Source organism: Coffea arabica, chromosome 2c, assembly GCF_036785885.1.
Source record: "Coffea arabica cultivar ET-39 chromosome 2c, Coffea Arabica ET-39 HiFi, whole genome shotgun sequence".
Classification (NCBI taxonomy): domain Eukaryota; kingdom Viridiplantae; phylum Streptophyta; class Magnoliopsida; order Gentianales; family Rubiaceae; genus Coffea; species Coffea arabica.
This window is the reverse complement of record NC_092312.1, coordinates 25,487,113-25,558,646: the sequence shown is the minus strand read 5'-3', so window position 1 is coordinate 25,558,646 and position 71,534 is coordinate 25,487,113. Positions and strand designations below refer to the sequence as shown.

General features: G+C 35.0%; 5 protein-coding genes and 1 non-coding gene across 16 annotated transcripts; 2 read left to right on the top strand and 4 right to left on the bottom strand.

Annotated features, from left to right (window-relative positions):
* The first annotated feature begins 16,971 nt into the window (after positions 1–16,971).
* Positions 16,972–21,307, top strand: LOC113726954 (GTP 3',8-cyclase, mitochondrial-like). Of its 3 annotated transcripts, XM_027250878.2 has the most exons (8): positions 16,972–17,300; positions 17,430–17,510; positions 18,534–19,154; positions 19,339–19,506; positions 19,594–19,785; positions 19,877–19,945; positions 20,028–20,125; positions 21,013–21,307. In XM_027250878.2, exons 2-7 carry the CDS (start codon positions 17,451–17,453, stop codon positions 20,109–20,111), a joined length of 1,194 nt encoding a protein of 397 aa, XP_027106679.1. In that variant the 5' UTR covers positions 16,972–17,300; positions 17,430–17,450; the 3' UTR covers positions 20,112–20,125; positions 21,013–21,307. The 3 variants fall into 3 exon arrangements, 2 of the variants coding, with proteins under 2 accessions (XP_027106679.1, XP_071931606.1); XM_072075505.1 differs by lacking the exon at positions 17,430–17,510 and having other exon boundaries at positions 17,112–17,300; XR_011839273.1 differs by lacking the exons at positions 17,430–17,510; positions 20,028–20,125; positions 21,013–21,307 and having other exon boundaries at positions 17,110–17,300; positions 19,339–19,511; positions 19,877–19,947.
* A 17,930-nt stretch (positions 21,308–39,237) lies between these two features.
* On the bottom strand, positions 39,238–41,821 carry LOC113726955 (uncharacterized). Its single transcript, XM_027250879.2, has 3 exons — positions 41,578–41,821; positions 41,336–41,447; positions 39,238–40,862 (listed from the first exon to the last, which is right to left on the bottom strand). The coding sequence occupies exon 3, from the start codon at positions 40,793–40,795 to the stop codon at positions 39,650–39,652; it is 1,146 nt and encodes a 381-aa protein (XP_027106680.2). The 5' UTR covers positions 40,796–40,862; positions 41,336–41,447; positions 41,578–41,821; the 3' UTR covers positions 39,238–39,649.
* Positions 41,822–46,328: 4,507 nt separating this feature from the next.
* On the bottom strand, positions 46,329–54,840 carry LOC113726949 (uncharacterized). 8 transcript variants are annotated; one of them, XM_072075504.1, is made up of 8 exons: positions 54,343–54,840; positions 53,929–54,052; positions 52,965–53,830; positions 52,705–52,862; positions 52,509–52,629; positions 50,210–50,491; positions 49,559–49,718; positions 46,329–46,556 (listed from the first exon to the last, which is right to left on the bottom strand). In XM_072075504.1, exons 4-7 carry the CDS (start codon positions 52,746–52,748, stop codon positions 49,707–49,709), a joined length of 459 nt encoding a protein of 152 aa, XP_071931605.1. In that variant the 5' UTR covers positions 52,749–52,862; positions 52,965–53,830; positions 53,929–54,052; positions 54,343–54,840; the 3' UTR covers positions 46,329–46,556; positions 49,559–49,706. The 8 variants fall into 8 exon arrangements, 7 of the variants coding, with proteins under 7 accessions (XP_071931605.1, XP_071931597.1, XP_071931600.1 ...); XM_072075499.1 differs by lacking the exons at positions 46,329–46,556; positions 49,559–49,718 and having other exon boundaries at positions 49,943–50,491; positions 52,965–53,097; positions 53,183–53,261; positions 53,787–53,830; XM_072075497.1 differs by lacking the exons at positions 46,329–46,556; positions 49,559–49,718 and having other exon boundaries at positions 49,943–50,491; positions 52,965–53,261; positions 53,787–53,830.
* Positions 54,841–58,937: 4,097 nt separating this feature from the next.
* Positions 58,938–62,463, bottom strand: LOC113726958 (uncharacterized). 2 transcript variants are annotated; one of them, XR_003457656.2, is made up of 3 exons: positions 61,100–62,463; positions 60,230–60,293; positions 58,938–59,237 (listed from the first exon to the last, which is right to left on the bottom strand). XR_003457656.2 is itself a non-coding variant. In XM_027250880.2 (2 exons), the coding sequence occupies exon 1, from the start codon at positions 62,238–62,240 to the stop codon at positions 61,146–61,148; it is 1,095 nt and encodes a 364-aa protein (XP_027106681.1). In that variant the 5' UTR covers positions 62,241–62,462; the 3' UTR covers positions 58,938–59,237; positions 61,100–61,145. The 2 variants fall into 2 exon arrangements, 1 of the variants encoding a protein (XP_027106681.1); XM_027250880.2 differs by lacking the exon at positions 60,230–60,293 and having other exon boundaries at positions 61,100–62,462.
* Positions 62,464–63,897: 1,434 nt separating this feature from the next.
* TRNAS-GCU (transfer RNA serine (anticodon GCU)) lies at positions 63,898–63,979 on the top strand. Its single transcript has one exon. It is a non-coding gene; the product is annotated as a tRNA-Ser (tRNA).
* Positions 63,980–70,199: 6,220 nt separating this feature from the next.
* Positions 70,200–71,026, bottom strand: LOC113726959 (uncharacterized). The gene has a single exon (XM_027250881.2). It carries the CDS (start codon positions 70,864–70,866, stop codon positions 70,444–70,446), a length of 423 nt encoding a protein of 140 aa, XP_027106682.1. The 5' UTR covers positions 70,867–71,026; the 3' UTR covers positions 70,200–70,443.
* Positions 71,027–71,534: the final 508 nt, after the last annotated feature.

The window sequence follows — 71,534 nt, the reverse complement described above, 5'->3', positions numbered from 1 at the left end:
CTTAAATGTTCTGTCAGACATTTAAAGCTATGGGTAAGTTTAACATTTGGCAATATTCGATATTCGATTAAACATTGGGTACAATTGAATTCAACTTGTGTTTTAATGAAATTACATAAAAATCCTTTTAATCATTTAATTGGATTAACATCCAAGTCTCTTAATTTCTTAAAGCATTTTTCATCAGTTATTTGCAAACTTATGATATATAGATGTTAAGCCATAATTAATACTGATTAGTAGAGAAGTTTGGTTTTTTGGCCGTTACCATAGTAACCCCCATCTATTCAAATTCATTTCATTTACTTATAAATTTGTTCCACTACAATGATGTAGTCTATTGAATTCAGATGTTGCTATATTAGTTACTCCTCTATCCCATTTTGCAACATCTTTTTCAATAGATATGTTTTCTTTAACTAACCTACTTTTTTGGTTGTAAGAAATCTGTAATCTTGCAAGTTGTATATGCAATACTTTTTTTAGTGTTTTAATTCAATTGTCCATGTTAGATAGGCTTGATAGGGAAGAGATCACATTTGTTAATTGTTATTTGTGGTTTATAATAAGTTTATCATCATAAAATTTTTCATTTATAGATTGCATTTATTTCTTTTGTTGTTTTAACTATTAGTTACGGTAATTTTCAAATTGTTTGCTACTTTATTGATGATTCCATTTAGCCAATTTTTCACTTCATTTGATTTGCCAATGTATTTAACTATCTAGTTAAAAGTATTTGGCTGTAGATCCAAAGTATGTACTTCATTACTTTTAATTGTTTCTTGAATTGAATGGATTAAGATGTTTTAGTACTTTTTTGAGGTAATTATTCATCTAGATTAGCCTGTTAGTTATTGTATATCTTTGCAACTAGGTCAAAAACTGATGTTTTGTGATTGTAACCCCTACTGAGAATGAGATGTTTTGCTATATGTCCTAAATCATACAATAAATCATAATTGATTGATTGATCAATGTGGATGTTTCATGATGATATGCCTTTGGAATCAATATAAATTAAAGAATTTGGCTTGCAAGAACTGAAATTCCACTAGCAATGATTTCTTCAAGTATGCTAATTATTCAAATCTCACTTATATGACAAGATAATGAGGTGGATTGCCTTCATATCAAAATCAAATTCAAACTAAACAACAAATTTTAATATCCCTAAAGTGCATGAGCAGATATAAGTAGATCTTTTATTCTATTAGATTAGACACAAAGTGGTTAATTGTGTTTTATAATTATATTTCAGTGCATATTATATTTTTTACTCAATATGTAATTTATGATTTTTCTGTTTAATATCACATAATAAAATTGTCACACTTCAATTCTTATACTACAAAATATTAAATAATAATTATTAACTATCTTTAATTATAGGTACTAAACTCCCGCGCATGGCGCGGGCTTTTTCCCCTAGTATTTAACAATAAAAGTCAATCCCTGTCATAAAAAATAGCCTCAAAAGTGAAACAAAACTACGGACACACAATATTCTTTCAAATTTATCCTCCTTTTCTCTGGAAGAAAACAATTAACACTTTTGATGAGGAAAGTGCCAATAAAATAAAAGAAAAAGATTGCCATCAGTGTGATCCTCTCAAGATAGCAATATATATATATATATATATATATATACATATATAAGGCTGGCAAAAATGCCAAAAAAATTCATACCAACTTTAATTGAAGATATTCTATAAAAAAGTTATCTGTGACCATTATCAAATAGCATAGAGGTACATATGCAAGTCCAGCATATAATCTTCTAAAATGTTTAAATTATATCCATGATAAGTATTAGGCGACATTAACATGATAAATAACAATCAATACTTAAAAAACCTGTAAGTAGGTTTAATAAACCAAAAAAATTGTGATCTCTTTACCTCTAGTGATTTTGATAGAACCTAAATTGTGGTATATTAGTCATTTTTTTGCACAAAATCTTTCAATAAATGAAGTATCACAAACCACTAAGGCTCTAGTCCCCTGATTTTTTTTTTAAGTTATTTTGTTTTTTTTTTTCAAATAATTCTGGGCCTGTTTGGAACCTGAGTTTTTTGGGAGTTTGTCTAAAACTTTACTGTAGTACACTGTAGAAGTTTTTGAAAAAATTTTGTAGAAGTTTTTATAAGGTGAAAATTTTTTTTGTAAGATGCAAAATTTTGTAGAAGTTTTTGTAGAGTGAAAAACTTTTTTTTTTCTTTCTTTTTCTCTTTCTCTTTCTTTTTCTTTTCTTTCTTTCCTTTTTCTTTTCTTTCCTCTCTTCTTCTTCTTCTTCCTTTTTCTTCTTCTTCTTCTTTCTTTCCTCCCCGTTACCTCCCAACAGCACTCACACCCGCCACCCCTCTCCTCCCTTTCCCCTTCTCCTCCCGCCACCTCCCCTCTACCACCATGACCCCTCCCCCCCGCCACCCCCTGTGCCCCTTTCCCCTCTGCCACCCCCTGTGCCCCTTCCCCCTCTGCCTCCGTAACCCCCTTCCCCCCGCCACCCCCTGTGCCCCTTCCCCCTCTGCCACCATAACCCCTTTCCCCCCACCACCCCTTGTGCCCCTTCCCCCTCTGCCACCGTGACCCCCTCCCCCCCGCCACCCCCTGTGCTCCTTCCCCCTCTGCCACAGCAACCCCCTCCCCCCGCCACCCCCCTGCCCTTTCCTTTGCCAGTGCGACCACCTTCCCCCGCCACTTCCCTGCCTTTTCCCCAGCTTCTCCCGCCACCTCCCCTACGCGACCCCCTTCCCTGCCACCCCCTGGCCTTTCCCCAACGCGACACCCTCCTCCCACCACCCCGCGGACGGTGCTGAAATAGTCCCCTAGTTTCCGGCAAAAAGCATCGAGGAATTTACGGAACTTGGAACGCTTCGTCACGAAGGATTTGCTCTTCTGCATCCAGTTGAATAAGGAAACCATCACTTTGAATTTGATGTCAAATTCCTCCATTCTGGACTTTTTTTGCTTTTTCTGGGCTATGATTTTGCTTGTTCGATTCTTGGGATTCCATGTTCATTTTTTGTGTTTTAAAATGAAGGATTTAAAAACCGCCTAAAAGGGGGAGAGGGAAGGGGGCAAGGGAGGCAGAGGGGAAGAGGGAAGGGGGAGGGAAAGAAAAAAAAAACTTTGTGTATGGCCGGAATAGTAACCGGCGTCGGAAGTGGTGGTGGAGGTGGTGGCCAGCGGCGGAGGATGTGGTAGGTTGGGTGGGGGAGGAAAAAGAAAAAAAGTTTGAAGGGAAAGTTTTTTTGTGTATTTTTGAAGTGTGTAGGTAAAAAGTTTTGAGAAGTTTTTTAGGGTTCCTGTAGCAAAAGTTGTTAAAGAAACTAGTAGGTAAAAAACTTGATCAAAAAACTCACTTCCAAACAGGCCCTCTATTACAAGTGCTACGTGGCACTTTAGGCATATATATACCTCCAATTATTTGGTGCCAAGTAGCTGAAAAAATTATATTTTAAAGCAATTTCTTTTTCTCATATTTTTTATATTTGTTGGCACAAGTTTTTTAGGGCAATTTGGTCATTTGAAGGCTCTTAATGATGACATTTGGTCATGTCTACATGAATAGAGGAGGTCAGTGTAATTTCTAATATTTGAGGGTATTTATATGAAATTGTCGAAAACCTCAAGGGAGGTTTATGAAATTATCCCTTTCCTAAATTAGAGTCTAGACCCTCTAACAGTAATTTTCTTTCCTTTTTTTCTTGAAGAATGAAATATAAAAGCTTTTTTTTTTGTTCGAATAGGGATGTTTAAAAAAATAAAAAAATAGGTTTAGTAATTATTTAGAAAATTGTTTCAATTATTACTTGAGCACGTCTCTAGATATTTTTTTTATGTTACATACATTATGTCACAAAAATTATTTCAATAAATGAACAAAAAAATTTCAAAAAACCTTTAATCTAGATGTAACCCTTCCTTTTTTTCCATTTTCTAAGGAGGGGGAAGAGGGAATAAATATAGAGGAAAAAAAAAGGGAAACATAAAAAGCAATATCCAACATAGAGACGTAGATGCGTCATGGCATAAGTCACTATCAACAAGTCTAAACATAATCCTTAATCAAATTAATATGACTTATTTCATGCTAACTACAAGTTTAAAAAAGCTTATTATTGATTGTTATAAAATAGTCCCATTGGGATTATTATTTTTTGGAATTTTTATAGAAAAGTATATTATAACGATTTGATGTATGTAAGATGAAAAATGATTAGAAAATATATTCAAAGAAAACATAAAAATTTTTCTTAGAAAACTACAATCCATACACTAATGAGATTGTCGCGCCCCACTTTTTGAAGGTGTGAGAGTAGTGCGTAGGAGATGTATGTGAACGTGTGTGAAAGTGAAAATAAAAGGCCGTGGGATTGTGAAATGCGACGGTTTGGCCAAACAAAGGGTTTTAGGTAGAAAAGGAGTCGCCACTTGGTATAGAGTTAGGGTGTACCAAATCACCCAAAAAGTGATTTTTCGGAAAAGAAAAGTAAACAAACCCTTTTTAAAAAATTTTTAGGTCTACGTAACCAAAGAAAGGGATCGGAGGTCACATTTGATAAGGGAGAAGGCAAAGGTAAAGTTTAAAGCACTCCCTTACCCTAACCAAAGCTAATTACGTGACTTAACCCTTCTTTTCCTAGTTCTTCTACCCAAAGTATGTGTTGCATGTTGGATATGACTAATGAATGCGAAAAGAAAAATGCAATCCTAAATCTAAAATGTCTCTTATGAGACTTTTTGGTCCCAATCACATGAGTTGTGACGGCTAGTAAGGAAAACTCTCATAGAGGTCACAGGTAATGCAAATGAAGACCCAAAGATGTGTGCAAGTGTGAAAATGTAAGAAGAATGCATGTGTACCAATGTAAGAAAAGTGCATGTGTGCCCATTGAGAAAATAAAGGTGTTTGCGTGCAAGTGGATGAAAATATGGTATAATGGTAATAAGTGCATATAAATGCAATTTGAGTACAATTTGTGAGGTAGAAAATAAATAAAAGAAAAAGAATGTGCAAACATGGCATGTGAATTGCGAAAAATATAAGTAGTGAGAAAATGTGGATAAAAAAGTGAAGAGGTGATATGATGGAAATGAAAGTGTATGAACCTAGAGGAATGCATCAAGTCGGGTACGAGAATGACTCATAACTTCATGATTTTAATTTTCCCTTTGATTAGAAGGAAGAACTAGCGTGCTAAGGCTATTTTGTAGCCACACTCGCTCGTTTCCCTTACCGAAAGGGGACTCTCAAGCAAATGTACCCTATAACTAGCATAAGGATGCAAAAACCTAAAATGAAAGGGAAAGGGTTGGAGGGGCATGCTAAATGCTAAAAAAACTAAGAAAAATGCATGAAATGTAGTGAGACATGCGATTATGAACTAGCGAGGGAGATCCCTAAGGGTCTAGCGTTGGACTAGCCCATATTTATGAATTCATACTAGCGTTGGACTAGTGGAAAATCGAAACAATGAACCACAACTAGCGTTGGACTAGTGTGGACTCGGGAAAGAGGGCCACAACTAGCATTGGACTAGTATGGTGACGTCACACATTCATTGCAAATCAAATAAATCATGTAAAGTGTAATAAAGCAACTAAACACATAAATCATATAACACATAAGCATGATATCTAGATGTAAGACCCTAGGAAAGCGATTAACACATAACACATAGGCATGCAAAAACACTCAAGGCAAATAAAGTAAAGAAACCCCTAACTATTACACTTGGGGAGGCCCTAATACAATTTAAAAGGGGAAATAAATAATTAAAATAAATACCTAACTATTACAAATTTGGCATTCAAGTGCCTTTTAAATGATCAAAATCGAACTAAAAATAAATATACAAACTAAAGCCAATAAAGCGAATAAATAAAGCAATAAATAAAACATTTAAGAGGCATGCAATTAAGCACGTAACATCACATAGGGCACGTAGAGTCAAATAAGATCAAAATAAAGGGGTAGAGTGTACCTCCCTTGAAGTTGGGGCCCCTAACAAAGTAAAATGACTTATTTGCCCTCCAAAATAAAAGAAAAAGGGTCAAGGCATCACTTTAACTAACAAATAATCACATAACTATGAAATTGAACCATTAAAAGCATTTAAATAAACCAAATAACCCATATTCATCAAATTGAAACAAACAAAGACCCAATTGAAAGAATTAAAGAAAACTTGAGGAATCAAAGCTATAAGTTCCTAAAAAAAGAAAGGACTAAACTTTTCTTAATTCATTCTAAATTCACTAAAATCTGTCCATAATCACAATGAAGACACATCAAAGCAAAAAAAAAAACATTTTAAAGGACAAAATTGATCAACTTTTCCAAATTTATGGACCAAAACGGAATTGGGCAGAAGTTAAAGGGCTGAATTACAAATCTTAGAAGATTTTTCATGCATGCAAAACACAGCTCTCGGCAAAAAACTGAAGCTACTTTCCTTCTTTTGCTTCTACTGTTTCTACTAGAATTTTCATACGCAACCTCCACAATCTCAGCAAACCAGATGGATATAACAACTTCGAAATTACTCCAAATTAAACACAACTAAACATCCTTTAACAATGCCAATAGTTGGAAGAAATTCATGCGAAGTTATCATGCAAAACCACGAAACAAGGCTTATTTCTTCAATGCTGTTTTTTTCCTTCTGCAACTTTCTATCGTCGCATCTTCTTTCCATTTCATCATACAAGCGAGTTCAGCAAATACCAAAGTTTCAACTATCGACTAAACGAAACACAGACTCTTGTTGCAGAACTGAAGCAAAACATTCAAGTTGTCCAACAGCAAGGGAAAAGGGAGGAATCATAGCAAGAAATGCAAAAAACTACATGTATCGAGAAGGCACTGCAAGCATCAGCAGCTTTATGATGCAACCAAATGCAAAAAAATACAGCAGAGGTACGAGGAGATAACTTATGGTGATCATGCACACAGCATGCCAATGCCAACCAAACATGAAAGAAAATACACAAACAAACAGAGGGGAATGGGCATCAACGAAGGAAACAACCGAGACTCCACTTGCTGAAACTGTCGCTATTTCCCTGGGGTTTCATTTATCATACATACAGCTGGGAACTCAAGCAAGAAACCATGACACAACCTTATAGAAGATCTAGATCTTGAATCCCAAAACCCCAGCCTAAACTTACCTAAATCTTCTACCCCTGATCAGATTCATATAGCTGACGCACATGGAGGAAAACAGAAATAAAGAAAAAGCTTCAAAGACACGAATCGAACGGAGTATAAACAGACCAAACAAAAGATATCACCTTTATCCTGGCGAATCAACGAGAAAGGATCCTCCGCTCGGACTGAAGTTCTTCTCGCGTCTTCCAGATTTTTCCACCTTGCCCGTAGCTTCTTTTGCTCTTCCCCGCAACCCCAGCTCTCTCTCCGTCGTTACCTTGTTCTCCCTCTACTTTTCTTTTCGCCGTCACCTCCCTCTGGTTTCTTTCTTCCGCCGTCAAAACCCTCTCAAAGTTCTCTCTTTTCCTTCATCGTTTTCCTTCCTTCTTCCTCTAATCTGGCCCGTAGCTTTCTTGCCCAGAACCCCAGCTGCCCTCAGCTTTTCCTTTCAGCCCAGCCGTCCTCCTTCTCTCTCTAATCTCCCTCAGCCGTCGAACTCTCTCTAAACCCTCTCTCGTTCCTCCTCTATCTTCTCCCTCACCCTGGTTTCTAGGTTTTCTCCCCCTGTTTTTCCTCTCAGCCGTCAAGTCCCCTCTGTCCTCTCTCTCCTGGCTGCGGCCATCCTTTTTATAGGAACCCCCAATCCCTAAACCCTCACCTCAAAGGTGAGGATAAGGGATTGGTTTCTACCCAGATTTCCAGCCCTCCGATCTTCCAGCAATCTCCCCGTAAAAATGACATCCTCTTTTGCCGCTGCTGCATACACGGCACATTGTCCCTTTTTTTTTTTCAAGAAAACATTGAATTTAAATAAAAAAACAACTAAAGTATATTTTTTGAATGCTTTTCTTTTCTTTTCAAGAAATTCTATGTTAAAACTTAAAAATAAAAATAATAAAATAAAAAACTAAAAACTAAAAAGTGAATAAACTAACACGACAAATAAAAACTAAAATAAATAGTAAATGAAATAGACAACTAAAAGGGCAAAAACGAATAAAACCTAAAATAAAATAAAATAACAGCTAAAAAAGCAAAACGAATACTAAAACAAACAATAATGATCTAAAATGCTATACAAATGCAAACAGTCTAAAACAAAAATCATGAAATTAACAAAAATCAATAGATAAGAACGAAGCATACAAATTATTTAACAATTTGGTGTCTACAGAGATCTTCTTGTATTAAGTACTAATGGATGTCTATTTACCTTTTTAGTAAATAAAACTAGAAGTTTGTTTTCAATGTAAGTGCATGTGTGTTAAAAATGAAACCCTTACGGTGTTAGTCAACCATTGGACAAAAGGCTACCTCCAAAACTCACATAAATGTATACAAGTGTTGATGAAGAAAATTTTAGACACTTTTTTAGATGTCATTATTGAGAGACAAATAGAGTTATTGTTCAAAAGAGATATCAAGCTGAGGTGTTGTAATCGACCACGTTATTTTAAGCTTTAAGAAATGCTCCATGCTGTTAAGTGTGGTATTTCATTTGCAGCGTACTTTCAGTTGGAAAAAACATGAGTACCGTTCAATGGGAAGCTTAAATAAAACGAAAACAATTGAGGACATTAACTTGCACATTAGAAGTTCTACCGTTACAATCCTTTGACTGTCCACTCCTATTTTTTTTATCAAAGAAAAAAAAAGTATACAAATGAATAAATAAAAGGAAAACAAAGCCGATTGTTTAGAGGGAAATCTTTCGGGGACAAAAGGGCAACACTTGTTTTTTTTTTTTTTTTTTTTGGGTTCTAAAAGAGATATCAAAATTTTCAAAGGAGAAGAAAAATAGCAAGGTTTAAGTTGATATTAAAAATTTTGAGTTCTTCTCAAAATAAAGATTTTGTCATTTGTGAATGATTTCGAAGTCTCCATTTCATACAATGACTTTATGAATAATAACATTGGAATTGTGAGGATAGGAATAAGTTAAATAATATGGAGAAGGAAGTGTAAACAAGAGATTTGGATAGAAAACCTCGTACTTAGAATTGCCATCTCTTGCCAAATATCTACTTCGGAAACAACTTGAAAGTTCTGTACAACTTTTGGAGTTTCTGACTGGAAGGCAAAAGAACATTGAAAGGCCATCACCGACCGGCCCAAGAAAGGCAAAAGACCAAAACCCAGGAAAGGGAAGAGTGCTATCATTCTTGAAAGCCCAGAGGTTCCCACGACCACAAAGTCTCAAGTGTTTGTCCCTTTTCTCGCCGTAATTGTGTCTCATTTCCTTCGCCGTGTTGTAATTGAATTATTTATAAAGGTAAAATGACTGAAAAATAATATTGGAAGGTAAATTAATAATAGCAATATAGTTTAAAGAGATAAAGTGATAATAACCCTAATAATTAAGAAAAGCCTTGAAAACTTGCCAAATTGTTTATCATGAAACTTTATAATCTTCCCTTTTTATTAAGGAAAAAATGGGGATGCAAAAGTAGGTGATATGTTTAATTGAAAGCATAAAATATTAGTTAGTATGTGATATGTTTCAATTGAAAACAAACAGTTGAGAGTTAAGTAAACTTTGCATGTGAGAAAATCGACACAAAGGTCTTGATTCAAATAATAATGATTGGAATAAGATATGTAATTGAGATATTTAAAATCAAAGTAATTTAACTCAAAAGGTTTTTATTTTCAAATACAAAGTAATTTAAGTCAAACAAACAATAGTCTAGAAATGAAAATAATGGATTATAATAGCCTTACTTTTCCTTCAATTTCATGGAATATACAATGTAATGTAATGTAAACTTACTTTCATCCAATTATTAGAGAATATGAGTACTTGATAGAAATGAAGAATTACATGATAAATATGAATGCTTGATAGAATCCAAGATTTACATAACGAATATAAAAGGGAAAAGATAGTAAAAACTTTGAATAGTATTGGATGCTCAAAGGCATAACGAACAAGCAGAACTTAAAGGAAAAATGCACGTTTGATGCCAACAAAATTTTAAACTTTGAGCTATGATTTGTGAAATCAGATCTACAAAAGAAAAAGAAGCCTTTTGCACATGACAACTAGTAGTAGTTAGAAATTTTGAGCTATGATTTTTGTGAAATAAAATATTAATATAAAAATAATATATACAAAAATATATTCGCAATACTGAAGAGTAAAGTTTTGCTTGACTTAGATACACTACTGTACGGCATCGTAAACGTCTTCATCATAGTAGCACAATGAGTCAAATTTAGAAGCACCATTTTTAATAAAAATATGTATGCTTACAGGAGTCATTACATATTAGTTGTAAGGTATCGTCTGTTTCGCACATTGGAATTAAATTCGGATTCGAAATCGGATATTTTGACTTTGAAATGAGATCATTCATTCCAATACATTTGTTTGGTTCAAGATTTACCTCTCTTAAGATTTGACCACATTATGAGTTAAACTTTGAGGTTTGGCTGCATCTACCTCGTTTATGAATAATAGCAGCCAAACCTAACTGACCGAGATGGCATAATGATAGAAATACCCTTGACACATATGTGTGACAAGGTATTAAGATTTGAAGGAAAATGTAATAATTTAACAGGAAAAAATGGCATATATGAAATTATGCTTTGCCAAAAAGTTTTTGTCAAAAAGATGAATAGCCAGAAAAAATTATGAGAGAAAAAGTAGAAAATAATGCTAATAACGATAAATAATAATGATAAAGAAGGACTAAAAATGATTAACTATAATAAATTGTTGTACGGAGGCTCTATTTGGATTCCCCATTTTTTTCAAAAAAGTTTTTTATATACAATACTACGGTAATATATAAACAAAAACAACTCCAAAAACATCACATTAATATAATATATCAAAAAGAACTCTAAACATACAAAAAAAAATTAGAAAGTATACAAAAAATTTACACCATCTTCTTCTTTCATCTATCACCACTATCCCCTCCTTCCGCTTCTTTCTTCTCCCTCCCTCCATTTCGTTTCCTCCCCGTTCCTCCTCTCCTCTTCCTCCTCCCGTCCTTCTTTCTCCTTCCCCTTTTCCTTCTCCAAAAACATCACAAAAAATATTTATAATAAAAGTTTTTTATATACATTAGCTCTGTTTGGCAAATGATTTTTTTTTGTATATTTGTCTAAAATTTTACTGTAACTTATTGTACAAGTTGTAGAAAAAAATTTTTAAAGTGTGAAAATTTTTGAATATTTTGAAGTGTATAGTTTAAAAATTTTGAAAAATCTTTTGAAATTACTGCAGTTAAAGTTGTTAAAAAATTTATAACAGATAGATTTATCCAAAAAGTACTTGCCAAATAAGTTCATTGTTACAGTAAAATATTTTAAAAATACTATTAACCAAAAAAAAAGGTTAATCCTACTGGAGCGATTGAAAGAGGAAACGAAGAAAAAGACGAAGAAAGTTGGTGCCAGTCCCGTCAATTGCAAAAGGACACGAAGAAAAAGACGGAACAACGTTTTTGTTGCTGGTCCCGTCATTAGATTGATAGTAACATCCGGCTTTCCAACTTGATTTTGGCTTCTCGGATCATTCCCAGTCACCACAACCCCTCAGTTATTGCCTCCCCTAAATCCCAAACACAAAAAATATATTCTTAGTAATTCCTTCAATGCCTCCACCATGTTCCTTTAGCTGCCATCAATTTTTTTTTCCTATCAAGCACACGAATGAAATAGAAGTATTGACAGGTTTTTAAAAAATTATGTTCGGGATTAAGACCCACAAGATCGAGGTATTGTTGGTATTTACGGATTTAATTTTGGTTTGATTCATGATATGCATCTAGTTTGATTTGTTCATGGTTTTCTTTTTTGGGTAAATGATTTTTTTTTTTGTGTTTTTTCATTGAATAAAAGTTTGGTGCTTGCTATTTAGTGTTTTTTCAACCAAATTCATTTTAGTTTGACATTGGTCTGCCGTCAGCCAATTTAAATTAGTCTTTAATTGCATATAATGAAGGATTACCACCTTTAATCATTAAAAACAGAGGAAAAATGAAGAAGAAATAGGGCCTGCAGGTCTAAGAAGGGAATCAGGAGAACAAATATTGGATTAAAGAAAAAACGCACAGAGGGGTTTTGCTTCTGCTTCAGCAATTTTGGGTCAAAAATCAAAATCGCCAAGAAATTGCTGCCATTAGTAAAACCCCAGCTCACAAAAACCACGGAAAACCCAAAAAAAAAGTAGCCCATAAGAAGCAAAAGAATAAGTACATGGGAAAGCATGAACAAACTCAAGATGGAGCTAACTGGGGTGGGGTGTCAAAATGGGTGACTTGGACGGGTTTGTGTTGGGTAAAATGGGTAATGGGTATAAGTGAGTCAACCCATTTATATTCATTTAATTAAATGGGTAAGTCAAAAAATAAATTGGGTAAGCCAATTACCCATTTATAACCCATTTATTTTAACTTTTTATAAACTCATTTAAATTCATTTTTGCAAATTAAGTTATCAATTTATATCGCTCTTTGTACCCATCATTAGTTTTAAATATTTACTTATAATGCTCAATAAGCCTAATTACCAATTTTTTTCCATTTATACTCTATGTCACAAAATTACATATTATTTAATAATTGAATAATAAGAATATACAAATTTGAACTACGTAGTATAAAAGTTAATATAAAAACTTAATCCAAAAATTTTAAACCTCTAACATTTTTTTTTCATAAATAAATTTAAAATTCCATTTTAGAAAGATAAGAAAAGAGGCTAAAACTTATCATAAATTGGTAATGTTGAAAAATGAGCAAGTTACCAAATTAAGAGAAAATAAAATAATAAGATAAAACCAACAAATAATAATAATAATGAAACAAAAGTAGTTAACATCATGACAAAATGAAAAATTTGAAAAAAAAGGGTGGGGAAAGAGAATTCTAAATGGGTTAATTGGATTTGATGGATTACCCAATAATATTCATTTATTAAATGGGTATTATTGAGTAATTCATTTATACTCCTATACAAAAATTTAAGATCCTCGTACTCATCTATTCATGGACGGGTATGGATAAATTTAGTTAAGTGTGTTGGTTTGCCACTTATAAGCAGAGCCTGTGATTATTGCACCAGAATTTTTTTTCTAAAAAAAGAGACAACAAAAAGAAGAAGAAACTTGAACAAGATGACATTTTGAATAATGGGTTGTCCCCAGAAATTGATGAGAAGGCTGAAAACTTTGATGGGCCAGCTATGGAGTCCAAGAAAAAGAAGAAGAAAAAGAAGAAGAAACAGAGACGGGAAGAGTTTTTGAATAATGAGTTTTCTTCCAAATTTTGATGCAAAGAAAAAATAGAGAGAAAATATGAAGGTAGTGGAAACTGGAAAGAGTCAGGTTGTGGATGAGGCTGAAAAGTGAAGAGACATAGGAGAGGAAGGAGTTTAGGAAAGATGAATTCTTGGAAATAACTGCATAAGAGGATAGAGAACAAATTGAGAAAAGCCGGTAAGCAATTTGATTACGAAATTTAAGTACAAATTTTTCCAAATCTTTGGCTGCTGTCTCTTCATAGCCGACCACTCGACCACAAGAGAAGGAGTATGCCTGCACACGCCTTTTACAAAATCAAAGACACCTGCTTCTATTATCCATACGGGTAATCAAAACTCCTGTATGAACTAAGCTGTCATCTTCTGCTTCTATTATCCAATATCCATACGGGTACTTTGGCACCATTTCCACGGTTTCATCTACTTTGGAAAGCTGACTCATCTGTGCATGGTGAGAAGAGCAAGGGAAATTTGGCCAAGACATCATTACGGGGTCAGGCGAATGCAAGTATGCAACTATTAAATGAATTGCTGGATAGCGGGTAGGAGGGATTGAGTATGGGTCCCATTATATTTTTAGGAGAAATAAAATGCAAGTCTCTCAATAATTTATGGGTACTTGTTTGTACCCAAAAATTGGCATCAACCATCCAAATTGGTCAAATGCAATAATCCTTGGAGATATGTGGAAATGAAGCCGTGTGCACTCCAATCTTAAACTATAAATGCTTACTTGACAAAAGAGTTATGATTGTTTAAATTTAATTATTAATTGACGTAGATGAGTAATTATATGCATAAATAATTAAAAGGAATTAATTTTATATAAATTTTATTTTTTACAAAAATACATTTATTATAAATTTATTGAAGAATCTTGGTTTATAAGGTTATAATAATTTGGTAATTACAATGCTTAGGGTAGTTATGTGGGCAAAACGTGATTAAGTAAATAGAGCAAAAATTAAAAGTTTTCCCTAAGGATAAAATTGAAAGTTTAGAAAATGACATTAAAAAGTTTACACTAACTGCGATCCCTCTAAGTTCTTATATTGCATAGATAGTGACTTTTAACTGGAATCAAAATTATAAATGAATAATTAGAAACATAATTAACATAGTATTACAAAAAATCCAAAATCGCGACATAATTGACATGATAGATTTTAATTTAAATTTAGAAATTAGATAAGTAATCTTATACGTAACATGGTGACTTTCAAATCGATATCAAAATTTATAGATGAGTAATTATAAATATAATTAACATAGTACGCTAAGAAACTAGAATTGAGATTATAGATAAAATAATCATAAACATAAATCACATAATACAAAAGTTTCAGAAATTGAATGTTTGAACTATTGAAATAATTAGATAGTTACCAACTTAAGTTCTAACTCCGCAACTAGTTGTACTGGAGATGACAGACTATAAATCACAAATTTGACTAGTAAAATAGTGTCAAAATTTGAGAATTTTTAAATATTTACATTATCTAATGAGAAGGATAACCAATTATAGTAAAAATCAAAATTTACTATTAAAAGTAAGTGCTAAGTTAAAAGATTTGTTGTGATATGGATTATCTAATGATAGCAAATCCATTGAAATGAGCAAGCAACAATATCGAGACAAATGTCAATTACAATCTCGTGTTCAAATTAATATACATATCCAAACAAATGCACTTAACGATAAAGTCAAAGGGTGAGATCCAACACATTATTTAAAACACGAACATTGTTTAGACTAGTTACAATAGTTATATTGGCAAAATGTGATTAAGTAGTCACAGCAAAAATTAGTTTTTCTTTAAGGATAAAACAGAAAATTTGAAAAATGACATAAAAAAGTTTATACTAACTGCGATCTCTCTAATTTTATATGTTGAATAGATAGTAGCTTTTTAATTAGAATCAAAATTATAGATGATTTATTAGAAATATAATTAACACAGTACTTCAAGAAACCAGAATCATGACATAATTGATCTAGTAGATTTTAATTTAAATTTAGAAATTAGATAAGTAATCTTATATGTAACATGGTGACTTTTAAATTAATATCGAATTTGTAGATGAGTAATCATAAACTTAATTAACATAGCACTTCAAGAAACTATAATTGAGATAGTAAATAAAATAATCATAAATTTTAGAAGAAAATACTCTTTCTCTTTGAATAATAAAAAATTTAGAGTGGCAAGCATTAATCTCTTTGTCATTGGTAATCTTATTAATATTGAAAAATATATATATATAAAGATTAGTAGGGGTAGAGGGAGTGAGAGAGAGAGAGAGAGAGAGGTCAATTCTTTTTTCAAAAAAATAAAAAATAAGAAAGAATTAAATATTTTTATTATTTTTAAATCATTTTACTTTTCTGTTTATCACTCAATTTCAATTCCAATCCTAATATCGACAACTTAAAAGTAATACAATAATGTTAGAATCTTCTTTATTTTCTTTCTTTGCAAAATCTAATTTTCTATTTTCTTCTTTCTTATCTCTTTTTCTTTTCGTAGTATTAATAAGTGTGAAAAAATAAAGTTGAAAAAAACCCTTTTAGTTTTATGTTTTGGGATCTTTTAAAGTGAAAAAAATGAATAATAACCATTCCAACTTTTTTATTTTCAATTATATATAACAAAGGAAAACACATCTTAAAATTTTTTATTATACTAGTTAGATTAACAATGAGGTAAAATGCCTAAAAAATAATGTTCGGGATTAAAGCGATTGTATCACTATAATTTAAAGAAATAAAATGACAATGATAATGTAGTAATGCTATAAAATAAAAGGGTATTTTTGTTCAAGATTTATTGACATGTTGAATTGAATTATTTATGGGGGTTAAGTGACTAAAAGATCACGTTAAGAGGTAAACTGATAGTAGTGATATAGTTTAAGGGGGGTAAAGTGATAATAACCCTTTTAATTACTTGCATGCGCTTATAAATGTCATGTACACCAGTATAATATTAACTTCAAAAAATACTAGAACAAATTGAAAGAGCGAAGAAAATTTAGAAGAAAAAGAAGTAGGAAAAAGGGAAAAAATGTAAAAGGTATACCTATATTTTTTTAGTTACTACCAAACATTTCATGGGTTCAACAAAAACCCATTATCATTAACTAATAATAGTGAGAGTGAATAATAAATTTTTAGTAAATAATTAGTTTTAGTTACTTGGTTCAGCAATAAAGTTGGCCATCATAAGAGAAATTGAGGGAGTTTTTCACAATCTTCCGCACAGAAATTAAATATTATTAAAATTAGAAAATGATGGCATCGGATTCATGTTTTGAGAATAGCAATTTGGCATTTAATGTCTTATTGTCTCTCGGTTCTTTATGTTCTCCTAATTGAGCATTTACCTAGATGATGATTAATTTATCAACCCAGTCTAATGTATAGACATATATGCAATTTAGTCCTTTAGAAAGTCCTTCAAAAAAAAAAAAAGGCCTTTAGAAAGTCCCACATTCCTCTGCTACGTAATTCACCTATGATTGTCTTCCGGTTGCCTAAGCCTATGTGGACTCGTAAGCTTTTCATAATGGTCCAGGCAGAATTGTCGTGATTGTAGTGGTTCTGCCCGTGGTAGGAAGAAATTCCCACTTTGCACACTAGAAGCGACCCTATTTCCACTATAGTGCGATCCTACCGACAATGACAATAATGAATAATCACCCGAATGAATTTTTGTCTGTGGGGCTTCGGCTTCACCGCTATATCTAGCGCTTCTTAAAGATAGCACCAAATCAAAAAAGGATGGCCTGGCATCCTGTCCCTGGAGAGCTGGGCCCTCTGGATTCGAGCAATCCTTTGCATGATAATATTGTATTTGTTCACCTGGTACCAAATCTACCATTCAAGATTCTACTTTTCTTTCTTTTTAATATCTTTCCAACCTGCTTCATCCAATCTACTTGTCAAGATTCGTATTTTTTCCTCCTTTGTAATTTGTTCTTCCTGCTTAACCAGGAATACTAATTTGGTAACAAGATGTCGCCCTGCGCCTGGAGAAGCTTCGATAGCTATCTGGGCCTCCCGAAATACAGCTTGGTAGGTTGCTTTCTTTATGGGTTTTTTTTTGTGGTGATTCAGTCTATGATTTGCTTTGGTTTGAAATGGGTATACCTTGTGCTTGTTGGTCTTTTCCTGCATGTAATTGTTTATTTATATTTAGAAGAGGGAAATTTCCTAGAAGATATTATCCGTCTGCAGTTGTATTCTGTGATATCGTATGGCTGTCTCAGCAGAATACTTGATTTAATGGATAGTTAGTGACTGTTAATCTTTTGTTGATTGATAAACTTGATAAAAAAACAAGTTGTTCATCTCAAAAATCATGACTCAAATTCAAGCTCTTGGAAATTTTTGAGCTCGGTGCACCCTTACAAAGCCTTTGGCTTTGGAAGCCCTTTTGCCAGTTGGGAAGAAAAAGAATGAAATTTAGAGGATTAGAAGCACAGAATTAGGATTCAAAATTTAATTTCATTTTTAGGAGGAGATGCTTCCAACTGAATTTTGTAGAATCTAGTCTGTAATATGTGTAGCTGGAAATAACTTGGAAAGTCTTAGTTACTAATGCTTCTTTTGTAATTGTCTTCCCACTATTTAAGTATTCCGTATTGCTTGAAATATTTTTAGGACATGTCCATGAAATATTTAAGTATTCCCACTATTTTGGCTGTGCTGCTATTTATTTGTTGTACTTGTTGATCAATCGCGGTGTTATTGAGTCGAATGATGCTAATTAACTCAAGATGACTGTCAGTGAAACCAGAAATTGATTCTAACTAATATGCGTAAGAAGAGATTTTGGATTGCATTCTGTGCAAATTAGGAGGAGCTTTGAGCATGTGATTTGTTTCTTTGTGATGTGAAAATATGTTTATAGTGCTATCGGTTTGTAGACTTGGCATAGTAACTTCTATCTTTAGCAGTTACAGAAAATTCTGAATTCATTTTGCCTGATCATTGTTTTACTATCTAGTTTTGACAGTTCCACAATGTACTGGTTGATCTGCTTTATAATTGTCATGCTGGTGCTTTAGTGTATTAAAGATTGAGTTTTGTTGACAGGCAAGTGGAAAAACAAGATCTCTGTTCCAATCTGCAAATGTTGTTGAAAGGCAGAATTTGGAAGGTGGTATGGATGGATCCTTAGCAGAGAAGTATGCTTCTTCGCATGAGAGACTGTCTGATGACATACGGAAAGAGAATTGTGTATCAGATATGCTAATTGATTCATTTGGGAGGCTTCATACTTATTTGAGGATCTCTTTGACAGAACGTTGCAACTTACGGTGTCAGTACTGTATGCCAGCTGAGGGTGTAGAATTAACCCCAAATTCTCATCTTCTATCACAAAATGAGATTCTTCGTTTGGCGAATCTTTTTGTCAGTTCTGGAGTTGACAAAATTCGTTTGACTGGTGGAGAGCCAACTGTCAGAAAGGATATTGAAGATATTTGCTCACAGCTGTCAAACCTGAAGGGACTAAAAACCTTGGCTATGACCACAAATGGAATTACACTAGCAAGGAAACTGCCAAAACTGAAAGAATGTGGACTGAATTTGGTAAACATAAGCTTAGATACATTGGTACCAGCAAAATTTGAATTTATGACTCGGCGTAAAGGACATGAAAGGGTGATGGAGTCAATTAATGCTGCAGTCGACTTGGGATACAATCCTGTCAAGGTACGATCTTCTTCCAAAATTTGAGTCGCTCATCAGATGTTTTTTTTCTTCTGCCCTTTTCCATGCTGGCTATAGCTCCATGTTTTAAAGGGCTTTTGATTGCTCCCTGTTGATTGTCAGTACTTCTCCCAGAAAAACTCAAGTGTATTAGTTCGTGTGATACAAATTCTCTGTATTGTCTCAGGTCAATTGTGTCGTAATGCGTGGCTTCAATGATGATGAGATCTGTGATTTTGTAGAATTGACGCGTGAGAAGCCCATTAATGTTCGGTTTATTGAGTTCATGCCTTTTGATGGAAATGTTTGGAACGTCAAGAAACTTGTGCCCTACTCTGAAATGTTGGACAGAGTGGTAAGGTAGAACTCAGGCAGTAGCTAACCTGTTTGGGTTTTTGGATAATGTTGCTCATAAACTAAATCTCCCAATATTACTGAACAGGTTAAACAGTTTACAGGGGTTCAGAGAATTCAGGACCATCCAACTGAGACTGCTAAGAATTTCAGGGTTGAGGGCCATCAGGGTTCAGTTTCTTTTATTACATCAATGACTGAGCATTTTTGTGCTGGATGTAACAGGTTGAGACTTTTGGCTGATGGGAATTTCAAAGTATGCCTTTTTGGTCCCTCAGAGGTAAATTACTTTCTTCCCTCTCCTACAATGGTTCCTTTTTGGGTTCAGAGCTGATTTTCAATCACTTCCTCACTGAGAGTTTCCTTTTCAGGTCAGCTTAAGGGATCCACTTCGTCTTGGTGTTGAGGATAATGAGCTCAAGGAGATTATTGGGGCTGCGGTACAACCCTATTGTTTTTTCCTGAGCACACCAATATGCTCAATTAACTTTCACTAATTTGCTTGGGTTCTTATTCATTCAGGTTAAGAGAAAGAAGGCTTCTCATGCTGGCATGTTTGATATTGCAAAGACGTCAAATAGACCCATGATCCGCATTGGTGGCTAAGCTTGTGCGAAGTTGTATGTCTGCTAACTAATGTTGCTTATTACAGTAATTAATTTTGATAACCAATTTCAGTTGGCTTAAAGTTACGCTCTTCACATTTAATCATTTTTTTTTACCTTTTATTCTTTCACTAAGATCTACACCTCTAAATTCATTTGTTTCCCCTTCAATATGGAATTATCTGCACCACTTATGTTCAATTGGTTGGAGAAATGTGATTCTTAAGTCTTACTGTTATTGGTTCTTCTGAACTTCCGAGTGCAGTACTTGTAGTTGTTATGCTTGATTGGAACATATCAAACAGTACTGGATGTCTAGATTATAATCAGCCTTTGCTATGGGCTTGGGTCCCTTTGATACCTAGAATCTGATTCAGGGTGTTCCTTGCCTTGCAATCGTCACACATTTTCCACTAAACACAGCAAATTTAGTGTTGGCTGGCATGCGAAAACACAAGCAGACGACCGTTTTCCAAAAATTCTTCCATGAAATGTGAAAGTAACTGGTTCAAATTTAAAAAATGAAGAATGTGCTGCCTGGACTTGTGAACATAATCATTTTCTCAAAGTGCAAATTTCTAATTGATTTATCATTGTTGCTGTGTGGGTTCCCTAAGTGGTACCTGGGGGCGTCTTAGAGAATTTTGAACCTTATTTCAGGAGCTGAAGTTTTTGATTGCCCTTGAAAATCATGTCAAAAAAATGAGCAGAATTTGTTCTTGTTTGCTTAGTATATCAAAGTTTCCTTTGGTTGGAGGGCCAAAGGGGCGGCAAAGGTTTGGTTGCTGAAGAAAAATCTCTGATTTATACCCCTACCTGCCTAGCTATTTAGATACTTGAACTTACACACGGTATTGTTCTAAGCCTGCTCAAATAGTTTTTTAATGTTATTGCATGTACAGGAAGTGATTCCATGCCTAAATAAACTATGTTTGATGAGGAAATTGTGACCAAGTCGATTCCATCTGATGACTCTGAATTTATGTCTGGGTTGAGTGTCTCTGAAGCGCCAGGAAGAACTTGTCATCTATTCTGTAGTTGGATTTTTTTTTTTCCCCCTATCAGCCATTTTCATGTAATTCTGAATTTTGTACAATGTTGTGATATTAGTAATGTGATCGAGAAGCAAGGAGGTCAATCTCTTTCAAATATACAACATGGATTCTGGCAATGCAATGTAATGTAGTTGGACTCTCATTGGAACTCTGTTTCTATTTATTTTTGTTTTACCTTGGAAAATCATACAATTACCTCGCGGGGAGTTAGCTGCACCCACGAATGATATAAATACGACTGTTGCTTTGGCTTTACTGACGTTAGTGGCATATTTCTATGCGGGTATTACCAAAAAGGGATTAAGTTATTGGGGGAAATATATTCAACCAACCCCAATGACTCGTAAACTTTATTATGACCATCCTTCATTGGTTGACCGCGAATTCCATTATCCAGAAGTGTATCCACCGCTTCTTGTACTAATTTCTCCTGACACATTACTAATTCTCCTGGGGTAGATCTACTTGTTGTTAATATAGATTGGTAGAAGTGTTGTTCCGATAGATAACTCTTCTATAAAGTTCATTAATATCCGAGCTCATTAGTTTACCCCCATCTATCTGAATGATAGGTCTCAATTTGGCCTATAAATTCCTTTCTGAGTCACTAATTATTGAGATTTTAAACTGAACAGAAGATAATCTCCAGAAGTCCAGTGACATTTTCTTTTGAAGCTAATTACGGCCAAGTTACTCAGTTCAGCAACAGTTAAGCATGATTTGTACGTCAAACACACTAGTATGATGACACGGTATCTACCAGGGAGCAATTGTTTAGTATCTTTGCTAGAGCAATATAACATATTTTCAATTGTTTTTTCATAACTTCAGCATCGAATTTAAGCACACAAATACGTGTACAACAATTTATCTCACATACCTAACATTATATATAAAAGGAATACTGCAATAATTATTTTGAAAAAAAAATCTTTCAAATTATCTTCAATCCAGCCACATTCACAGTATCTGACAAGTCAACAGGTTGCTACGCCAACTGAAAGAGACTCTTTCTTAGGTTATACAGCTTCAAAGTTATCCGATAAAAATTTTTGGTTTGTACATTAGCTGGTAAAAAAAAATTTATCAGATACCATATTTCGGAAAATATATCAATAATCCAAACACACTCATGCATCAGAGTGCAGGAATGTCAACCTGTCTTTGTCTTTTATGTCCAAGTCTATTTTCTTCTCTCAAGTCATTACTCTATTTTCTTTCAAGTCAGCGTCCAACGTTAAAGAAGTTCAATTTTGATGCAAGTGGTTTTCTTATCTTCTTTCGATTGTCTATCCTCTTCAATATACCAAAAGCATACAATGAAGGCTAGCTAATTTGCATTTTCTTTCATTCACAACAACTATGGTAGAGTGCATTCTACGCGATACTGCATTTTTATTTTAGTATAAGCGAGAGAGTTCAAATCCGCCTTATACTTCCTTCCTCCAAACCACTCGACTCCCCTTCCTGAAACAGCAACTTGTATATATATATAAACACTCTGCACATAGATTAATAATACTCCACTCACATTGCTTTTTTCTCAAGGGTGAAGTGCATCTGAAATCATTTACTAATTTTTTAAATTTTCATGTCGTCCATTAGACTATTTTTGTACCAAATGAACCTCCAAAAGTGCTTCATTTAGACCATTTTGTTAAATTAGATAGGAGTCAGCTCTGAATTAATTACTTTTCAAAGATCATACCGTTAATTTCCAATGATTGGTTAGAGAGATCCAACCATCGATTATACTACTATCACCTTGCAGAGTTGCAGGGCCTTTTCTTTGCTTTTATGTGTGTATCTTTCTGTAACTTAAAGCATTTGATGCTATAAAATTTGTCGAAGAAATCAATTAAAGATAGCACATTATCCAAGTATTACACTATCTTACGGAGGAAATCTTATGCACTGAACCATGCAATTTGCAAGTTGCAAGTAGCAAGTAGGTCAACAGAAATATCAGTTACTTAAGGTTTTCTAAACTTGCAATTTGTGCATTAATAAACCAGCTTCCGCAGTAGACTCAGCAATTTGGCACAAATCAATCTTTATTATTTCTGTTCAATTGCATGTAAGTTTGACATGCAGACTTTTAGCTGCAAGTCTCCGCTTAGTTTAATGCCTCAACAATTGGGAGATGAAATTGACTGATTTATGATAATCATATAATACTTGGATAGTATATTAATTTACTTTCTTCAAATGACAAGTCTTGCTCTTCTCTCATGTATTTGAGTTTCTTGCATTGTTGGATTTGAGCACTTTTCTTCCATTGAATTTGTAGCTGCAACTTTTGCTGGTTGAGAGCAGGAGAAAGTTTGGCAGTTGAAAAATTAGTGAGGTATGTACTTTGATTTATTTCAACAATTGAGGATGATATATATATATATATATATATATATGCATGGACCAATGGAGATGGTGACAAAGGAGTAAGGGCATTAATAACTGTAGGTAATATAACAACATCAATGAGACTATGGTGATAAATCTCTCCAACCAATAGTTATAAATTAGAAACAAAAAACTCCCTAGATCATAAATCAACATCAATGGGACTATGGTCATAAATCTCTCCAGCCAATAGACATAAACTAAAAACAAAAAAACTCCCTGGACCATAAATCTGAGCATCTGCAAGTATCTTTACAGCAGACAATCATGACAATGAAACTAGAAAGTACAATTCTCCCCAACCAAAGAATAGTAGATATAAAAATTAGTATACAAGTAGTAAATGAGAAGCACTAAATAAGTTGATGAATTAGGTGCATGTAGTCTCACAAAATGAAAGACAATCAAAGCATCATTGCTAAGTCCCCTCCCTCTTCCCTTAAAACACCCAAAAAAAAAAAAAATATTAATCCAAGTCCAATGTTTCTTGGGCACTCATTTTTATTGATACTTTTCTACGTCAATTCCTTTGACATTTTTATGTTTTATCAGATTTGTTTCCCACTTACCTGTCTCCCTTTTTCTTTACTTTGTTATGGTAAGAACAGTACTGTGATTTAAAGTCAAAAAGAACGTGCTGAGAATTCAGGGAGGACTTCTACAATTTAATAGAACAAAATTTTCACGTAATTTGAAATTCTGTCATTTTTGGATTCAATTACTTTTGTTCTGGGAATTTATATCACCAACTTAACTGGTAAAATGCAGGTGAAATTTTGGCAGTTAAAAGGTTTGTGGTACACAGGTACTTGCCTTCATCTCATTTTGGTGGATACAAAATTCCTTCAGAAGAAAGATTAATGCAGCCTTGCCATTTTGCTGGGATTTCGTTTTCAGCAACTGAAAATGATATGTATAGACCAATTGAGATGGTGAAACATGAGGAAGAGCATTCCTAGCAGTAGGCAATGAAACAAGAATTATGCAACCAAACCTTATATGTCTCCAATCAGCAGTGATATATTAAAAATAATAGATTCCCTAAACAATAAATCTGTACATGTAAAATTATCTCAAGAGCAGACAATGAAACTAAAATTACAAATCTCCCAAACCAAAGAATAATAGACAACTGATTATACTAGTCACGTTCATGACAAGCATTATACTGAACTCATGAGTTAGGTTTATTTAATCTCACAAAATGACGAAAGAAAACCAAAGCATCATTGCTAACTTTTCCCACCCAATAATAAAGAAAAATAATAATAATCCAAGCCCACATAGCTAAATCGTTTGAGGGAAAAGATGACAAAAAAAAAAGTTCTTAAAAACTTGATTGTGCACACTGACGACATGAAAACCTGCTGTCATTTACATGAGAAAAGCCTGCTAATCAACAAAGTGGCATCCCACTAAACATGTTGATTTGTGATTGAGAAGACTTGACTCAGAAGAGGGAATTGACTCAGATCTTGAACCAAATTCATATCTATATCTCCAAAACCACGAAAAATCCCATGTGAAGTGCCCTCTCCTTTATACAAATACTCTATCTCCTTCTCTATCTTTGGTGTACCTTGCAAGAATCGAATTCCTTGGTTAGCCTGAGGCTGAAGCTGAACGTCAGTCCACAACTTGGGGTTGTTACTACTGCTGCTGATCATCCCTTTTGGTGGAAGTCCTCTACGTGCCTTCTTGATTCTTTCTTTCGCTTCAGCTGATTTTCCAGTAAGTCTTTGCACGAGATCGCGAAAATTTTCAACATCTGTCTTTATAACCTCAGGTGCAACTACGTGAATTATTCGTATTTTTGGCTTCAGCTTGGATATTATGTGAGAATCCTTGTGCAAGGCCAGCTGCTTGGAGTTTGCTGAGAAGCCTGAGAATAATGCATCATTTGTTTGTGGTTTGATCCTCTCCATTTCTTCTCAAAAATAACGAAAATAAAAGAAAGCAGGGGTGGAAAGAAAGAGATGCAGTTTGGTTATATCCAAGAAGAAGAAATTGGGGGGTAGTTTATATACAGATGATTGATCATGAGCAACTAGCAAACTTTAATGTCCAATGGGAGTAATAAAAAGGGGAAAGCCTGGATAGAATAGATAAGAACTTGTATGATAAGTTGTTGACAAGTGTATGTTTCCGTACATGTCATGTCATGGAGTTGAATTTCGTACTTTATGATCCTTTTGTCTAAGTAGTTTAATCTTGGATAAACATAATTGTAGGTGCTTTCAACATCTAGCACCACAATAATTTCCAAAAGAAATACAAGTATGCAGTGACTAAAGTCAACTCTTGTAATGCATGTAATCAATTTTGGACTTATTCTCCATTGATTATTTAATCGATTATATATATTCTAATTTTGAATAATTACCTAGTTTTTGTGATTTTTTCGATTGCTTTTATATTTTCATTATAGATTTTTAATGACAAAAAAAATTAAAATATATATCGCCCAAAAAATAGCTTTTACTGATTCTGATTATTTTTTATAATCAAATTTTGTAAAATTTAAAGCAATCGAGAACAAGACCTTTGTTTTTTAGCCTTTTTTTAAAAAAAGAAAAGAAAAGAAAACCTTTCAGTCATTTAGCTCTATAGTGTTTTCCATGAATGTATCCTCTTTTGTTCTTTTATTTGGACTAACAACAGCAGTTTTACACTGAATTTTCCGTTCAGAGTTGATAAGGGGCAAGTATAAAAAATTAATGCTCCAATTGCACTTTGTAAATCTGAAATTTCCTCATGCTCTAGCTTTAACTAATACTAAAAGAGATTGTTTCATCAGGTTTCTAGAAAGGTGTTGATATTTTGGTTAAGTTGGATATTACTTGATACTTATTTTCATACTGATACTTTTCTTTGAGCCCCTTTCTTTCTAAGAAAGTCAATTTCTCAAAATAATGACAATTTTTCATTAGGACATGTCAATTCTTAACTCTTGCATCCTAATTGCTCTTTTTTTTTTTTTTTTAAAAGTGGACTTCTTTCTTGATAAATGATAATTATTAGATGGATAGAGAACTTGACTTTCTTTACTTCATGGCTTTGGTAAACTTTTTCAAATTGGTAATATCTCATGTACTTTTCATGCGATTGTGTTATCCCAAAATATAACATTTTTTTGGGTCTAAAATTCTCTGTGCAATTTTGATTGTTAAGTCACAATGTAATATTTTTCATTTTTTTAAACTATTTTGCATTGGAGTCATTGGTTGGTATAATAATGTTTTCCGAACCTTCTTTTGAGCTTCCTAGAAACAGCTCAAAACTTGAATCCATACATATTAATGAAGTAAATGTTATACATATATATATATATATATATATATATACATTGTATTATTCTAAATAGAATCCATAAAAATTAATGAAGTAAATGTTTACACTATCGGATCCATTTTTAGAAGGATAATAGAATAAATCAATTGTCAACGGTTTTTACATGTTTATCAGAACCACTTATCACAATGGAAACTCTGGTCATCGCTTTGTATATGTTGGATGAGATAGAATATGACCCTATAATTGATAAGTGGATGGCTAGCCATTAATCCTCACACAATTCTGCGAACTTTTAGCCTTCTCGATCTCAAGGAAAATGTTTGCTTCATCGATCATGGATAACATTATTACTCTTGTACCGTACGGACATGTGAAGATGTGATTTACTGGCATAATACACAAAAGAAATCACAAAGTTGTAAAATGTGAGACAAGTGTAATAATACACAGTTTCATGTGAAACCCCAATTGACAACTTAAGATCTTGCTTGTACAATTCTTGAAAACAACCTTTTGGGCTAATCTTGGCAACGAACTAAGCTAGGTTTGTGACAAGGACACAACTCAAATCTTAACGCTAGAACTATATATATTGGCAATAATATACAGGTAAGTTTACTTTTCACAAGTTAAAAATACCAAACTTGCTCTTCAGTTTGCCGTACTGTCCTTCTCCCACCACAGACACAAGACAAGCAGAGATACACTCAAGTGCCACCTTAACTGCATTAACATCAGGTTGACTTCACAGGCTTGTGCTGATGTTTACATGAATAACGCAATTCGTTGCATATGAAGCGGCACATGCATGAATTGAGTGAAGGGAATCTATTGTGGCGTTAGCTTTTGGCTAATCGTAGGAAATTAGATGAATCTGGCAGACTCCAGAACTCTTTTTTTTTTCTTTTTTTTTTTTTGCCCCCTTAATAAGATGACAAGGAACCACATTGGTGGGAATGATATAAACAAATTACAACTCAACAATACTACATCTAGACCCACAAATGATGGGACGGATTCTAACATATATTTAGAGGACACCCATATACAGTGAGACTGGAATTTAAGATCTCTAATTCACAGATCTCAATTTTGACCACTAAACTAATGCAACGTTCATCACAGCATGGACAAGTACTTAGATTTGATAAAATTTAGAAAATGTTGCTATTCTTTCATGGTATTCCAAGTTCATTCGCATGATTGAGAACTTATATATAAGTTTCTCCATAGAGATAATTGATATAAGAGCCATTCACATCATGGTTCGCAGTCACGAGTCTTGGTCGCATCGCTGTTTCGGTTGTTCCACATCCATCGTGACATATCGATTGAATATCCGGTGATATACATATTATAACACATGAAAGTTTCCAAAAAATCTAAAAAAAATAACTAAAATTAGAAAATACCAAAAAAGACACAATTTGAAAAAATATCCGAGTCGACTCCGAGTTGACTATACATCACGGATTTGAATCGGCTAATATCGCTGAGTCAGAGCGAGTCGCCGCGGATATAATAATATTCGCGATTTAGAGATATGTATCATACCGGTCCTCTCTGCTCCGGTTATGACTCGATCGATACGTATCAGTATCGGTCGATATTGCTAACCATGATTCGCATAGTTGAGAGCTTATAAATAGGTTTCTCCATATAGATAATTGATATAAAAGATTAAATCCTATCAATCTAAAAATCGAATTATAAGATAAAATCCCACTAACAATACTGGATGGTTCTCTGTGGCATCTGCCATGCAAGCACTGAGGCAGCAAGGGGCAAAGGTGTATTGGCACAAATTGGCATGGAGTAAGCACTGCATTCCAAGGTTTGCTTTCATCGATCCTTTGGTTGCCATGTTGACGTAAGTTAGACAACTCTGGATAGGCTCAAAATTTGGGGAGTGCAAGTACCATCAGTTTTGTGCGCTTTATGTAATAAGCAAGAAGAAAGTACAGGCCATTTGTTCATTGATTGTAAAGTTTCTCAAGAAAGATGGCAGAAAATCCAGCTTATGTGCTGCACTTTCAGGGGGCAATATGCTTTGGAAGAAAAATTACAATGGGTGGCTCATCATTGGGTTGCTTTCATAGTATATCACGTTTGGAAAGCTCAAAATATGGTTCTTTTCAAAGCTAAGCCAGTAACAGCTGTTGGTATAATGCGAGGGATTGTTGACAAGGTTCTGTTTGGAAATTGGTGTAATTTCTTTTACGTAGATTTTTATTTTATATAGAAGTAACTAGTTTTCTAATTAATTTTAGATACTTGAAATAGTATTCAAGAAATTTCCCATTTTTATGAGTTTAGGAATTATGAGTTATTTTCTACTTCACATGAGATTAAGAATTAGTAGTTATTTCCTATTATTACTTGGATATTGACCAAGTAATGTAACTTATAAATAGGTGGGATTGGCATACTATAAGGTGGCACACAAGAGCACAGAAGGGTAACATGCAGCTTTATACATGGGATGAGAGATGGTACACAAGAGTTGTACTTGAGTTCAAATTATATTCTTGTATAGGATTTTTTTCTCATAATAAGAACGAGTTTTCTCTCCGTGGACGTAGGATCAATAACAGAGGCAAGCCACATTAAATCTTGTGTGTCATTTATCTTTCATACTTGTGACTTGTTTATCATTAAATTATTGTGTACTTGATATCTCAATAGTCGTTTATTCTATACTTGGATTCCAACAAACTGGTGTCAGAGTCGATTTCGTGGTTAGATCCTGATTAACTATTAATATCAAATGGATTGGTAGTTGTTATCAATTAAACAATTTAATAGTTGATGTCCTTATTTCAATGGCTTGACAAGAAATATTGATGGTGAAGGATGGGAAGGTGAAAAGTATGGAGACATTTGACGGTGAATCAAAGTAGGTGATTTAAGTGTTAAGAAAAAGATGGAGTCCAACGTCGATTTTGGACGTAAATCAATTGAGACTTTCTTACAATTCCGTCGGTTGATATTTCATCCTAGTGATTTTTAGAGTCGAATTATGTTCTTTGAGTGGTGTGGCATGTGTCCTGAAAAAGCAAAGGATCTAATTTTCAAATGCCAAAAGACATTGATGACTGCAAGTTTTATGTTATAAATGGAGTTTTGGAAACCACACATAGCGAGACAAATCCTAAGGATGAGAAGAAGTATGGTAATTTTACCATTTGATTGCCTTAATGATTAGGGTTAGAGCTCACAGAAGTGAATTCCAGCTTGCAAGTGACGGTGATAAGAAATCCTGCGGAAGAGAGATGGTGAATTGAGATACCTTCTCACGAGTCAACAGAAAGGTAGACTCGGTAACTACACATATTTTAATGCAGGTACAAGTTTTGCAATAAAAGTGAAGTCTACTTTTCACAAGTCAAATATAGCAAACCTACTCCTGAACTTTGGAGAAAGGGCATTTTAACATTTTAAACAAGAATAGCACTAGATTTAATATTTGAAAAATCCTGAAAAAGGGAACACGAAGAGTGGAAATTCACAAGTAGGTTGTAAGTATTAGGAAATTTATAAATAAGGTATTGGTTCATAAATAATAAAAATAATTTTTGTTGCACGTAAAATTACGAATTTATATTCATGTGTTGTAAACACGAACACTTGTATACACACATTCATTACAGTTGCACATGTGCCGATTTAAATGAGAACATTTATAAGATGCATACCTATATTCATCAGTTTTAGAGAAGTCAGAAGAGAAATCTTAGAGAATGACGAGACAAAACAATTGAAAGTTGGAACTCAATTTTAAGATAATACTTGAATTTTATTTAATTACCCAATTCTAAATCGCTGGTAATAACGAAAGGATCTAATTCTTTACTGGATTTATTCTCCACTAAATAAGACACGTATGGTGTCAGGTGCCTAAATGGCAGACACAGACCGTAATTGAATTTGGATTAAGTGTACAAATAAAAATAGAGGTATCACCATTAACTAGTGTGGCTGTGGCCTTGATCGTTCCGACTTCCCACAATGGCCCAGGATGCAAGAGCCCTTTTGGGGAAAGCCTCCAAAGTCCAAAGTTCTGTCTTAGAATGTAGATTTGTATGAACGGGTGGGCACACACTTGTAGCCTGATCCCTTTTGGAGATTCAAGCCCACTGGAAGACTGGCAGGGCATATATATATACATTGGGGGTGGTGTTTTGACTAGGTATTATTTGCACAACAGTTATTTACTTGCATTGTAAATATATTTTTTAATATTTTTTTAATCTTTCTAATCACTTTTTTTTTAATTTTACGTACATTATATCACAAAAACTGCTATAGTAATTATTTCAAATGAACTCCTGTCCAAACACACTCAGTATTTCTTTGATCACTTCATTTTTTTTTTTTTGCCATGTTAAAGCCAAATGGAATTCAGGGTGAGCAACTTGGCCCCTTCAACTTTGAGAAATTTTCCTTTTAGGTTTATATTTTTGAAAAATTATAAAACTTGCTCCTTATTTGCATCTCTTGAAATTTTTGAAATTTTCATGCTCATCTACTTTGCCCCTAATATTTTTTGAAATTCTCTTTCTTATCTATATTGCCCTCTCTCTCTCTCTCTCTCTCTCTCTATGTATATATATATATGTATATATATATATATATATATATTTATGTCTCTTTCTTATTTACGTTGCCCTCTCTTAATAAATTAAAAATTCTTAATTCTTACACTTCACTACAGTGTTGGATCTAAATAAAGTTAGTTATTGATGTAAATCCAACAATAAACTCTTTTGATGTTTTTAAACTACCACTACATTATGATACAACTTAGATATCAAAGAATAATTAAAATAACGTTAAACAAAAGTATGTTTAATACAAACACCATTTAGTTGGAAATTTAATATGATTACATTTGATGTGGTATCAGAAATTGAATCCCTGACTCTAGGTTTCTAGTTCTACCACTAATTGTAGAATTTCTTTACTTCAAATGGTAGATGGTCCTGGGTAAATTAACTTAATCCTCTCTAACTTGTCACCTAACCTCATTCTGAAGATATTTTCATGTTCTTTTTGCATGCAAAATGTAATATGTCAATTTGTCGTGTGACGAACTAAAGATATATCATCTACTGAGGCAATGAATTTTTTTTGTTACGTAGTAGGGTGTAGCTCGAGTGTGTAACACGGTTGTTATGCATTAGTACGTAACAAAAGACCATTGCCAAACGCTCGGGAGTTAAGAGTAATCTAAGGGGGACCCATAAGATACCCACGTTCAGCCAATTGATAACTGAACGAGAGTCCTATGAACCTTAAATCCAGGTTGAAGAATTCACATCCAACCGATGTGGGAGGGAAGCACTCCACCCCCTAGCACACCCTCACCAAGTAAATGATATTTTTCTGTCAAGAGTCAGAAACACACACATCCAATTAGATTAGAAACATTCGAGGGTTAACAGCTGAAGGACCCAATTGAGAGTAATCTAAGAAGGACCCACAAGAAACCCACACACCAAGTAAATGGTATTTTTCTGTTCTGTTAGTCTTTTTTCTTTTTTCTGTTCTATTCTGTTAGTCGTTCTCTAGTAAATGTGTGAGTCTCTACTGAGGCAATGAATTTTTTTTGTTACGTAGTAGGGTGTAGCTCTCATGTTACATATTCTAATGGATTGGCACCTGTACATTTTAACCTATGATAATAATACCCTCAATTAGAGTTAAACTCTTAAAAAGGACACGCATCAATGCAATACATGAGAGTGTGTAACACGATTGTTATGCATTAGTACGTAACAAAAGACCATTGCCAATGCAATACATGAGAGTGTGTAACACGATTGTTATGCACTAGTACGTAACAAAAGACCATTGCCAAACACTCGGGAGTTAAACAACTGAAGAACCTAGTTAAGAGTAATCTAAGGGGGCCTCATAAGAAACCCACATTCAGCCAATTGATAACTGAACGAGAGTCCTATGAACCTTAAATCCAGGATGAAGAACCCACATCCAACTGATGTGGGAGGGAAGCCCTCCACCCCCCAGCACACCCTCACCAAGTAAATGGTATTTTTCTGTCAAAAGCCAGAAACACACACACACACACACCCAATTAGATTAGAAACACTCGAGAGTTAACAGCTGAAGGATCCAGTTAAGAGTAATCTAAGAAGAACCCACAAGAAACCCACACACCAAGTAAATGGTATTTTCTGTTCTGTTAGTCTTTTTTTTTTTCCTGTTCTGTTCTGTTAGTCATTCTCTACTAAATGTGCGAGTCTCTGCTCGTGCAATATGCCATTTGCCAACGCCAATTTGGTCAAGCTGCCAACAAATTGTTAACCACGCGGGACTACATTAAAGTACGCAATTTCTCTATAGGCAGCTCCTCCTCTGCAAAGTTAGGTAAAGTTTGACAAATATTCAATAACCCTATGGGATATGACCAATCGCAGCCTTATAAAAATGTGAAAGACTTTCCGTTCAATCATACTCAAATATTTGCTGGACCGACCAATCCTATAAAGTGTTGATTGGTGATTATTTTTAACTAATATGGCAATATTCAATTTTCATTAGACACCTCCCATTTCTCCAATCGATCTCGTAGTAAAATAACATATCCAAAGAAAAAAAAAAAGAATGAAACAAATATATTGAAGCAGCCCAATTCTTTATTTCATACAGGTAATAAGTACCAGTACCATATGACAAACCTTCAAACTAAAAGCAAATTGTAATGTTTTGTTGTTGAGAACAAATGAAGATCAATATATACAAAAATACAATGACAATAGTGTCTTAACTCTTAACTACACAGAAGAACAAACCAATACCTAAACACACCAAAGTTCAAAAATATAATTACGAATTCATCAACGAAATCTCGGCATAATTATGTTTTATGCAAAGCTATAAAACTCTTCTAATCAATCAACCAGAATCCTGCGCAGTTGACCTCTGTCTGCTGAGAGATCTTCCATCATTTACCGTGGGTGACGACTCGCCTCCGGCCGGCATATCCGCCAAAGCCGCCGCCATGCGCTGGATGCTGATGGACCGAGCTGGCTTGAAACTGAAGGACCTTTGTGTTTTTGAGAACACGTTGGAAGACTGAGATAGAACAAGATATACTAGAGCTTGAACTAAAACAAACAAGCCCACCTTGAACAGAATATCCCCCAAGTTTTCTACGATTTCCATGGCTAAAATTGAGCAAGAAAGATCAAGATGAAAAGGGTTTTGATCAGAAGCGTATACAAACCGATGAACGAAAGAAAATGAAGTTGAGACAAGTCTGGCGCAAAACAACCTCTCATCTTTTTATATATGATATGAAGACCAGAGGAAGAAAATGAGATGGCCGGCCCCTTTGACTGGAGGGGGAACGAGGAAGGTACTGCGAACAGGAACTTTCCTGTCTACAAGTGTGAACTATGAAACTTGAAACACGTGATAATTTGGGACAATGGAGATGATCAAGTCTAAGGGTGTCAATCCTCGTAGTTGTGGAATTATTCGCAGTAACTTCACAAATGTCGTAGGAAAGTGTACCATTATGATTTGACTTTTCGTGATTAAGTGCTTGAATTTGCAAGCAACAAGAGACTTGATTAAAGGCACTTTCTGGATTTCACTTTTCTGTAGACCCTTTTGCTTTCAGGGTGGGTAATTGGATTATCAACTTGGCAACTTTGGAGTTAGACAACTCCGAATAATACCTGTCCACTACGCAAAGGGCCATATCCCAGACTTGATTTAAAGCAACATTTGAGTTTGGGATATGGTCAGATGTCATTCATACGTGTCCTGCACCATCGGCACTTGAAGATTTGAATAATTGTCGGCTTGACATGGCTCAAAGGCAACACGTAACGTAAGTAGCTTGATATCCTTCACGGGGACCATCATAGGCTGTAGAGACATCATTGCTCGTATCATAAGCATAAAAGACGATTTCAATTTAGGGATGATTGTAGAAACTTCTTGTGAGGTTTCTAATAATTTCATTTAGAATCCTCTAAAGTTTCAAAAATTATATCTACTTAATTTGTCTATTTAAAATAACAATACTAATCTTAATATTTTAATAAAACTCCGTTGTTGCCATATTTATACGAAAAAAATGGGTTTTACAATTTTTTTCCCATTTTCCTTGTTATCTATTTCTCTTATATTTCATTAGAAAATCCGAAGAACTATCGTTATTGTCTCTAACCTCTATCCTGATCAAACATTAAATTAGTAACACTTTTTTGATAACTTTTACGATAATTTTTTTATACTGTTAGTGTAAATATATTTTTTTTCACAAATAAATTTATATCTATGCCATATAACATGAATTCTAATTTGAAATTCAAATCACACATATGTGGCATACATTCAAGGCTGCTAGTGTAAAAAAATCACTGTATTGTTAGTGCATAAAAGGTTAATCTTAACTTTTAATATCATCCCATTTTTACTAGCATAAAAGGTAAATCCTAACTTTTGATATCATTCAATTTTTTTGCAACTTTTATTTTTTTTTGTATCAAAATCAAGAATAAATCCATAATAACTAAAAACAAATGGCCCAAAATCACTATCAAACTAGTTCCACCATTGAACTAGACCACAACTTTTTAAAAAATCAAGATAGCACTTTCTTCTCTATTTTAAAAAAAAATCTATATTTTCAATAAATTACTATGAAAAGTAGCCTAGTCCAGCAATAGATTTATTATTATAATTGATTATCAAATAACAAATACCGGCATGAAAAATTTGATACTCATTCCTTTCATAATTGCGCCAAATTACTTTACAATTGTTTAGGAGAATAAATCGAACTTTATAAGATAAGGGCATTTTAGCGTATTTATTAATTTTTTTAACCCTATCTTAAGTTTTAATTACCAAAGTGTCAAATTAAGGAGGTAATTGTAATTTTTAAAACTTTGAGAGAATTAAATGAAATAGTGAGAAATCTCAAGAAAGGTTCTTGAAAATATCCCTTCAATTTAAAATGGCACTGTTCATGGCAACTTAGCATCCCTTCATTTTAGGTTTCTTGTCGTGGAAGCTGTTAGGTTGCTAAGAATGTCCTATTGTAGTATCACCAAAAAGTTCAATGGCAGTATGTAAATTGTTTAGGTAGTACTTTTACTGATTAACCAACACGTTTAGTTTACGAGACTTTGGTTTAATGGTAAAAGTGGAGATCTCAAGAATTAGAGGTTCGCATTCTAATCCCTTACCCCTCTCCTTGTATTTGAAATTCTGCTCCTCCTTTAATAGAAAAAAATAAAAAAAAAATGTTTATTGACATAATTTGAATGATCGAATTACATTTTTTTTATTCCAAATATTCCGGGCATGTGCGCTTTTAGTCCCTAAAATTTTGAAAAAAATCAAATATAGTTCCAAATGTTTTAATCTCTAAGCACATTTAGTCTTATTAAATGATTTTTATGAATTGCTACCGAAAACCGTCATGTGTTGTTACATATTGGCAATTAATTTTTTAAAAAGAATTTAAAAACTTGAAAAAGTGTTGTTGTCCATAATTTGTACTACAACAGGACTAATTGCTGACATGCCAATACGTGAGTAATTAGTCTCTAGCCCACAAAAGCAAAATTTTGGTTAATACAAAAAATTATGTTAAAGACTAATTATTGACGAGACCACGCATGAGTAACTAGTCATCTTTTATCATAGATTATGGTCAACGATATTCCATAAAAAAATTTTTAATTTGTTTCAAAAATTAATTGCTAGCGCATGACCTGATACTGGTAGTAATTAGTAAAAATCACTCCCTAGGACTAAAGATACATAAAAATTAAAACACCTGGGACTAGATTTGCTTTCATCCAAACCGTAAGGATTGAAAACGCTCATACCCCAAACATTTAGGATCAAAATTGCAATTCTCTCTAATTTGAGAACCTTATGAGCTACAGAATTCCATAGTTGAGAATGAGAAGCTTTAAAAGTTTTTTTTGTGTGTAAGAAACATATTTTATTCTCACGTTTTTCCTCCAAAAGTAAACGATAAAGTTTTATTTGCCGACAAAGTGAACCATATCAACAAGGGCTAATTTCTCAGATTATTTGCATTTAAAAAAAACAACCGTCAAATACACCTCTGTCAGGGGTCGTTTCTAATTGTATAGCGGCCGTGCTGATTGAACACGGCCCCATGACTAAAAGTTTGACCGAATGTTCTCTGCAAAAAATTCAGTGGTGCACGGTAGGTGTCAGACAGGGACGTGCTGACTGAGCACGTCCCGAACTGACAGAAAACTGAGTCGGTCAAATTAGCTGTCAGACCAGGACGTGCTGACTGGGCACGTCCCGGCTGACTGAAACTGACCCAGTCTGGGCATTGTCCCCGGCTGACAGAAAACTGGTTCGTCTGGGCATGAGAAGATTCTTGGATATAAAGCCTCCTCCTAGCATGTCTTACAGAAATGTGCAATTAGAAACGACTTAGATCAAAATAAGTGAACATAACAAATTATAAATACAGGAATAAATTATAAATATAAATTATGGACTTAGATCAAAATAAGTGAACATAAGAACAATGTGTATAATTTTCAGAAAATTAAACATTGCCTAAAACATATAAAATATCTAAAGCTGCATATTAAAAACAAAACAAAGGAAAAATAAAAAAAAAAGTTTGGTTTTTAAATGTTGGGTTAAAAACCAAGAAAAGAATGGAAACATAAAACTAGAACTGCCCAGATGAACCAGTTTTCTGTCAGCCGGGGACAATGCCCAGACTGGGTCAGTTTCAGTCAGCCGGGACGTGCCCAGTCAGCACGTCCCGGTCTGACAGCTAATTTGACCGACTCAATTTTTTGTCAGTTCGGGACGTGCCTAGTCAGCACGTCTCTGTCTGACACCTACTGTGCACCACTGAATTTTTTGCAGAGAACATTCGGTCAAACTTTTAGTCATGGGGTCGTGTCCAATCAGCACGGCCGCTATATAATTAGAAACGACCCCTGACAGAGGTGTATTTGACGGTTGTTTTTTTTAAATGCAAATAATCTGAGAAATTAGCCGTCAACAAGGCGATTTTTGTTGCAGTGTACGCCTGCTCTCTCTCCCGTAATTCGAGCAAAGTGTGAACCGACTCCTTCTGGAAACGTGATACGTGCACGACTGGGAAACTGTTGAAAGGATGTGCAATGCCAATTTTCTAACAGTTTATCTGTTAGAACTTCTATGCTTCCTGCAACTCTATGCTTTATCTTTTGCCCTGCAACTTTTATTCTTTTACATCCGTCACACTCCACTTTTCGTACAACAAAACAGGCTTTTTTTTATTTTTATTGTTTTAATGAAGGCAAACACCAACAAAACGGGTTTCTAATTCTTGTTTTTCGCATTAATTACCGATCACGAAAATTTTCCAACAAAAAAACAAGTTGTTTATGATCTTTTACGTACGAACTATGGTCCAGTTTGGCAAATGAATTTTTTGAATATTTGTCTAAAACTTTACTGTAACTTACTGTAGAAAATTTTTTTAAAGCGTGTAAATTTTTGATGTTTTGAAGTGTACAGTTTAAAATTTTTGAAAAGTTTTTTGAAGTTACTGTGGTTAATGCTGTTAAAAAACTTGTAGCTGATAAATTTGACCAAAAATGTATTTGCAAAACAGGCCCTAAGAATAAACAATCACTAGTGTTGCAATTGAGATTCGACGGTACCACTCTTAAAATTATGCCAACAAGAGTCCGACCCAATTCAAGTTATCACGTGATATCTAATTTTTCAATGATTCAAATTGGCTTGATTTAACCCCAAGTACTTTGTCCTTTTACAAATCTGAACCAAAAATTATGCTAGTGTTGTTTGAATTACCCTCGGCCAATATATGCAATCCGAAGAAGTTGTTCCCATGTTACGCAGTAAATTGAGTTTTAGAAAATAGCTCCCTAGAACACGTACTAGAACCCAGAGGGTAATTTTTCCTTTTTCATTTCCAGTAAGAAACTATAGGACATCTATTTCTTCATATGAATGCTGAAAGGGTCGGTCCAACTTGTAAATGCCATGTCTTCGAATTCTGCACAACGAAAGCAGAGCCTCCTTTGCACCAAAGGGAAGGCAAACAGGCAAACTTGAGCATGCAAGGTTCCTGCTGTCACAGGATTCAATTCTTCAAAGAGTTGATGTCCAAGTCACAAGAGCTTAAAACATCTGCTATCTTATTTTCTTGAGAGGAGAATATGTGATGCAAATGCCAGAAGTCAAATTCTGGCCCCCAAAACAAATGACTTCACATCTAGAGAAAACGATTATAAACATAGAGTTGTACCAGCGTTACAACCTGCGCTTCATTCCATATATGCTAGGAGGAGACGATCACAAGCTACAAAAGTAAAATCAATAAAGCAACCAGGCAAGACATGCTTAATAAGAAATAACTACCAAACAGCCAGAAAACAACTATATGCAAGCTGATAGGTCATATTTGACAATGGCAAAACTTCTGTCTGATGCCATTTGCAGATAGTGGAGAACTAAGGTAAGAGGAAATAGGGAAAAGGATCAGAAATAGCCATATCAACAAAACTTCTACAGCTTTTTATACAATGCCTTGAAATCACCTAAGATTAAATATCAAATCTTGCTTTTTCTCTGTCTGAAGTAAGAATAATGGTTGCAGCGTCAGTGTGATGAAAACCGTGGTGTTCGTCTGCCTATTCAAAATTGCATAGTTTTACAAAATTCAGAAATCACATTAGTCACAGCCACCAGAAAGAGAAAGCGGGGGTGTGTTAGAAAACCACAAAATTCAATTGGTTTTCTTGTTCATGTTTTGGATAAGCTGTTTCATTTGGAATCTCCAAAACATGAAATAAGCCAATCCCAAACCGATCAGCACATACAACCAAATTTTCTCTTCTTTACTTTCCTTTTCTGACTCAACCTCCACTATACTAAACTCATCCCTCTCCACACTTCCCATCAAACCATCATTAACATGCCCATATAACACATATACCCTATCCTCCTCTCCCACTGTAACTGCACTGGCCTGCTTCTCAACCTCAAGGCCAGTTTCATCAAACACTACTCCTTCACCCCAACTATCTTCACTCTTGACAAAGTACAACTTCTCTTGACTAACCACCAACAAAACCCCGTCACGTCTAACTGCAAGTCCATCACCTCCCATCAAGTCCTTGTTCAAAATCACCCTCCATGCACTTCCGTCGTCAATGTCAACTTTGTACAATTTACCACTATTTGATTGAACCACTAATAAATACCCCTTCGAGTTGAAAACCACACCATTTAAACCACACTTGTGATAGGATGTGGTAAGGTCCACTGGATAAGATTTGAAGACATTAGACTGCGAAAACACGGAAGCTTCCCCGTCGACATTGACTTTCCAAATGATGTCAGCCCCAGAGTTGGTGACATAAGCATTCCCAGAGAAATCAACGGCAACATCATTTGCAATGTCGGAGGATTCATCTGAGCCAGATTTCACGTCTGGATCGCTGAGGAGAGGGGTTAGGAAGAGGCGGCGGCCAGAAGAGAGGTCGTAGGCAGCGAGGGCGTTGTAGGCAGGGGAGGAGGGGTGGTGGACACAAACGAGGATGCGGTAGCGCTGGCGGTCAAGAGAGAGGCCCACGAAGGAGGAGTTAGGAGGGAGGAAAGAATCTGAGATGATGGTTTCAGCCACGCCAGCATCAGATACTGAGAGGAGGGTTGGGTGGCAGAGGGATCCGACTATGAAGTGTTGGGCTCTCGGGTCCCACTTGAATGACTCGGGGAAAAGATTATGCGATTGGAAATTGACGATGTGAGGTTTACGAGCAGAAGTAGGACCCACAAAAAAGATAGAGCCAAGGATGAGGAATCTGACAAGAGTGGCTGCACAGGTGCCTGAGAGAAGTCGGTGAAGGACAATGGAGATTTTGGGCATCATAATGATTGAAGTCTTCTGCTACGATTATCTTGCCAAGTGGTAGGATGTGTTGCGAAAGAAATGAACTCTGATGAGAAATTCATTGAAACATTTCATCAGGTGCTATACTAGAAAAATATCAATTTCACCTACTTCTAACGAAGAATTAACCCTCCATAAACATGCTTACTCTCAAACTCAGCTAAACTAAGCTATGACAATGCAAACAAGGGAGGAATTAGTTTTCAGAAAATATGATCTTTATAGGCAAGAATTCAAAGGCAAAATACATTCGGAAAGCACAAAATTCCATAGTATGCTTAATACAGTCAGAACTTCTAGGTTGCTACTTTCACCCATAAAATTGAACAGTCATTCATACCATTAATCATTACTTTCCACTGGTAGGTGAAGTGGATTTAAAAGCAACTCAATAATATTCTGTAACACGGTATAAAAGTTAACAAATTTTTCACTCCATTAAGCCTAGAAATTCTACCCAATATTCTACAATATGTTTGTAGCCATTTATTGAACTTCCAGTTCAACTGATGATGGTACCTGAATCGGTCCTGTGATTCTGCTAACGTGCGATTTTGCTGCGTTTATTTGTCGGTCACAAGAACACAGCTGCCTGGTAATTGGTTTTGGTTTGTCTGGGTTCCCATCATGGCTGCACCAAAGATTTAAATAGGTTAATAAAAATTGCATCTTAATCAGTAAATCGACCAAAAATTTTGGAGATAAAGCAAGGTACAGATGATTAGAAGTACAAGAAAAGGAAGGCTTTAGTATGTGCTTACCCGGTTCCTTTGATTCATATCTCTGACAGAATATTTTCGTCACAACCAATGATCAAATATATGCTATAGATCAACCGATTTCAGCATCACAAGAGGGAGAGAGAAATAGTGAAACAGAGGAGAGGGAAGAAAGCAACGGAGACAAAAACAGCGAGAGAAAGGCCTGACGCCAGGCGGATTCGGGTGGGGAATAAGGGATTAAAGAGGAGTAGGAGGAGGCAGCGGCGGAAGGACGAGGAGAAGCAGCAGGAGGAGGTTGGGATACACAAGGGATATGGAGTACTTGACAAACGGCAATTGCTGAGAGGCTGAACAGAGAGACACCACCGCGCACTGAAATGACCAAATTGTCCCAGAAGAAAAAGAAAAGTTGCTAGAAAAGATAAAACACAAATAACTTAGGTAATTTTCTTTAGGGATAATTTCAGAAATCCCATTTCAAAAATCTCTCATGAGATTTCTAACAATTTCATTCGTCTCCCTGAGATTTACAAAATAACGTTAACCTCACTTGGCAGCATTGTGGGTCCAATTGCTTACACCACATAGGAGAAAATTACTCATATACCCTAAGATATTATGTTTTATTGAAAGTTAATATTTGACAATTAAGTAATTTTTTTTTCCAAACGATAGACAATTAAGTAATTAGGACACTAGTTAATTGTTAGTAACTAATTCACGAAAACAACTGTTGAAATTTTTTTTAATTATAAATAGTAACCTGCACTTACAAAATAGTGTCAATTGATGTCTCAAATATTTGTTCACTCTCAGAAATTGATACACCAAATTGATATTTGTTTGGATTTTTTCACTCTAAAAAATCTTCACAATTGCCTTGCAATTACACCTGCAATATTTATTATTGGTGCTAAAGGATATAGATAAATTTCATGATTTCCTCTTTGTAACTTGACAAAGCTATAGTTTCTGCACCTATACTTCACCTTCAACTTGTGAAATTCACACAAAATCAATATTTTTCCACCTCAATTTTTGCTGCATCAAGTCAAAATGAGATCCATCTTAATACTTCTTATTGCCACATGCAAAATGGCAAATACATGAAAAATAGCCGTTGTAATACAATGCACTAGCTGTTGGTCAAACTTTGTAGAGAAAGCCAATTGTTTCTTATTTTTGGTTCTTTGCTATTTGCACTTACCTTTCCTCACTTTTATTAATATATTTTTATTTATTTATAATACAAGTTGTACACAAGTATAAAGGACATTTATGAAATAAAAATTTTATCTCTCTTCTCAAAGTACTTTCTTAATGGTATTTTTTTTGACTTGAACTGATTTTGTTGCCAAAACCTTAACCTCATGGGAGATTAGTGTAATTTTGTAAACCTTAAAGGTGGTCAATGAAATTGTTGGAAATCTCAAGGGAGGTTTCTGAAATTATCCCTTTTTTATGAGTACATTAACAATGTATATACTATTACTGTTACATTTATGATACATGTGCAAACTTAAATTTTATATAGTTGTCATTTATTCAAAACTAATAGTATAAGCACAAATTTCATTATCTAAAATAAAAGACAAGAAAACTTGATAAATATCAAATGTATTATATCAAATAATATGAGGATTACAATTTTTGAAAATTTTTGAATAAAAAATTAATCTCCTGATTATTCTCTTCAAAAGACTTCAATCGAAGAGTAGACGAACCTCTTTCCCCAATCAAGACTAGCCCGCTTTAGTTAAAAATTAGTTTTTTGGAATATGGCAGACTAGGGCTGTTGGAGTTGAGGCGCTGATAAATGTGCAATGTGGCAACTGCCAATGTCGATTTGGCCGGATGCAACGCTTTCTTTGGTTACTAGGAGGTTATCGGTTGTGCTAAGCACAGCCTAGACCCCTATAATCTATTGTCATATATTTTTGTATAAAATAAGATTAATAGTAATGTTTATGAAATAGTATTCTTAAAATTATAAACTACCAATCAAGCATGCAGCTAACAATATAAGACTAAACAAAACCAAGAAACCATTAGCATTGCAAAAGATAAGAGAAGATGACAAAAGATTGGCAAGTAGTGTTACAAACAGCTTGATATCTTCAAGTGCAAGTTAGTCTTACAGAGATAGGAGATGACTTGCTGAATGCTTAATATAAAATGCAATGAAAGGCTGCAATTACAAAAGATCACATATTGAGATCCATTAAGGTGCACAAAAGAACAATTTCTTAATGGATGTCAATATTATGTCAAAAGATGCAAGATTTGTAATTCCGCTATAAAGTGCTTCAACATTAGCAAAATTAGCAATTCAAACGGCTTCAAGGAAGTTCAGAGTTCATTATCACGCTGCTTCTTCAAGGGACTTCCAGGTGCATTGGTGGGCAGCGAGGTAGATGTATTAGTTTCAGCAGAATTCAAACCAATTTCAGAAGGCACAGTTCCAAAAACCAAGGTCCTTTTTGCTATGGTCACTGGGGGCGGCACTTTGTTTGCAGTAGCAGAAGATTCAGCGATGGTATCAAGCAATTTTTTGGTTGATGGACTGAAAAATTAATTTTTCTTAGCAGACTGCAGGACAGTAGCATGAAGGTCTGGAATTTTTTTCATTCGTTTCTGCAGTCGTGATTGCCATTGGAATGTGAACTGATTCCTCAGTAGTGTATGCCTTGACAATATTATACTTGCCTTCTTTCTGGCCTTGATAATCTGCCTCATAGTAGCGAATGAAACACACAATAGAATGCTTTCCGATTGCAGATGTTAGTTCAGCAGAAAAGTTAAGCTCCTGCAATTTTTTGTTTTAAAGTATAAATAATTAGCAAGTGTATCCTGAAATATTAGCTATTTGTTTAGAAGTAGAAGTTCTTATTGTAGATTTTGACTTGGGCAATGATATTCAAATTCTGAGTAACTTCATGTTGTGTAAAAAGAATTGGATCCCAATCATAAGTTATGGAAGGAAACAAAACATATTGTACCCAAGGCATTATGGAATTACTGTGAATGATGGCAAAGCCAAATAATCTTTTGTTTCCTACAATCATTACACTTTTACATGGTGAGAGCAGTATTCATACCCAAGAAAAGAAGCATAAAAATCAGATTACTCGGTAGTCATTACTTGTGCCTACTCATCAGACTATTCTAAGTCTGTTGAAATTATTTGACTCATTCTGGACATGCAATTCCAATTCGATTGAGATTGGATCTGTCATGCAAAGAATGTCCAATGCTCTAATTGTCCAATCGTGCACAAACTTTATTAGTATCAAATATACAGTTTCAATTGTGCACAAAATTTCTATTTACTTATTTACTTAAAACCAATCAAATCTGGCAAAGAAGGGGCTGGAAGAGGTAACTCGATATCTCATTTACAGGATAGCTCAATTGGACTCAAATCTCAGAACCTTATCCAGAAAAATATACCCATTGACAGCTATCATTGTTTTTCCCTGAATACCACCACCCTCCTTTTGCTTTATAGGTTTCTTACAACTAAATTGCTAATAAATTATCCTCATACAATAGTAAGAATTTAACAGTTTGTGGCCTCAGTAACTAATAGAAAACGCTACAAGCATGAAAGTTCAAATTAGCAGGCAAACCAACTGGCTGAGTATCATACACAAAAACAACCAAAAAATGGAAAACAAAAATGAAACCGGCAATTCCACCATAAATAAAGTCCATATGATATAGGAAACTTTAAAGTTAGCAGAAATATAGAAAACTATAATGGGCAGCAGAAATATAGGCACATGACAGGTGTTGGGCCTGTGCAATAATAAAAACCTGCTCAACTAAAGTTAATTTCTGTAGATAGTGGTAAGCAATATCGAATCCATAGGGATTGGGTGTAACTGTTTCTTTTCAAATTCACAGTAACCATGGGGTATTTTTGTGTAGAAGGTGACAATCAAATAAATGCAAATAAAATCCAAGAAACTACTAAAGATTAAATAACAATTTACTAAAGTCAAATGAATGATAACTAATGATCTAACCAAGAAATAACTTAAGCAATGGTTCACCTAATTGATCATTGAAACAAAGGTAATTTCAATTATTTACTAATAAATAGGTTATAACTGTCAAACAAGCGATGACAGTCAACCCCTCATTACTGTGCCGGTGATTAAGGTACGCCCGTTAATCACTGCCCTAATTGAGAAATAATTTTAGGTACGCCCGTAAGATTTAATTCCTCAATTACCTTATGTATTAGAGGAGCGCTATTCTAACCAAATAATACACTACCAGAGTTATTTTAGATTAGTCCGCGTATTCTCCTGACACAAATCTAATCATGCCTGTTGGCACTATTTTGAGACAATTAAACAATTACGGATTTAATGCCTTAATTGACAATAAATTATCAAGTTAACTAATTATCTGAATTCAAGACAATCAATTAATTAATTAATCATAAGTACTGCAATCAAAGAATATGCGAATACCAATAAATAAAAGGAAATGATAAAATTAAATCGATCTCACAATTTTTAGGCGAGTCAGAGCCTCCGTTGTCCCTTGACTAGAGTGAGAAAATTAATTCATATTCGATGCAAAAAACCTATACAAAATTGAAAAGAAAACCGCAGCCATTGTCTTGGGAATTTGGCAAATTCAACTCGTCGAATGTTGACGAAAAGCAAAGTCACAGAGAATCATTCAATGTTTCAATTGGTCTTGACATACGAGTGAACAAAGCTACCAAGAAGAAAAGTCAAAAGCTAAATCTCCATTAGTACTAGTTCCCTGCTATTCCTATTTCCTATCTAATGCTCCTATTCTAATACCTAGCTATTGTGCGGCGCCCCCCAACGGTGAGGAAGACTTCGGTCTTTTGTTTCCTTTTTTCAATACTGTCTTCCGCAAATTATCAAAAAGGGTCGCGTCTTGATATTCCAAAAATGCCCTTGAACGCTTGCTTCTTGAACTCCTTCCTAATGACTGTCAAATTGGCACTTGTTATGATATTTTCGTTCTATTCGCTGAAATAAATGCAAAATATCAAAAGTGAGTAGAATATAGCAATTAATCCACATCGGGTCAGGTAATAGGGGAAATTAATAATAAAATAAATGATAAAATTGCAACCTATCAATTCTCCCCACACCTAAATCATGCTTGTCCTCAAACATGAGAACATCAAACAAACACCAATATTTGACAATGGCCATTGCTCCATCTACCATATTGCCAAGATATCAAAAAAAATATATATCAAGCATAAGTGATCAATACCCAAGAAACATCACCCCGGTTAGCTTCTAAACCACAAACTCCTTCAATTCTAGGTTAACTAATCTAAAAAAAAGGAATGACACACAACATTTATCAGCAAATGGTCCAATTATTAACTAAAATCTCAACATTAAATCCACAAATCGGCAGCTGACTTTTATCACACACTAACATAACTGTTACTTTTTTTTCGTTATTTATTTTTGGGTTAACAACATAAAAGCCCCCTGTGGTATAGCTATTATACAGAAAAATCCCCCGTGGTTTCATATCATACGTGTCGGTACCCTATGGTTTGAATTATTCTGAAAAATCGACGGAAATCGTCAAATGTAACAGGGTTAAGTGAAACGACGAAAATACCCTTTTAATATAAGCGAAAATTGCAGAAGTATCTTGTACTGGTATCGATACTGATGCTTCTCTCTCTAATGCTCAAGATTCTGATCGATCTGAAGGTGCAGGTGTTTCTGAATGTCTCCATGGCGAGGTTGATATTGGCAGTCATGAAACTTTTCAACCAAATGGGGATCAAACCAATAGAACAGCAGAATCTGGGGTAGTGTCTCAGTTGGTTGAAAGCAAAAGTGAATGCCGCCAGACCAATGGTAATGATGTGATGCAGATTGATATTCCTAATAATCTGATGCAGGTTGCTATTCCAGATACTAAGTCTTTAGAGGACTAGAAAGATATAGGAGTTGGAGAATAGTACCAGCATGATGGACAGGTTAACCATAAAGAGCAAGATTTATCAAGTCCAGAAAATGCTTCTAAGACGGACCCAACAGAAAGAATGGACGAGAAAACAGAAAAGCTTCCAAGCTTGCTGAGTATACATCAAGCTGGATATGTTTCGCCACCACAGAATGAAAATGAATTCTCCATAACAGATTTAGTTTGGGGAAAGTCAGAAGCCATCCTTGGTGACCTGGACAAATATCTGATCCTGCTGATGCTTCAGAGAAGGCAGTCAAATATTACAAAAAGGACTGTTTTCTCGTAGCATATTTTGGAGACCGAACTTTTGCCTGGAATGATGCATCTCTCCTAAAGCCCTTCCGGCCACATTTCTCTCAGATAGAGAAGCAAAGTAACTCAGAAGCATTTCAAAATGCTGTTAGCTGTGCTTTGGATGAGGTTAAAAGACGTGTTGAGCTAGGTCTAGCCTGCTCTTGTATACCAAAGAGATGCATATAAAGATTGAATATCAGATTGTTGAAAACACTGGGATCCAAGAGGAATCAAGCAGAAGAAAAGGTGTCGAAAGGTAAAGTTCTCTTGTTATTAAAGTGTGAAGGGTAAAGTAGGCATATTAGGAACAAGTTTGTGGTAGAAATCTATTTTCCACAAGAAACACGCGCATTTCCAGTGTGTTTAAGAAAAACGCCGTACATTTGACGATTTCCGTCCATTTTTTAAAATAATTCAAACTATGAGGTACCGATGCGTATGATATCAAACCACAGGGGGCTTTTCTGTATGATAGCTATACCACAGGGGTTTTTTTGTTTTTAACCCTTTATTTTTTTTTCTTTTTTTTCAATAGCACAAAAAACTTAGTCTCTAGCTGTCGGAGCCTTTTGACGCGAACTCTAACATTTGTCAGATGAAGGAGCCCGGTTACTCAACTCCTATCGCTATACGACCACGTACTCATAGAAATTAATACATTTTGATGCGAGAATCGACACTTTAGATGAAGATCCCTGGTTACTCAGTAGTAACAAATAGCGGAGTACAATCAATTTTATTTCACAATCAGATAACACAATATCTCACAATATCACAAAGAAAAAGCAGCTGGCCTCATTTTTTTCAAACATGGATAACTAAAGTTAATCATTGGACCAATTCACATGAAAATGCCAGCAATAATTCTCAAGGCCTAGAAAAGTTAACCAAAAATTAAAAGAGTCAAATAATCACCGATATTCACTAAAGAGATGTTCTTGAGTTCAACCACATTAATTAGATACACTTTTTATTATTAAAACATGGCAATAGTAGAATTAGAGTTAATAACCCAACATTAAACTTTGGTATTCACATGAGAGTTAAGCACTAAAAAAAAAGAAAGAGAATGAATGAAAGATAGACAAATAACTAACTAAAAATAAAGGAAAAAAATAGAAACTAAAAATTAGTAAAACTAGCACCACAGCTGATCCCCCCACACCTAAACGATACATTGCCCCCAATGTAGCAAATAAATATTAAAAGTAGGAGATAGGGCAACAAAATTTCCTTGAAATCGGGTCAAAATGGTGGGTGATAACCAAAGTGAGGTGTAAGACCCGCATGATGCATGAGAGCTGCCAAATACAAGTGGGTTTCCGAAGCACGATGATGGAGCGGCTGGAAGTGGCGGCGACGTGACGTGGATGATGAGCGAGATAGCGGCAGGCGTGAGGGGTGCTCGGGCGAAAGAGAAGAAGAAACAGGGGAGAAGAAAGAAAGAAAAGAGAAAGAAAGAAAAAGCAAAGAAAGAAAAAAAAAGAAAAGAGAAAAACAAAAACAAAATAGTTTTTTTTTATTTTTTCTTTATTTTTTCATTTTTAGTTTTTTGTAAATTCTAATTTTGGAAATCAGAAGTTATAGTTAAACGGAAAGACCCATTTTTTTTTTTGGTAATTATAATTTTTTTTATTTTTTTGAATATTATTATTATGAACAAAACTTATTATCGAAATTCAAAATTAGAGAGTAACAGGAAATCGAAATCTGTTTTCGAATTTTGAATACTTACCTTTCCCGCGAACGTGACGTGGGCACGTCAAGAGGGCAGGAACTCTTCTGACCATGGGCTCTCCATACGACTTGATGCGGGCGCGTCAAAAAGGCAAGAACCTTTCTGACAATGAGCTCTCCAAACGACTTGACGTGGGCGCGTCAAGTCAAAGAGACACCTACAAATCATAAAAAACGAAAATTGAAACCCGAAATCAGTCAAATTCAAGGAAAACATATTTAAACTAACAAATAAAAACGAACAAATGACTAAAAGAAATTGGGCTGCCTCCCAATGAGCGCCTTTTTTTAACGTTTTTGACTAGACATTGTCATGTTTGTTCATGGAGGATAAAATCTTGTGACTCGTTTTAATGATTCATTCTCTATATAGTTCTAATAACCCTCGTAAATAGAGTAATTCTTGAGTACACGAGTTACAGTCTTCCATGGACTAGTAAATGGCGCCAAACAAATCAACGATAATTTGAATTCTCCATTCAATCCTCCCTCACATGTATTTATTGGTCCAAGATATCTTGCATCGCCACTCTTAATTTATTCTTGTCATGAAATTCAAGATTTTCTAGTATAATAAAGTCAATTCATTAACAGAAATTAAAGAATAAGAGTCAGGAGAATATTGATTAAGAAATGGAGGAGATGTAACCGCATTTGGAGGTTGTTCATTGGATTCATTCACTTGGACGAGTTGATATTGAGGGCTCATTTTTTGCACATCAACTTTTTTTTCAACTGCATCTTTAGATTCGTTTCCTTGAAACTCTTGCAGTTCTATGCCATTTGACCGGATAATTGCACTCTCATCTTTCTCAAGGTTGATGTTGATCTGTGAGGGCAATTCTTCACAAATGTAAGAAGCCAATTGCGTTATCTTGGATGTCAGTAGATGCACTTGATCTGCCATGTTACGAATACTCGTTTGTGTCTCCTGATAAAATCGATATGTATTAGTAGCTAGTAATTCAATCATTTTTTCAAGAGACATACATGACATGGATGATGGTTGTTGAGACTCTTGCTGTTGAAAATTCATTGGACCGGTCGTATAATTAAAATTGGAATTATCCCACAATCCTTGATCATACCTGTTTGGGTAAGGGTCATACCACGTTTGAAATCGAGGTGAAAAATCTCCAAAAGTATCAATTGGAGCACTTAGATTATCTTAAAATGCAGGGCATGTGTCGGTTGAATAATCTGAGACAAAATAAGTTTCACAATTTGCAACAACCCATTGATCATTAGGAAAAACACGAGTCTCATAACCCCATTCAGGAATAAAGTCCAGTCTATCATCAAAATATGGAATGTTAACAGCCATAAACTATATAAAAAAATAAGAGAAAAATAAATAAAAAAATGAAAACAAGATGAACTCAAAAAGAAACAAATTAATCTGGCACCAGTCCTCGACAACGGCGCCAAAAATTGACAGGTGTCGGGCATGTGTAATAATAAAAATCTGTTCAACTAAAGTTAATTTCTGTAGATAGTGGTAAATAAGGTCGAATCCACAGGGATTGGGTGTAACTGTTTCTTTTCAAATTCACAATAATCAGGGAGTATTTTTGTGCAGAAGGTGACAATCAAATAAATGCAAATAAAATTCAAGAAACTACTAAAAATTAAATAACAATTTACTAAAGTCAAATGAATGATAACTAATGATCTAGCTAAGAAATAACCTCAACAATGGTTCATTTAATTGATCATTGAAATAAAGGCAATTCCAATTATTTACTAATAAATAGATTATAATTGTCAAACAAGCAATGACAGTCAACCCCTCCTTACTGTGCCAGTAATTAAGGTACGCCCATTAATCACTGTCCTAATTGAGAAATAATTTTAAATACATCCGTAAGATTTAATTCTCCAATTGTCTTACGTATTAGAGGAGTTCTATTCTAATCAAATAACACACTATCAGGGTTATTTTAGATTAGCTCGCGTATTCTCCCGACACAAATCTAATCATGCCAGTTGACACTATTTTGAGGTAATTAAACAATTACGAATTTAATGCCCTAATTGACAATAGATTATCAAATTAACTAATTATCCGGATCCAAGACAATCAATTAATTAAATAATCATAAGTATTGCAATCAAGAAATATGCGAATACCAATAAATAAAAGGAAAGGATAAAATTAAATTAATCTCACAATTTTTAGGCGAGTCAGAGCCTCTGTTGTCCCTTGACTAGAGTAAGAAAATTAGGCCATATTCGATGCAAAAAATCCATACAAAATTGAAAAGAAAGTTGCGGCCATTGTCTTGGGAATTTGGCAAATTCAACTCATCGAATGTTGACGAAAAGCGAAGTCACAGAGAATCATTCAATGTTTCAATTGGTCTTGACATACAAGTGAATAAAGCTACCAAGAGCCTATGCGAAGAAAAGTCAAAAGCTAAATCTCCATTAGTGCTAGTTCCCTGCTATTCCTATTTCCTATTTGATGCTTCTACTCTAATGCCTAGTTATTGTGCGGCGCCCCCCAACGGTAAGGAAGACTTCGGTCTTTTGTTCCTTTTTTCCAGTGCTGTCTTTCGCAAATTACCAAAATGGGTCGCGTCTTGATATTCCAAAAATACCCCTGGACACTTGCTAATTGAACTCCTTTCTAACGATTGTCAAATTGGCACTTGTTATGATATTTTCGTTCTACTCACTGAAATAAATGTAAAATATCAAAAGTGAGCAGAATCTAGCAATTAATCTACATCGGGTCAGGTAATAGGGAAAATTAATAATAAAATAAATGATAAAATTGCAACCTATCAGCACATGAAGTTCATGGTAGTTGAAGGGGAAAATTAAGAAATCTATGAAGGGAAAAAGAATCGACAACTTTAAGCAAGATGTATTAAGCTGGTAGTTGTATTATCATGCAAGAGTTAAACTTGTAGCAGAATTTTTTGTTGCCAAGATTGTTAGCTTACCTCATTATGAGCTTCCCAAAATTGAAGCACTGTAAATGGGATAAGCTTTTCAGCATCAAGGTCAAAGATAATAGTGTTTATGGAGCCCGTACTATCATCCATAGTAATCCCAATTCGGGTCCTATTACACATTGGAAATAAAATATTATATTCTAATTTTTCATTACAAGAGAAGGAAACTTAATTTGGTAATTACCTTGCTACAACTTTGCTCTCTTCTTTGCAAGATGAGCATCTCATAACCCATCATACGTCAACATTGATAGCCTTTTGGCAGTTCTCACATGCTTCAAACCAGAATTTTTATTGCCCAGGGGTCAAACTGATTTTTCTTATTATCCAAGTTGTTTTCACCTAATAGATGTTTTTGCGAACAGAAAGAAGAACACCTGAGTCTTGCATTATTTTGGATGGCTAAAAGATATAAATCAAGATATAAATGAAAAAGGAAGATACATCTTTGAGTGTGTTAAGTGCATTGGCTACACTAATCATGTCATTAGCACTTGGAGGTGGCAACAACTTAGATGAATCTTTGTATGCCATTTGTTGTATCAACTCTGCAATTTCTTCTTTATTTGCATTATACCTATCCAAAAAATTAATGCAACAGACTATAATTTATCAAAAGGATCTAGAAAAGTTTAACTTAAATGATGAAAGAACATACGTACCATTCTTTGAGTGCATTTGCTTCAGAAGTGGGAGGATTAATCAGAAGGCCACTCCCAGGCTTAGTTGTCAGGAATAAGTCTAATAATAAAAGTGCTAGTTTTCATTAAGTAATAGAGCAATTTAAAAGCTAGTGATTGGTATCTTCATTTTTGGCTTGTTTTTTTAGGTGAATGGGTAGCAGTAGCATAATTGTCAAAGGGTTGCAATAGGACACAAAAGAAGATTACCAAAGGGTTGTAGTCATCAACAGGCTCATTGGACTCTTAAAAATGTCATCAACCACTGGAGTTTGGAGTGGATGATGAAGAATGTTTGCATCAAGCTTTAAGTTTTTACCAATTTTCTCCTTTATTTATTGTGCTTTATTTGCAGAAAAAGTATAACTATCAATATTAACAAAATCACCTTCTCAAATAAGCAATCATTTGTTTCACAAAGAATCACACAAAACAAATAGCACCAATAAACTTAAAATAAATGAAGCAGAAACTGAAAAAAAAAACTATTAAAAAGAAAAGGGAAAAGTGAAATTTTACTTATGAAAATATAGTCACATAAATGAAGAAAAGCTATTCATAGATTCAAGAAAGACAACAAACTGACCTTCAAGTTAAAGGATTCCTTAGAGGAACCGCAGCAAAAGGAACCTATCAATTGAAGCATCTATGTATATTAGAATTTATTAATCTGTGTATTATTTATACGTCGAAAATTTGGCAAAAAAAAGGGGAAGATTTTTTCTCACCAAAGAGACTCCAGAGAACAAGGTGTAAAGACTCGGAGGCTTCTTCTTGTAGTTCATAAGGCAGAGGAGCTAGCACCATGCACTGATAAATACGTCTATTCCATTTTTTTGATTTCGTAAATCACTGGAAAAGGTCCAAGATAAGTGAATAGGAAACCTATTTCTTATCATAACTGGAATAAGAGGAAAATTACATCTAAACAGATATTTCTCATTATAATCGTACGTCTGATGAGAATTGAATAGAAGCATGATTTGAGCGGAAAATTGAATAGCAAAGCTAATAAGAATAGAATGCCATACCTAATCTAACAAAAAATCCCCCAATTTCACTCCTTTAAAGTACAATTATCACGTGAGTGTCCAACAATTGGGCAACATAAAATTGATACAGAAATGGGTTAAGTAGTTCACCTGCTCCCAATTTTCCTCCTCTAAAGTATAAACACCATGTGAGTAATCAGCAATCAAACGTCTGCAAGAGTAGCCATTGACCCACTGGCTTGAAAAAGGAACTCACAAAGCCCATCTCACAAATCATGAAAAAATCCAAACTTTTTACATGCTTGAAGAGGGTTGCTGACCTGCTGGGTTTGATAGTATAGGCGTTTGGAATTGGACTTGCTCAGAATAGGTGCGGCGAATTTTTGCTCAGAATAGTCATGTGGTAGAGAGAAAAGAGGAAAAGGTTTCAATGGCAATCTGACTGAGAAAGAAACAGTGCATTGCCAAAAGAAGGAAAAAGCTTCGGTCAAGTTGCAAGGAATATTTGACTTTGCCACTTGTTAGAGAATTAAGAAGCCTATGGCAAAAGATAAGGGGAGCACTAACGAGAATTGAGAAAGGAACAGTTCAATGCCAAAAGAAGGAAATACAAGGCTTCGGACAAGAGAAAGCTTTAGACAATTTGCAAGAAACATTGTACGTTGCCATTTGTCAGATAATTAAGAAGCCGCGTGGCATAAGGAAAGGAAAACACTAAACCTTGCTCCCTTCTTATATACAAGGTAGATATTATACTGGACCATATTATGCAATTTTTTTGTAAACTAAGCACCAACTCCTCCTCTATCAAGTTAGGCAAACCTTGTCAACTTTTGGATCAGTTTAGGACTGCCGAAAAGTTTAATCAAATGATCAATTACAGTATTGCGATCGGAAACAAATTATTTGATAAATAATTTTTCCAAAGAAAAATTTCACTTGCATCATAAACATATTTCTCAATCTACCTTTTTATATTCTCAATCACCTTTTTATCTCACATACATCACATCACAAAAAGTATTACAGTAATTATTCTAAATAATTATTTGGAATAATACTCTATCCGAACAAAGTTAAACCATTTTGCCTTATTATATAGTATTGTTTGGTCTACCCCACTTAAATTGTGAAAATCTATGCCCTTGGATAGGATATTATTTGAAATATTATTTAGAATAATTACTGTAACACTTTTATGATATGATATATATGAAATAAAAACGTAATTTAAATACAAAGAAAAAGTGAATTGAAAAATATATTTATAATGTAAATATCTGATATAATTTTGTATCCAAGCAAATATGTCAATGTTTGACTTTCATCAATGATCAAAAATCAAATACCTAATCCATCTTTTAAAATCGATCCCTGAGTAAAATGATATTTCCACCAAAAAAATATATTGAAGTAGCCAAAAACCTTTTCTGTTTTTTTAAATCCAATAACAGTAAACTTCAAAGTGCCAAACAAGAAAATCAAAATTATTTATTGTTGAGGCCAACAGAAAATCCATATTTACAAAAGAATCATAAGAGTTGTGTTTCAACTACTCTCAAGGAACAAAACCATACCTAAAAGGCTAAAAACACCAAAATCAAAATACTAATAATAATAATAATTGTGAAATCACCCACAAAATCTAGGCATAAAGTTTTATGGAAAAATATTCTACTCTTCCAGAATAATCAATCAGAATAATATTCCTGCAAGGTTGACTTCTGTCTGGTGAGAGATCTTCCACAATTAGCAGTAGGAGACGACTCTCCTCCGGCCGGGATATCCGCCAAAGCCGCCGCCATCCGCCGGATGCTGATCGACCGGGCAGGCTTGAAACTAAAGGACCTTTGTGTGTTGGAGAAGACGTTGGAAGACTGGGATAAAATAAGATACACTAGAGCTTGAACTAAAACAAACAAGCCCACTTTAAACAATACATCTCCCAAGTTTTCTACGATTTCCATGGCTAAAAATGATCGAGAAGAAAAGGGTTTTGATCAGAAGTGTAAGCGACTTATGATCGAAAGAAAGAATACTGTTAAATAAGTTGAGATGAGCCTCATGCAAAACCTCCTTTTATACATGCAGCGTCGAGGAAGAAAAATGAAGTGGCGTAGTACCTCTTTGACTAGAGGCCGGGACAGAGGAGACAGGAACTTTCCTGTCTGGTAATATGCACCGTAGTTGTGACTTGTAGGCCTTGCTAATATTGGAGATAATCAACCGGAGGCATTGACCACTTATCCTTGTACATTTGTTGTATAAATTCCTGATCGATTTAAGTGTATCATTATGACTGGCTTTTAATGATTAAGAGCTAGAATTTGTGAGAATTTGGATTTCTATTTTTTTTTTGTTGAAATTTTAGTAGAAAAAAGTGTACTACAGCGATTTGATGTATATGAAGTGAAAAAAGTAATTGAAAATTATATTTACGGAGAGCATTAAAATTTTGTCTTAGAAAATAAAAATCCAAACGACATTACATGTTTAACCATTTTCCCTCTCTCTCTCTCTCGTTTTTTTTTTTTTTTAACTCTGATTTGCCTAATGAATAATACGTTTATTGAGAAACTCTCGTGCTAAAAGATTGATGGCAATCATAGGGCATAAAGTAATAAAGTTTCAGAACATGGTCAAATGTCAATATTACGTGTTGTGTGTATTGAATAATTTTCAAGGCAACACGTAAAAAGCGCTGTCAATGACGGCAAACTCGCAAGTTAGGGACACCATTACTCATTCCCCTTTTCTCTTAGTCCTTTCTTTAAAAAAAGAAGAAGAAGGATTTGGAGAAACATCATTGCTCAAATCATGTTGTATAAGTTCAGACTAGTCAGAATTATTCAAGGCGGCTTGTGTAGTGGATAGTTTTCCTTTTTGATATCTCAGTTTATGATTATTTTTATTTGTGTTCCCATTTCTTTCTTTGCAATTTTAGCGACTTGGGTTGATAGTTCTAGGTGTCATGTTAAAATGGTTCTTCTAGAAATTAAATTAAAGATAGCGTCCATGATTCACCTTAGATGGTAACAAAACGGAACTTATGGGGCTTTTGCTGCAATTTTACGTTATAATTTCTACCACTTACTCTAGTATCAACTGAATCAATTACAGGCACGGCTAGCAACTAGCAAAATGATAGCCAACACAGGTTGGTCCAGTTGATAACGACGAACTTAAAACTGTTTGGATCCTTCAGTTTTTCAAAAACTAATTTTTCAAAAATCTTTTAAAAAGTACTCTAAAAGCTACTCTGAAAAGTGGTCTAAATTTTTTTTTATGTTTAAAAAATATCCCAAAATATATTTTAACTCTACTACTCTTAAATATTTCAAAATATTTTCTAAAAAATCCCAAAATAAACTCTAAAAACTCTGCTACAGTAAAATTTTTCAAAAACACCCTAAAAAACAGCTAATCCAAACAAAGAGTGTTTGAATGTCGTTGTCAATATGAAAACTGTATTGGTAAGCAATCTATAAAACCCTTATAAGGGGCTTACAATCCCAAAGATATACCCTAATGCCAAACCGACCCAACCCTTGTAAGCAATATATGGTACAAAGGGGAAATACTGACTCGTGGTGGTGATTAGAGCCAAATATACTCAAAATTTTTCCTACCAAAAATTGAAAAAAGATAGTACGATTTGCATCAAAGATCTCTCTGTTAGACTTTATTCTTTTGTATCCAGTACAATTTACTTTGTATTAGATTGTATTGCATCCTTTACACACCGGTTTGTTTAGTGTAACAAACTATTTCACTTTTTTGCCTTTTGCATTAGTTAAACGTTACATTTTCCTCAACTCATTTGCTTGGGGAAGTGAACTAAATTGACATTTTTTCAAACACGAACTATTTGAGATCTTAACATAGTTTAGCAAGGAGAGCAAATCATGTCATGTCTGAATTACTTTTGGCCAACGCAATCAGTTCAAAGTTGTTCCACTTTTTTGCAGCTAATTTGAGTTCAGAAAAGAGGTCCCTTGAATATGTATTGAAAACCATAATAAAATTTTCCGTTTTGTTCTTAAGCAAGATTATGATACATCTATTTCATCGTTACAATGGCATCCTGAGAGATATGTCCAACATACATATGCCGTGTCAAAGAATCCTACATAACAAAAGAAGAACCAAGATGCTGAAAGGGTTCTTCACGCAACGAACAAACGAGTTGAGATAAACGAAAAGATTTGTGAAATCCAATGCTGCACGAGAGGGAAAGGCAAGCAGCAAATCGAGAATGCAATATTTTTTTGCTGTCATAGGATCCAATTCTTCATATTTTTCACGTCATGATGGACAAATCACAATGCTTAAAACATCAGATATTCTTTTTGGAAAGGGGAATATGTGCCGCAAATGCAAGAAGTGAGTCAAATTCTGGTTCAATAAGGACAGAGTTTAAGGCTGGTGCCAACCTTTGATCTTTAAAACCACATGCATCATTGACCTGCTCTTCTAGGTATAAGCAATGTAGCCATCAAGTTATACCATGGTTAAAACCTGTGATTCATTCCACACTAGGGAGGGGATAATGCCAAGTTATAAGAGTGAAACAGATATAGCAACCGCCAAAACATGCTTAATAAAAAGGGCTACCCAGAAAGATAACAAATTTAAAATGTGCAGGCAAGCGTCATACTTGGTAATCGCAAGCATTCTGGATGACATTTGGCCATAGTGAAGAACTAAGGTAAGAGGAAATTGGGAGAACGATAGAAAGATCACCATAGCCTTGTCAACCAAAACTTTTATAGCTTTTTAAATGATGAAATGTAACTGTCCTAAATTTTAACATCAAATCCTGCTCTATCTCGGTTTGAAAGAAAATAAATCAAAGTTTCAGGAATAATTGGTGCATACAAGTTTATTACAACCAATACTTTGACTCCTGTCAACTCTGTATCAGGAGGTGAAAATCTATACACTTGACATCACATTATTGCAAAGAAGCCTCATCCTTGAATGTCATTTAGACATGGCTAGGCAATTGACGTGCCGGCACCTAAGAGCTATAGCCTATACATAATCTGCAGATAAAATTCAAATTATGTTAGAAGGGAAGCCTTATTGCTGCTTGAACAATCTGCAAAAACATGAAAATTGGATAGATAAAAACAAATTCCACAAACACAAAGTTTGTGGCTCACTAGTAGCAATGCACGCATGTCAAAGACCTTCCCAGGATCACATTATTGCTTTTCTGGGAGCAAACTGATTTCAAGTAAACATGAAAGCATCCACATAGACCACCAGAACCAAAGAATAATTAGATCGTTTGAGTAACTGATCATCGCAGGAATCTTCCATATTTGCAGAAGCATCAATACACCCCAAAGTAGCAACAAAGGTATGATGAGGTGCTGGTACCAAAGCTAATGCATTAAGTCCTTCACCACAGGACAATGAAGCTGTACACAGGCATAAAACTTGTTGCCAGTGTGATGTGGATGATACCCGCAGCTCATGGAATTTTACAAGCAGTGTCATAAAAAAAATATCAAGAGAAACTAAGTATAAATGCCGAAATTGTGACAGATAAAACGGGATTAAAACCTGATTGGCTGCAAGCAACTCAACCTGTGACCCAGACATACCAAACAACGCTGCTTGGAGACAGTTGTAAAGAGGAAAGTTACAAAAGAAAAAGAAAATAGTTTCTCATCCATAAATTCAGCCAGAGCTAGATTACAACTCCTAAATGCAGCATCCCGGAAACAATATAGAAAAAGTTTAGGTGTTAAAATGGCATGAGTGACTGCATGAGGACAAGTATAGAAAAAGTACGCTACTAGAATTTACTACTATGTGCTTGCAACTTGTGTGCCATGCAGAATCATGTTATCCAAATCAAAAGGTCAAAGAGTGCCTTACTTTCAACAAAGACAACACGTTAAAGAGAAATGCTGCAAACACTACCAGAATTTACTACTACATAATAGCAAAATTCAAGCTTACAATTGCAGAGTAAAAAAGTTATCCCTAGTTCTATAAGCACAGGACATGTTGAAGAGCGCAGTACCTGCAAATGAGGCTGATGCACGAAAAAATTTCAGATTTTGATCATTTGTCTTTTTTAAGCTTATCTACCAAGTTCAAGACAGCCATAATTAGAGAATTACCAAGTGAACAACGGGAAAGTTATAAGCAGAGACACAATGAGTGCTGTCTGGGAATGTTTTTACTAAGACCACAAAGTCCCAAGCACAAACAAAAGCATTAGTAATTAATCTAACATCCAAATTCCAATTATATGATAAAGCTGCATAATTACAAGGCCACTCCAATACAAGCAACAGTATGCTCTTGACTCCTAGTCATTTAAGTGGGCATCAATCATCTTCATCCTAAGCAACATTGCAATCGTAAGCAGTAACATCAGTTGCTACAGGTAAATTTGAAGCTTGATGATAGCCTAGAATAATGTTTACTTTTCTCCTTTCAGATAATCGAAGACAATGGGTATTGGAGTATGTATTCTAGTGGCCAGATAATTGGCACATGTGATAATCTGTACAAAAGACTTCCCACTAATGCCATGACAAAACAGAGGCCAAAACCTCAAAAAAATATATGGAACAGATCTAAAGCTTTAAATGAAGAAATGAACCAATTTCGACATTGACTTGAGTTCAACAGTCTATCCATTTTGGCAATTCACACGAATAAAACGTCCACAGTCACTTAATACCAGGCAATGTTTCCATTAACAATAATACCTGACAGGACAAAAAATCCAGGAATCAACATCACTTAACACATTTAAACACATATCACCAACATCACTTAACACATTTAACTCATTTAAACACATATCACCAACATCACTTAACACATTTAAACACATATCACCAATTTACATTTGAGCACCCAACAAAAGAATCAATTTTACCTCTAATCTTCTACGCAGAATGGCTTGAATAAAGACTTCCCGAAACTCAAGACCTCACAGCATCCCCCTTTATCACTGCCCCTCCACCCGCCACACCAACACCAATCTCCCCATCTCCACTTCCACTCCCGCTAGCACCGCCCTCCGTTGGCCACCTCGGCCAACTGGACACTGTCTCCGCACTATTAGCCCTCTCTACATGAGCCCCAATTCCACCACCCACACCAACACCCTCAGCCTCCCCAATCTGCGTTGGCGATAACAAAACGTCATTATCCCACTGAACCCTCCTATTCCAACTGCTACTATACTCCTCATCATCATTTCCATTGTTATACTGTTGCCTCCTCACAACATTCCTCAAAATACTAGTAAACCCGAATAAATCTTGCTCATCATCCAACAACTCATCCAACCTCGCCGCCCCAATAAAAGTCTCCCTCCCCCGTACTGCCTCATTCTTTTTCCTCTCATCAGACTCGCTAGGGAGCCTATACCTACAAACCGGGCACGAATTATTCATCTCGAGCCAGGGGACAATGCAATCAGCATGATAAGTATGATTACAAGGCAATACTTTTGCCTCAGAAGATACAAGAAATTGGTCCTTACAGACTGGGCAGACTAAAGAGGGATCTAAATCAAGAAATGTGGAGTCTACAATTAGATGGCTGAGGGATTCTATAGCATGTTTGGAAGCTGGGGAGTTGAATTGAGGTGGGGTGGGGCTGGTTTGGTTGGGGATGTTGTTGGTGTTGGTCATGAGGTGGTGGATGAGGCGGTGGAGATATGGGCTTTCCAGGAGGAAGGTGTCTTCGGAGGGGTTTATGGGATCCATTGGGGAAAAGGGTTCAAAGAATGATAGGGGATTTGGGTAGAGATTGGTGGGGTTGGGATGGGGAGAAGGGGTGAAGGAGTCCATTTGTTCAAGAAAGTCATGGCGGCAGTGAGGGCAGATAGGTGGAAAAGTGGTGGTGGAGGTGGTGGAAGGGGTGGAGGAGCAGAGAGGTTCGAGGAGGACACTCATGTCACATTCATGGCACCAGTAAGTCTGGTGGTGGACGGTGGTGGAGTTAGTAGCTCCGGCGACGGTGGTGGCCGTGCTGTTGTTATTGGTGGTGGTGGGTGGGGATATTGACATTTTTTTTTGGCCTGAGTCGCGGGGAATTAAAAAAATTCAGGAGGATTTATTTTACCGGGTAAAGGAATTTTTTGGTACTTTATTCTCAAGTGAGAGGGCAGTGGTGAAACCAAGTTAAAGATATAAAACGGAAAAAACAAGCAAGGGGGTCTCTTCCCTCTTGAGCCATTTGTTCTTAGATGTAGTTTTAGGGTCCGGCTGATAAGTCTATGGCTGAAAATTAATTCACTCGTGACTTTTTTGGATTCATAATGTTTTGTAATAGAAATGTTTTACCATTTGATATATTAAGCACTCACGGGTTTAGTCACATGGTAGCAGCGTTCCCTTGGGACATTCAGATCCCGGGTTTGAAACTGTGCTATGGAGACGCCTATGCACTTATCGTGCCTTGATCGGGTTAGGGCGTCGGGCTCGAGGCGCAGGGATTAATCGAGTTTCATAAGAATTGACTCGGATACCCCCGCGTCGACCAAAAAAAAAAAACACTATTTCATTTTCGTTTTTTTGAACACAGAAATATCTTGACTTACGCTAGACTAGTCCTCCTGCGATCACACAGAGCTCATCCCAACAAGGTCCCACACAGTAACCAGCGGGAGGCAAACTGGTAACCTTGGAGTAAAGACCCAAAGAGGTTACCATCAAACTACCTGTTGGATTCATAATATTTGTGCAATATTTCAATTCAGTATCATAATCCAGTTAGTTATCAAACGCGTATAACTTAAACAATTCAGTAACTTAATACTTTCAACAATAATTTTCAAACTTCAATTTGCAGTTTATCAAAACAAGCCCTGAATTGTTAATTGACAAATCTAATACATTTGAGTGTGTAATACACTGTGTATCACATTAAGTGATAAGTGAATACCTTATCACTTATTTTTGGAGTAAGTTTACTTTTGAAATTCGATGCCATTTAATTAATTTAAATGTTTTATATTTTATTATCAAATGCATCTAAATATATTAAGATCTGGATGCATTGGATTTAATTGTTGAATTGGATTATTAAGCACATTCTCAATTACTATTCAAACGAATGCACTTATTTTTATTGTCACTTTTATCCAAATTATTATTTAATTTTTATTTTTAAATATTATTTCTTGATCAAATTTGGATCAAATCGAGATCAAATTCGGGGCAGTTATCAGTACTTATTTTATGAGACAATTAAACGATTAGTGTAAAATGAAGGTAACAAACAAAACAAGATTAATACTAGTGATTTTACGAAAAAAATGTAGATAATAAAATAATTAATGTAAACATAAGAACTATATACATAAACATTAAACATTGTATAAAAGATCATCATCTAATTGCAGAACCTATCATACCTTTAGACTCTTTTTTTTTTTCCCCAACTTTCAATTTTAACCAAGAATAATTTCCCCAAATGTCTCCAGCATTTTTTGAGAATTCTGATTAGTGACCACTCAAACAATCCGATGCCGATTAAAGAATAGCGGACTGAAACATGTGACAAGGGTAGGGTCCATCACTTTATTTTGGAAAGAGGGGTCCATCAGTTTCTCGTGCGCTGTACCGTAGGTTATTTTGGTTGGACGAGTCAACTTCATGAATCGACACTGAAAAACGATCTGGTTTAGAGAAGTAAATATCAATGAAAAGTAAAACAAACAGCGTCGCTTTGGCCGAGTGGTTAAGGCGTGTGCCTGCTAAGTACATGGGGTTTCCCCGCGAGAGTTCGAATCTCTCAGGCGACGATTTCTTTTTCCCACTTTTTGTAGTCTGCACTAGGGGTGCAAACGAGCCGAGTTCGAGTTAATTTTGTGAAACTCGAACTCGACGAGCTCAAAATATCAAGCTCGAGCTCGAGCTCAAGCTTAAAAAATAAAAAAAATAATTATTATTTTATTTTTAAAAAATAAAAAATAATTATTTATTTTTAAAAATGAATAAAATAATAATTTTTTAACAAATAATAAAATATTAGGGATATATATGTAATTTTACTATTAAATAAAAAATAAAAATAAATATATAATTGAGCTCGCGAGCCGCTCGCGAACCAACGAACTTAATGTTTTTGAGCTCGAGCTCGAGATCGACTTAATTGGCTCGAGCTCGACTCGAACTCGATATTGACGAACTCGAGTCGAGCTCATATTCGAGCCGCTCGCGAGCGGCTCGATTCGCGAAACACCCCTAGACTCTGCACAAAACTGAATCTACTTTTATTTTTGGTGGGATTTTGTTTGTTTAGTAGAAAGTTAATAGTTAATGGAAGAATCTGCAGGATGCTGATCACATAAATTGAGTTAAAGCATACGGAACGAGGAGTACTACGTTTTGATGCATGAAATTGGGGTCCTGGTTCTTTTGGGAAATAGTAGACATAGATGGTTGGAAAGTGTCATCATCATCCTATGTAATTGGCCATGAATCACTATCATGGGATAAAAAGTAGTTTTACATTACTTTCATGCTTTTGAGTAAAGTTTCTGCACAAGTCATTCGCAAATCGTTAAGAGATGTGTCTCGGTGTGGAACTGTGGATGACACTGACTTTTGCAATTGCACGACACAAGTTAAGTTAAATGAGGTTTTATAAAATCCATAATAATTTTGAGTAGTTGATTTGAAGCCTAATTTTAGGTGTTCTTAAGCTTTTTACGGTTAAAAAAGATTTCATTCTTCGTATAAGGCCTAGAGGTCTTTTTTTTTTCTTCATATAAGCCTATAAGGCTTAGAGGTCTTTTTGGAATAACACTTTTTTCTAAAATTTCTAACTCATAATCATGGATTTGATTTTTTTTTTTTTCAAACAGCTTCTTAACTTTTGATTTTGATTGCGTGGTTTTAAAGTTGAAGCATTGTATAGCTCCTCGGTGTTGAAGTTTAACAAGAAATTATTGATGTGTATTTTCTTTTTCTTTTGGTAGGAAAAATACATACGGATTTCGTTACAATCACTATTATAAGACAAAAACAATGTTTTTGATATCATAAGTTGCTTACATAGGTTCCTACAAATAATCGACCAACACAATTTTACACCGATAACGGAATTAAAACACACTTGTTTGGATAGGAGATTATTTGAAATAATTACTGTAACACTTTTTGTGATGTGATGCATGTAAGATAAAAAGGTAGTTGGAAATTGTGTTTATGATGTAAGTAGAACAACATTTGAAATTTTTTTGCAAATCTTCCTATCCAAACAAACTCTTATGAAGAAGTGAACTTGTATTGGCATTGACGTGTATAGTTTGGTGCTGGGGATAAGAGATAAGACTAATACCAAGGTTGCTCCATCTATACAAGTCTAATGGATCCATGGTAGTAAAAAAGTGGAGAAATAAACCTGCAATCAAATCCAACTCAAATCGACAATGTTGGATGAGTACAAATGAAGCGCATCAAAATAATACTACAAACAACCCGTGGTGTTGCGTTTGGATGAGCTATTATTCAAAAACTAGTTTTCAAATACAATGCCATAATAATACACATATAAAAACAATTCCAAATACACCTCATCCATATAATATATCAAAAGCAACTCACAAATATATTAAAAAAAGAATTTAAAAATATATAAATTTTACAACATCTTCCACCTATTACCACCACACACTACAGCCACCGTCACCGTCACCTCCCTCTTCCTTTCTCCCTTTCCTCTTCCTCCTCCCTCTTCTTCCTTCTTTTCTCTTCTCCTTCTTTTTTCCTCTTCCCCTCCCTCTCCCTACCACCCCACCCCCTCTCCTCTCCTCCCACCCTACCCTATCTGGCCTCGACTAGATTGCAACGAGAAAGAAGGGAGGAAAGGAGGAAGGAGAGAGAGAGAAGAAAGAGGGAGGTGGTGGTGGTGGTTGTGAGCGATAGTATTAATTTTTAAAAAATACTTTAAAAATTTTTTAAATTTTAAAAGATATCCTAAAATATATTCTAAAAATCCCTTCAAAAACATGACAAAAAAATCTATAATACAATATACACTGTAATAGTAAAATATTTCAAAAACATTTTAAAAAACAGCTAATTCAAACACAATGTGGCATATAGACAGTGAAAACACCAAACAATTTGAAATCCTAATTTTAACAGTGAGAGCAGCTTAAGGGGCCATCTGGCCTAACCCAACTGATTCATAATTACATGATACAACAAATTACCTAACTTGAGCGAAATTGGGTCTGAATTGGCTGGTTTCTTTGGCTTGGCCAGGGAGAGGTTTCGTAGTTGTCCTTCTCCTTTATTTGACCCAATCTGGTAGTGTAAGACTCACATATTAATTGAGTAAAGTGGAAAAATGACTAGTTAATGGTGCCTTACAAGAAATGATTAAACTTCAAACTTTGACCCAAATAATCCCTAAAAAGAAGAAAAATAACTTCAATTTCTGATATATGGGAGCCCCCCCCCCCAAAAAAAAAAAAAAATTAGACACTGCTTCAAGCCTCCAAGCTTTAAAGATTGTATGCTAAATCTTTATGTATTACAAGAAAGATATTATTCCTTTCAAGTTTTAAGTGCTTTAGTAGCAGGGGAAAAAAAGAAAGATTATTTAATCGCCCAAAATTTCCTTTTCTTCTCTTTACACTGAAATTCTAAATCATCTCCGTCCATTAAATAAATATCCTCATTTTTTGGTAAGTTTGAGGGTAACCGTGCAAAGGGATATGGACCCATATAACTCTTTAAGTGGGACTGATTCCAGTCCCTCTCATTCCAAAGTTAAACCCAGAAATTAGTGGAACAATTGATAAGGCTTTGCACTAGTTAAAGCAAAGTTGGAAGGGTGGAGGAGGTTGGAGATTCAGACACATTGTAAAGTAGCAGCAGAGAAAATTATGTTGGGGAACACTGCTGACCCGAAGATTGGGTGACTCCTGCATGATATTTAGGTGCTGCAGAGGGAATTTAGAGTGTGTTACTTCTCTTTTGTTAGAAGGGACAAGTTGGCAAAGTATGCCATTAACTTGATTAGTGAAGTTAAGTGGAAGGGCTCCTTCCCTCTCTGGTTAGTTAATCTAGCTAGAGTAGATGTAGGAGTAGGAGCAGTTGCTCGAAATTAGTACCAATTGTCAGTTTTTAAATAAAATGTTATCGTTGGGAAAAAAAAAATTGATAAGGTTTTGCGATTCCAAAATTATCAATATATAAATTGAGAAATCAAATGAATTTCAAAAGCCACAAAATTTTCAACATAAGTCATAAATTGATTTCTTTATCCCTTGCCACAGCAACTTTCAGAATTAAAAGGGTTTGTATTCCTTTAATTACTATGTCCCCAGTGCCGAATGGATTAGGTGATCTTACTTACCACTCGGTCAATTCCAGTTAGCATATTTCAATCCTACCAAGCCCCTACAGGATGAACCGAACTACTTGATATTTGAATCGAACTTTGACTTGATAAGAGTTTGTTCTAGTTTGGTTCGTCGACTAATCAAATCAAATTTGAACAACATTTTATATTGAATAACATTCAAATTTGATTTAAAAAAAAAATTTCATTCAAACTCGGTTCAGCGAGTAAACAAGCCAAATTTGAACAAATTTCAAACTCGTTAAAACAACGAAACAAGTTTTAACATTAGAATGTTGGACTTGATTAAGCTCATCTAAGTTCCTACTCCTCATCCAATTATTTGGTTGGGTAATTTACTACTAACTCTCCCATCTATGCTACATGGAGTTGAAGTGCTTGTAAGATCTCCTCTACTTTCTCATTTATGATTTGGGCCAAATAGTGTCTAGAAGAATACATGAGCAGGCCCAGTAGGGTTTTCTTTTGGGGGCCAGCCGAGCGCCTAGATTTGCCGAGGCAGCGTAATTCCTCAGTACTCCCAACTTTAAAACCCTTCGCTAAGTTCATTTCCAGATCGTCACGCTCACATCGGAAGCAATTTCCGACGACCAGATACGTATTTTTGTTCATCGGTCATGAACTTTTACATTATTTCTGCAATTGCCTTTCTTTGAATCTTTCACAATTTTTATGAATTTGTTCCAGTAATTGAGTTTGGATGTTAGGTAGAACTATTATTGGTTAAGAAAATTGGGTTTCCTCGGAGTAAATGAGTTAAACATTCCAAGATTGATGGAGTAGGTTTTTTTTTTTTTTTAAAATTTCTCTCTGTATTTATTTTCATGGAAAATAGTTGTTGTTTGGGAACGAAGAGGCAACAAATTAGAGTCTCTGAATCGCTTTCTTGATAGCGTTTTCAGTGCTGTACGTTGCCGATAACGAAAATGGGGCTGAGATTCTGGCATGGGCTATTGATTTTTTTCAGGCTTATGCATTCAGATGTCCCAACATTGTAATCTTTTCAATTTTCTCAACCTTGTTCAGGTAGATTGAAACAGTTTTCCATAGCTGGTTCTGATTGAATGCTCATGCAGGTTAAGTAGACTAATTTTAGGTATTTATTACATAAAGTTTGATGCTTGTTGCCATTACTGTCTTGGAATGTTCTGAATGCAAAACGGCTTATTGTAGCTTATTCAGAGAACTTAGGTGCCTGGTCCTTTGGAATGGACAAGGGCTATCTTACATCCAAAAGACCTTTAAAACTTAGGTGCCTGGTTGGAACTTGGATGTAGGGTACACCCTGGCTGTGCCAAGTGATATTTCAGAGGTGCTTATAGGAGAAAAGTTCTGATGGGTAGCATGCAATTCAATGGCCATTTATACCTTCACGTGGAGCAGGTGGCGCCACGGTTTTGGCTTATGGGAACTGTTGGATGGCTAAACTCTCCATTTAGAATTTGGTCACTTTGTCTTCTAATCTATATTTTGGTGCTACATCATGCTTGACAAGCAGACTCTGTTGTACTTGATACCCTAGCTTGTTAAGCTTTGACATTTTATAAAAAATGGGGTGCTCAAATGAAGTTATTAAATGATCTTCTGTGTCAAGTTTCAGTTGTGTTTTGGAAATATCATGATCGTAAGATAGAGATTGATTTCATATCAAGCATATGAATATTCCAACAGCAATTTTAAGATGCATAAAAGCTGTTAATCTCACATGCGCTTACACACACACTCCGGCTCCCCAAGCCCTCTCCTTTCAGGTTCATCATTTGCCAATCCGTTTTACTATTTGTACATCAAATTTGCTTGTTTGTGGAAATGATTGCTGTCATTTGGTTGCTGAATTATTAAATTGTCTTCAGTATGGTTGGATTCTCTGCATTTATTAGTTGTGTAGTTCCTTGCGAATACCGGATGATCAATGCATTAGTCGGTATTCGCTATTTGAGGTAAAACTATGGATAAAGGAGAGTAATGCATGGGGAGTTGTGCAAATGCCAATGTGTTACTACTTCCTGCCCTTCGTCATTGTGTAATTCGTTAAATTGACTCTGTTGAAGGATTTTGCACTTAAAGATGTTTTAGGGTGACCCTGCAAATTGAACTGATGAGTGGCATTCTTGCTTAGTTTCCTGTTTTCAATGATTGCTTCCTAGACTCTAGCTAATCTCTGATTTTTCCACAGGGCCACAGCTGAATAATCTGTGATCTCCATGTCCTAAATGAAGTTGATGCATCATCTAATCATCCAGATATCCAGTTTCAGTTCATTGTTCTGGGAATGTGGATTCTGTTAGGACTTGTAACAGTCCAAAATCGACATTGAAATTCTGCATTGGATAATCTATCAGGTTTAATGTTTTGCTAAAGATCTCATGTTAATGCACATGGATGGTTCATGCTTTCAATTTTCAGGTTAAAGCTTTGCAGTGGCTCTTGTAGGCAAATTCCAAATTGAACCTTTGCAGTAGTATTAGGCATACAAGCCTACTGCATGAACTCATAGGACTTAATACACAGTTGAGGACAGAGACGCAAAGCCAATGGTGGTGAGGGCCGAACAATCAAAATTTAAAACCAAAAATCATCTACCCTTTAAGCTTATGAATGACTAAAATGGACACATAATTTGAATGCATCCTAGTATTAAGAACTGAACAATGAACTCTCAAAATGTTTATAAATCATATATTGGGTTCTCAAATACTACACACATTGTTCAATCTTATGCTCAAAGTATAGCGCATAAATCCATGTTACAAGGTTCTGTTGCTACCTTGTTACATCGTACAGAATTTACACTTAATTTGGGACAAAATATACAAGCAGCAGGGCCAAGAAATTCCCAACGGGCCTAGCCTTCTTATTTCTTCTGCTCGATGAAGTACCCTTATTACATCAACCAGAATTAACCTTGGACGCCTCGAGATCAGCGGCCTGTTTGAGGAAGCTATCATCGTCATCTTCGAGAGCCATCTGAATAGGGCAGGTGCCGAGCCCATCAGCTATGGCCAACATAATTTTCTTCATTTCGTTCCTAAACTCTTCCCGATCGATCGTCCCGCTGTTATCGCAATCGAACTTCTCAAAAATCGAGTCGTACAGCTTAGTCAGCTCGTCCGGCGGCGTGGCCACGTCGACTCCGAAGTGGGTTTCCAGGAGCCGAAACGACTCGAAGGCTTTCCGCAACTCTGAGCGGGATAAAACGCCGTCGTTGTTCAAGTCTAAGGCCGCGAATTTCTCGTCGGCGCTCTTGTTGAACTCGGCTTCGTTGGCGACGAAGTCTCGGACTGTTGAGCCGTCGATTATCACCACCCCCATCTCTCGGTTCTCTCTGTTAGGCCAAGTGTGTGTTTTCTTGCGTGTGTTGTGCGTGTTCTTGTGTGGAGCGGTGAGTTGTGGGAGCTGGATTTATAATTGGGAGAAACAAAGAGCAATTTTTTTAATCATTTTTGTTTAATTGAGTCGAGATATTTCGCGAGACTGTTGAAAAGGAGTCGCTTTTGATTTCGAACCACGGACAGACGTTTCGGGCACATGGTTTTGTTTGGTGGGAGTGTGGGAGCTTCTTGTCAATTGTAGGTCAAAACAGGACGTGTTCCATTGCTACATGACTTGCCAATACTTTTTTTTTTCCTTTACTTATTTTTTGAAGGAATTCTTACCAGATTAAATCTTATATGCACTAACGATGTATACATTATTATATGATTAGATATACAATATATATATATATAATTTAAATGTAGATTATATTTGTAATGGAAATGATTTTTTTTTTTTTTGGTATAATGAACAATGCAATTCGTTAAAAATAAAATAAAATCACTTTAGTACCATCATCCGAGAGAGGGATACTCCCTAATATGCCTTCCAAAAGAAAGAGAATACAAAGAAGGGTAACCATTCGAGACGTGCCCTAATTGTCCCATAAGTGTTCTTCACTGGGCACTCTGACAATTATTTTGAACATTGTAATATTTTTTGAA

Bases quoted from the DNA above. Each gene is read 5' to 3' on its own strand.
- LOC113726954 (XM_072075505.1), top strand. From the start codon at position 17,217: ATGGCCTGGCATCCTGTCCCTGGAGAGCTGGGCCCTCTGGATTCGAGC. The intron at 19,507-19,593 runs GTAAGGTAGAAC...ATTACTGAACAG, and splicing joins CTGAAATGTTGGACAGAGTG to GTTAAACAGTTTACAGGGGT. The intron at 19,946-20,027 runs GTACAACCCTAT...TTATTCATTCAG, and splicing joins AGGAGATTATTGGGGCTGCG to GTTAAGAGAAAGAAGGCTTC.
- LOC113726955 (XM_027250879.2), bottom strand. From the start codon at position 40,795: ATGATGCCCAAAATCTCCATTGTCCTTCACCGACTTCTCTCAGGCACC.
- LOC113726949 (XM_072075496.1), bottom strand. From the start codon at position 52,748: ATGAGATGCTCATCTTGCAAAGAAGAGAGCAAAGTTGTAGCAAG. The intron at 52,630-52,704 runs GTAATTACCAAA...AATGTGTAATAG, and splicing joins GAGAGCAAAGTTGTAGCAAG to GACCCGAATTGGGATTACTA. The intron at 50,492-52,508 runs GTAAGCTAACAA...CGATTTTATCAG, and splicing joins TTTGGGAAGCTCATAATGAG to GAGACACAAACGAGTATTCG.
- LOC113726958 (XM_027250880.2), bottom strand. From the start codon at position 62,240: ATGTCAATATCCCCACCCACCACCACCAATAACAACAGCACGGCCACC.
- LOC113726959 (XM_027250881.2), bottom strand. From the start codon at position 70,866: ATGGGGGTGGTGATAATCGACGGCTCAACAGTCCGAGACTTCGTCGCC.